The 72,089-nt window shown below is 37.8% G+C and overlaps 4 protein-coding genes across 5 annotated transcripts; 3 read left to right on the top strand and 1 right to left on the bottom strand.

Annotated features, from left to right (window-relative positions):
- The first annotated feature begins 16,576 nt into the window (after nucleotides 1-16,576).
- Nucleotides 16,577-19,004, top strand: LOC133295377 (serine/threonine-protein kinase AGC1-7-like). The gene is made up of 2 exons (XM_061494203.1): nucleotides 16,577-17,346; nucleotides 18,119-19,004. The coding sequence occupies exons 1-2, from the start codon at nucleotides 16,577-16,579 to the stop codon at nucleotides 19,002-19,004; spliced, it is 1,656 nt and encodes a 551-aa protein (XP_061350187.1).
- A 989-nt stretch (nucleotides 19,005-19,993) lies between these two features.
- LOC133295375 (isocitrate dehydrogenase [NADP], chloroplastic-like) lies at nucleotides 19,994-27,769 on the bottom strand. Of its 2 annotated transcripts, none has more exons than XM_061494202.1 (15): nucleotides 27,454-27,769; nucleotides 27,220-27,263; nucleotides 27,013-27,122; nucleotides 24,429-24,466; nucleotides 24,224-24,301; nucleotides 24,081-24,134; nucleotides 23,896-23,997; nucleotides 23,023-23,096; nucleotides 22,818-22,921; nucleotides 21,413-21,481; nucleotides 21,220-21,335; nucleotides 21,018-21,052; nucleotides 20,751-20,893; nucleotides 20,506-20,628; nucleotides 19,994-20,398 (listed from the first exon to the last, which is right to left on the bottom strand). In XM_061494202.1, exons 1-15 carry the CDS (start codon nucleotides 27,500-27,502, stop codon nucleotides 20,305-20,307), a joined length of 1,233 nt encoding a protein of 410 aa, XP_061350186.1. In that variant the 5' UTR covers nucleotides 27,503-27,769; the 3' UTR covers nucleotides 19,994-20,304. The 2 variants fall into 2 exon arrangements, with proteins under 2 accessions (XP_061350186.1, XP_061350185.1); XM_061494201.1 differs by having other exon boundaries at nucleotides 23,023-23,114.
- A 29,841-nt stretch (nucleotides 27,770-57,610) lies between these two features.
- Nucleotides 57,611-61,986, top strand: LOC133295381 (uncharacterized). The gene is made up of 5 exons (XM_061494208.1): nucleotides 57,611-57,870; nucleotides 58,043-58,177; nucleotides 58,302-58,339; nucleotides 58,483-58,549; nucleotides 61,422-61,986. The coding sequence occupies exons 1-5, from the start codon at nucleotides 57,664-57,666 to the stop codon at nucleotides 61,803-61,805; spliced, it is 831 nt and encodes a 276-aa protein (XP_061350192.1). The 5' UTR covers nucleotides 57,611-57,663; the 3' UTR covers nucleotides 61,806-61,986.
- Nucleotides 61,987-62,363: 377 nt separating this feature from the next.
- On the top strand, nucleotides 62,364-62,794 carry LOC133295382 (uncharacterized). Its single transcript, XM_061494209.1, is given in 2 exon segments — nucleotides 62,364-62,413; nucleotides 62,415-62,794. Coding segments are annotated over 2 exon segments (234 nt in total). The 3' UTR covers nucleotides 62,599-62,794.
- The last annotated feature ends 9,295 nt before the right edge of the window (nucleotides 62,795-72,089 follow it).

Genomic DNA, 72,089 nt, shown 5'->3' on the forward strand with positions numbered 1-72,089 from the left:
ACATGAGATAGTTATATTTTTTTCTTACTTCGAAAATCGTGTCCATTTTTTTTTTCTTTTAAATAGCAGGTCCTACTTGAATTTTCTCTGTAACATGAGAAAACTACTTTCATGTTACATGAGAATAATATTACCCTTTGAATATATGTAAAAATTGTTTCCGAATTTTTGAAAATCATAAATAAAATAAATAGAAATTGCACCGTATGAATTTCCATGAATCTAACACTAACACAGATTAATTCCAAACTTCAGCCATGGTTTTTTTCTTTTTTTTTAGCAATTAAGTTCAAAACCAGCAATTAAAAAACAAAAAATGGTTGCAACAATTCCATTGTAACTGTCAATCAGTTGGTTTACCCCACTTTAGAATGACGTTTCAACGCTTTAAGAGAAACATGACAATAGTGCACCCTACTTATTCAAATATATAAGACTTCCATGCACCCTACAGTGGACATTTCATGATTCAAAATGAAAAGCATTGTAATGCACGACAATATCGACTCACAGCTATTGCTTTTCGTGATCAAACATGGCAATTGGCAATATATTGTAATACCCATTTCACGATCAAACAAATTCATGAATGCAACATATTAACGTACAAAAACAATATTTGAATAAAAATTTGTTTTCCGAATTTCGTAAGTTGAAAATATCAAAATAAAAACTCTACGGTTTAAATGTTCACAAATTTAAACATTAAACACAGGTTAGAAATTCCATTTCTGTTATACAAACAGAAACCATGATTAATCACATAAATTAATCTTTTAATTACACAATAAATAAAAATAGTATATAAAATAAAAAATAGAATATACTAATCACAGGTTCAAAACACTGAAATGTTTTAAGATTGTTATTGAAGACAGTGGGTGATGTTATATCACTAAGAGGTTTGAACCCATGTAAATAACAGAAGGGAGTTGATGATCAATGAATTATCACTGTGTAATAATGGAAAAAATAAGAACAGATCGTCAGATATATGAAACAGAATTATGAAAATATGCAAAGTCAGTGAAATAAAATCCGAGCCCACAGAGCGTGTCTCCTTAAGACAATTTGCCCCCTCACTGATGCCTAAGATTGATGGACACTTGTCTTCTAGGATAGAACGGATTTTGTCTGAAGAGTGGTGGCACTACCAGTCAACAGCCCAAACGAACGCAACAATTGCCAGAGGAATTACACCGGAAAAATAGAATGAAGTATGCACAACCGGATGAAGGAAAAAATCCAAGTAACAGTGCAAAAAACTGAATCTAATTTTCTGAAGGGGTCATGGTCTATATATAGAAAACGTAAGGTCACGTTTCAAAAGGAACCTATTCGACGACGAAACAACACATCCATTGGACACGAAAAGACACATTCGTTCAACAAGAAAAGACACTCATTCAAGGATGAAACAACACGTTCGTTAGGATGAAACAACACGTCCGTTAGGATGAAACAACACATATTAGGATGAAAAGATCTGTTTGTCGACGAAAAGACACACATTTTCACTACCAAACTTCTTATTCATAACCAATAGATTGTCTACACAATTTATATATATATATATATATAGGAAAAAGTGTTTGTCATTTTAAATGACATAAAGTTATGTCATTTTAAGAGAGAGATAGACACAAGAAAATATTTTTTATTTAAAATTTAAATTAAAAAAAACCACTCACTTTCTCTCCCATAATTTCCATTCCTTTTGTCTATCTCTCTCTTAAAATGACATAACTTATGTTATTTAAAATGACAAACACCAAACCCATATATAAATTCCAACACTTTAAACCTTAATTCCTATTGGTTAATTTTTATCAACCTTTGACTTCCTTGACTCTAGCCTTAATATGATCATAAGGTGATCCAATATGTTTAGGAATTTTACTAGTTTTCATAACTTACAAAGTCTTAAAGATTTTACAATTGTTATCAAAAAAAAAAAAAAAAGATTTTACAATTACTTTGACTTAAAATAATTTCTATTGTTTAGTAATTATCCAAGCTTTGAAATTTTTTTAAGAATTAATCTAGACATCATTTGATCATAATAAGATCACTTCTATCACATAGAATTCCACAAACAATTTAATTAAACAATCAAAATTAAGTTTAGACCTAGTTTCACTTATTTGCAAACTAGTCCCTAAATTTTCACATAATTATACTTTGACCCCAAATCTTTTATATTAATTTCATTAGGATCCTTTTGACTTGTCTGACATAAATTGTATTTGTTACTTAATTATCATGTAATTTACATGATTTACCGCTCACCGTTTTTTGAATAAGTGTTTAATTCACTTAAACACTGAATTAGTTCACCGTCACCTATTTTGACAGTGAGGGTTGTTATATGTACAAGAAAATATGTTTGTATGCTATAAGCTTATTGAAGTGAAGTAGGAATCTGTGGATAGATTCTAAAGTTTTGGATATTGGATAGTGTATTGAATATTTTCTGGATTACGGGTTTTAATGTTTCTAGTTAGTCCAATATACAAATATTATACTGTCTAATTTTGTTAAGTATGGATTCTATGCAATTATGGGATTGTACAATTTTTGATAAATGGAAACAGTTTTTGCATGGTTGTATGTATAAATATACATGTTGTGTACGTAAAGGAATAGAAAAAGTTTAGTCCCGTAATTTAGTGAAGTCTTCCACTATTGTTTTATTAAGGCGCACTTATACCATTGTATGTTAACATACTAGTAGCAAAACTGGGGTGTTACATGCACAATAGGGCCATCTATGAAGACAGGTTTGAGCGACCACGGAATGCAGTGCAAGTTATTGCTGATTATGTGAAGCAAATACAAGAAGCCAGGATCGGACGAAAAGTGCACCAGACGAACTCAAATGAGAATGCTCTACTGCTTGCCAATTGGAGCCTGGTTGGATCAAGATAAGCTTTGATGGAGCCTGGAATAGTGTATCACGACATGCTGCATGTGGTCAGTGGAGGATCCAGAAAATTAACGAAGGGTGGGCACTCAATAAGTTCAAATACATATAGATATAGGTCTGGTCTAGAATGCAACTTGCGAGCAGCTGCCGGTAGGCTGGGTATGGTTTAAATCTATATCTGGACAAATTGCGACTCAACTGGACCGATGATGGAGAAAGAAACAAATGTTCCAACTTAACGGAGATTGAGGTTTGAGAGGAGATGAATCAGTATGTAGATGCAAATGATGAGTCTGGAATAGAGCTCTATGCTGTTAGGTTTGGATAATGAAGAAGGAGGAGAAAAAAAAACTCACGGAAAAATAAAATAAAAGGAGGAAAATTAAAGGGGTAAGATATCGTAACAACCAACTAGGGTTACTACTAGAAGTGTAAATGGGCTGGGCTGGGCCGGGCTTTGACCTTCTTGGCCCAAGCCTACGTAAAAAAAAATTCAGCCTATCTGACCTACTAGCCTATTAAAGGCTTTATTTGTAGGCCAAGTCCGGCCCATTAATAAAAATAAGAAAGCCTAACATGGCCTACAGGCCTTGTAGGCCTCCCACTGTAGATAATAAGCAAAAAAAATAATTGTATAGAGCAAAGAAAGTTCCATTCATGCATGTACTAGTACTTCTCATAAGAAAAAAAATGACAAACAAGAAAGAGTCAACATAATACCTCAGCTCTAGAATGTATATCATAGAGGAATAGAGTCAAAGAAATGGAAAAAATAACAAAAATACAATTACTCTAGAATGTACTTTGCCATGCCACATAAATAAATACTATTTTATTATTTTATTTTAAATAAATTAAATAGGCCAGCCTACAAGGCTTTAGGCCGGGCCTGGGAAAATTGGCCTACGGCCTATTTGTTAAAGGGCTTTCTTATAAGCCTAAGCCTACTCTACTTTTCTAAAAGGCTGGGTCAAGCCAGGCTTAATGTAGGCCGGGCTGTAGGCTGGGCTGGGCCAGCCCAGCCTATTTACACCCCTAGTTACTACCAATCAATTTCACCGTTAAATCGATTATGTTGATCCAACGGTTATATTTATTTTCATCTTTGTATTGTTATAATTCCCATAAATATGGAAAATCATAACCATACAAAGGTGAAAATAAATATAAAGTATTAAATATGGGGAATTATAATCATACAAAGATGAAAATAAATATAATCGTTGGATCAACATAATAGATAACGGTGAAATTGAGTGGTAGTAACATTGATAGTAACTCTAATTGAATGTTATAATATCTTACCCCGAAATTAAATTGGAAAAACTTAAATTTTAACATAAAGGTATTTTTATATTTTTACATCATATTTAAGAGTGGGCACTTGCCCCCCTTCTCATGTAGGTAGATCTGCCTCTTCATGTGGTGGCATTCTTTGGAATGAAAAAGGGAAATGGATTACAGGATTCTCATCATATCTTGGCTATTGTAATCCACTAGATGTAGAATTATGGGGGATTATGAAGGGCATGGAGACTGCTTCGACTGTAGGAGCAACGAAGATTGTCTTAGAGGGTGACTCAACAAGAGCTTTGACTATAATTGGTACCTTAGCTACAGATGCCAGAGACTCCCAAATTGCAGAACGCATAAAAAGATGGATGAAGAGAGACTGGTCCAACCGTACAAGCCATGTCCCTGGAGATAGAACTGTTGCAGCTCAACATTTGGCACAAAGTGCTTTGATAGCGAAAAATGAATACACCACTTCTCAGGAGCCTCCTCCTGAAATTTATAACATGATGTTCAATGCAACTTGCATATCATTAGTAAGTAGGCATAGTTGTTACTTGTTAGTTGTTTTGGGCTTTCCAGCCCTCCTTATGTTTAAAAAAAAAACAAAAACAAAAAACAAAAAACTAAATATAATGAGGTTAAATGAATCAACATGATTGTACTTTGTGTAATCACATTCCCTATGTTGTATCTTCGAATTAAAGATTGTAAACTGTTATGGATATGAATATCATATCCCAACTACCCACTCAAGAATCTACTAAGAGATAGAGTCATAAGTCTCTTAACAACTCTCAAAAGCAAAAAGGCACAAGATAAGGATCACATCCCAACAAAAAGGGAGTTGAATCCTATCGCACTTGGGGAAGCACAAAAGGCCCAAGCCTAAGAAGGTAATCCCTATAAATAAGAGCCTAAGGACCCCAGGTAAACACTTTCAACCTATTTACTGATACTTCCCACACTGTGCACACACCCACCCCTTGGTTATAAGCCTATTGCTTGTGCGCAGTGATTGGGACCTCGACTATAAGCCTAGTATACACCTGATATACACTATCTCTGAGCGCATACCATACGGTATAACAGTACGGTCTTTCTAGGACCGAACATTGGCGCCGTCTGTGGGAAACGATAAATTTTGACTCCCATTCCACGATGACGAGCACTCGTTCGACGTCTAGCAACGTCCAAATACCGCCGCACCAGTCTGCAATGGAACAGATCCAGGCGACTACAACTCTCGTGCTGGTGGACGTACAGGTCGAAGGGGTCGGTCTTCAGGGATCGACTCTCAGACCCCAGACCAGCACAACGGCGGCTATAGCTCGTCCGCCTCCACACAATGAGCCACCGAACGTGACCACGATGGCCATGGGTGCAATCCTTCAAAGATTGCAAGAGATGGAAAACAGATTCCTGACTCAGCAACGAATGGATGCCCAAAGGATGGCGACGTTTGAGGCCGAGCTAAGAAATCTGAATGCAGAAGGCCGACCTAGGGTAGCCGGATAGGCCGTAACCTCCGGACTCCAACATCAACATGCTGAAGGCGTCCAACATCAAAATACTGAAGGCGTGCAACATTAAAATGCTGAAGGCCTCCAACATCAAAATGCTGAATGCGTCCGACGTCAAAATGCTGAAGGCGTCCAACATCAGAACGTCGAAGACCTCCGCCGTCAAAACGCTGAAAGGAACGGCCACACTGTTGATGATGGCCCGCAACGTCAGAACGTGGCTACAGCCGAAGGAAACACGCAGAATATGCAGAACCCTTACCTTGGCAACAACCGGAATGGTGGAGGTCCGAACGACAACCATGACGAAAATTATCTGGATGATGAAGAGGCTAATGATAGTCCATTCACTGGGATGCTCATGAACTTGGCCATACCGCCGAGATTCAAGAGCACCAGGATACCTCCGTACGACGGAAGTCAGGACCCAGAAGCCCATTTAGAGGCTTTCAAAACTGAGATGCTGTTCAACGGGATCACTGGACCGATTAAGGCCAGGATCTTCGCGACGATATTGACTGGTCAGGCGATGACCTGGATAACCAGGCTCCCTAGGAACTCAATCGATTCGTTTGAGGACCTAGCTCGGACTTTTCGACTTAACTTTGCAACAAGCAAGGTGCATCTGATGCCAACCTATGCTTTGGGAAGAATCCGGCAGAAGGAGAACGAATCGCTGAGGAAGTACCTTGATCGATTCAAGGATGCCACCCTCAAAGTCTGAGGCTTAACTGAAGTAGTGCACCTCCACTTAATCATTTCGGGATTAGATGGCGACTCCCCACTGGCGAGGTCTATCTATAAGAACCCGGTGAACGATCTGGAAGAGTTCCGACAAAGGTCGGATAAATACATTGACGTGGAAGACATGCAAAAGGTCTACGTCGAATCTCGAGGACGAAGCCCGACACGTCGTAGCCCAAGTAAAAAAAACAGCAAAGATAGGGACCAGAAGGGATCCAAAAAAGCAAAGGACACTTGTGATAAGAGGTCGGAAGATCGATCACCAAGGAGGAAGTATGACGATTATACACCTTTGAACGTGTCCAGATCCAGGATATGGAAAGAGGTGGCTCAGACCGAGATGCGCAATGTCGAGAGACCTCGACCCCTCTAAACCAAGTTTGGGTTAGACAGGAACAAATACTGCGCCTTCAACGATCAAAATGGTCACTTTACGGATGACTGCTGGGACCTCCGAGATGCAATTGAAAAGCACGTCAGAGAGGGAAAGTTGAAGCAATATATCATCCGAACACAGGGCAAGAAAAATAATAAGCGAAAGCAAAGAAGTCGGAGCCGAAGTCGAAGCCCAAAGAGAAAGGACAGAAATGATCAAAGACAAGACCGATCTACCAAAGGAAAAGAGGTCGACGACAAGGATGAGGATTTTCCCGAAGCCAAATTCGAATGCAATGTCATAAGTGGAGCTCTAGGTGGGGGAGGAGACTCGGCCAATGCCAGAAGAAAGTACCTGAAAGAGGTCATGTCCGTAAGAGACAGGCCGACCTTCAAAGGGAAAGCCAGCAAACCTTCCCCCCCAAGACTGTTTTTTACTCAGGAGGAACTAGCAATGGTCGTACCTGGACACACTGACGGATTGGTGATCACTGGATTGCTAGTCAACTGCCGAGTAAAGAGAATCTTTACTGACCACGGAAGCTCAGCAAACATAATTCTCTGGGATGCTTTCCAGAGGATGAACCTGGATGAGAAGGATCTGAAACCATGTGTCACCGAGCTGGTCGGGTTCAACAGAGCGGCGTCCCCTCCAAAAGGCTACATCGACATAAAATTGACCTTAGGCACGAAGGATTCGTTCCGAGCTGTAAGGGTTCGCTTCGTCGTAGTGGACACCTCATCTTCCTACAACGTGATCATTGGCCGACCTACAATCCATTAATGGGATATGCTGATCTCCACCAAGCATCAAGCACTGAAAATGCCTGGGATGAACAATGAGATTGTCACCATAAGAGGTGATCAAGAAGAATCAAGAAAGTGCTATTATGAGACCCTGCGAGTCCATCAAGGAGGCCCATTATCTCCTCCCCGGCTTAAGGATAGAGGAGCCATGGACCAGTCCTTAAGGGCATCAGGAAGCGAGATAAACTTGATCAAACTGGATATGAGAGAGGAACTCCAAGCACCTCGTCCAGAACCCCAAGGGGAGCTGGATGACGTCGAGATCCGAAAGGACGACGAATGACGTACCAAGGTGGGGAAGACCCTAGAGGTCGAGTTTAAAAAAGAACTCATTTCCTTGTTAAAGGAGAATTCCGATGCATTCGCATGGAAGGCCTCGGAAATCCTAGGAATAAACCCAACTTTCTGTTGTCACAAGCTCTCCATGTACCCTGGATCACAGCCAGTGTCTCAAAAGAAAAGGAAGATAGGATCTGACCGACGTCAAGCTTTAAGTGAGCACGTCGACGAGCTGCTAGAAGCCGGATTCATCAAGGAGTTACAGTACACCACGTGGCTCTCTAACGTGGTGATGGTAAAGAAACCAAGTAGAAAGTGGAGGATCTGCGTGGATTACACCGACCTCAATAAGGTCTGCCCAAAAGACTCGTACCCAATGCCAAGCATTGACCAGCTAGTTGACAATTCGTCAGGATTTCAGCTGCTATCATTTATGGACGCATACTCTGGATACAATCAAATCCCATTGCATCCAGACGACCACGAAAAAACCGCCTTCATCTCGGAAAAGGGAAATTTTTGTTACAACGTTATGCCTTTTGGCCTCAAAAATGCAGGGGCGACCTATCAAAGGATGATGAACCGCGTTTTTCAAGCGCAAATCGGAAGAAACTTGGAGGTATACATCGACGACATGATCGTCAAGTCAATGCAAACATCGGCACATATCACCGACCTCAGGGAGACTTTTGAGCAGCTGAGAGCTCGCAAGATCAGGCTGAACCCGGCCAAATGTGCTTTTGGGGTACCAGTTGGAAAATTCCTGGGCTTCATGTTTACCAACCGAGGAATAGAAGTGAACCCCGACAAATGCAAAGCCGTCCTTGAGATGAAACAGCCTGAAAGCAAAAAAGAAATTCAACAGCTCACAGGTCGCCTTGCGGCCCTGACCAGATTTCTGCCTAGATCGGCAGAGAAGGCTTTGCCTTTCTTCAAGCTCCTAAAAAAAGAAGCAGAGTTCGGATGGGGGGAAGAATGCAAAAAGGCGTTCGAAAATATTAAGAATTTCCTAGCCATCCCCCCCCACTCTCGTGCTGTTAAAACCAGAGCCCGGAGAAACGTTGATCTTATACCTATCAGTAGGGGAAGAGCCATCAGTGCCGCTCTGGTACGGGAGACCGACAAATCACAACAGCCTATCTACTTTGTAAGTCGGACATTGCAAGGACCAGAACTTCGTTACCAGAAGCTCTAAAAGGTCGCATTCGCCCTGCTTACCACGACAAGGAGGCTCCGACCTTATTTCCAAGGTCATCAAATCATCGTGCGAACAAATCAGCCCATCAGGCAAGTACTTCACAAGCCGGACCTAGCAGGAAGGATGATCAACTGGGCCGTCGAGCTTTCCGAGTTCAACATATCGTATGAACCTCGACAGTCAATTAAGTCGCAAGCTTTGGTAGACTTCATCCTGGAGCTAACCCCACCCAATGAAAAGGGAGAAAGGAATGAAGGTCTCTGGATAATTTATGTCGACGGATCCTCGAACTCTAAGGGGAGCGGAGCCGGGGTGATCGTTGAAAGCCCGGAAGGAGTGTCCATTGAATACTCACTCCACTTAGCATTTCCGACCTCGAACAACCAAGCTGAATACGAGGCGTTCATTGCCGGGATCGTGCAGGCAAAGGAGCACGGAGCAAGGAAGATAAAAATAATGAGTGATTCACAGCTGGTTACTTCACAAGTTGAAGGAAAATACCAAGCTAAGGGTCTTCTCATGATGAAGTACCTTGAAGTACCTCCAACAGGTCAGGGAGCTATTAGCTGAGTTTGACGAGGTGATAATTCAGTACATACCTCAGAATGAGAATAATAGGGCCGACATCCTATCTAAACTCGCCAGCTCGAAAGGCTCAGGAAACCACCGCACTGTAATACAACAGAGCATCCTGGAGCCGACCTGCGTCACGGTGATAACCGAGACTGAGGATTGGAGGAGGCCAATTGCGGCTTACCTGGAAAAAAGAATCCTGCCAGACGAAATGCAAGAAGCCAGAAAACTTGTGAGGAACTCGGCCTGCTTCACCATAGTAGAGGGGAAACTCTACAAAAAAGGCTTCTATACACCCATGCTGAAATGCCTCAATAAGAGTGAGGTGGAGTATGTGCTGGCCGAGATACATGAGGGCATAAATGGACACCACATGAGAGGAAAAGTTTTAGCCAGGAAAGCACTAAGGGCAGGATACTACTGGCCCACCATGGAGGCAAATGCGAAGGACCACGTCAAAAGGTGCGAACAATGTCAGAAGCACGCGTTGATCCTTCGCGCACCCCCCGAAGAGCTGCAGACTATCACGGCACCATGGCCGTTCTTCAAATGGGGAATGGACTTACTAGGACCTTTTATTGCGGCTGACGGACAACTCAAGTGGTTGATAGTGGTTGTTGACTACTTCACCAAGTGGATCGATGCTGAACCCTTCACCACCATTACCTCGGCAAGGATACGGAGATTCTTTGAAAGAAACCTGATTAGTCGATTTGGACTTCCTGCCGAGATCATCACGGATAACGGAACACAGTTTGCTGACAAAAAGTTCCAGGAGTTAATGACCGACTTAAAAATAAGACGAGCTATTAAGCCCAGTCAGTAGGTAGATTTATTTCAAAGAAAATAAAGCGAGCCCTTGAGCTCGTCCTTGTAAATAGACTTCGTACGAAATGCAAATAAAACGAGCAGTTGTTTAAATTCTGTCATCAATGCATATCGATTTCTATTCAAATAATTGAAGGCCAAAGAGCTTCACGATCGAATAAAGGAATAAGAATTTTCGTCGACGAACAGAAAATAATCCTAGATCGGCTAACAAAACCTCGGCAAATAGCAAAACGAGTAGAACAAGATCGAAATTGAACCTCAGACGTAAAGTTAAAGGGAAAGTAAAGCAATGATCTCGGAAGAATGAAATTAAAACATAAGTTTTAATTGCCGACCCAAAAGCGGCAAATATGTTCAGATAGAATATAAAAGGGGCTCAAAGGCCCCATAGCAAAATACAAACTAAAAGTCGGCATTCTGACCCCTTCATTCCATAACACGTGGAGAAGCAGCTAGAATCTCGGCACCGGTCTTCTCCTCATCAACACAGTCGAAATCACGTGTTCCGGGATCAATTGCGCCATCCTTCACGCTGTAAGCCACGTCCATTCCATCTGTGATAAGGCCAGGATTCAGAACCCGAGCTTGAGCAACGACATTGTCAAAAGCCTCGGTTGCAGCTTTTATGACCACGGCCCGAGCTTCTTCAAAGTTAGCTTGAAGTTCTTCAATCAGAGCATCCTTATCAGCCAAAGACTTAGAAAAGGTCTCCTTTTCAGCATTCAAACCATCCGCCTTGGCAGTGGCTGATTCTAAATCTTTCTTCGTCTTATCCAGCTCGGAGGACAACTCCTGAATCCGGGTCTCTAGGTCGAGTTTAGACTTGCCCAGCTCCTCCACCTTTAGAGTGAGAGATGAGTTGGAAGCAGCAGATAAGTCGAGCCTCTGACTGAGATCTTGAAAGGTTTGAAGAAGAGAAGTGGTCTTCAAAGAATCCTCCTCCAATCGTAGTATCAAGGCTCTCACAGTAGCAGTCAAGCCCGAGCCACTGATGAGCTCCGGAGGGGGCTTGAGGGCGGCCCTAAGTCGGTCAGTAACCCCGACCCTCCACAACTCCCCAGGCTCTAGGGTAATCAGGGTCCCTTGAGGAGCGTTGGAGGGAGGAGGAAATGGCGATAAGGAAGGAGAAGAGACATCAGTGATGATCACCTCATCACCCATTGAACTTCCACTGATCACGGCATCAAACCGTCGCTTTTTGAAGACCTCGGCATTGGAAGAGGGGCCTTCTTTGGCTTTTCCCTTGCCAGACTTCTTGGGAAAAAACTTCATGTACTCCGCACTCGTCATGCTAACTGCAAAAGAGGGTCAAAGGTTAGAACTCAAGTCATAAGACATGTCGAAAGAAAAAAAAGGCCATTATAAAGGAAAACAACATACCAAGCTCACAAAGGAAATCCTCTCCAAATATATTTACAATCCGACTAAGATCGATAATGCCGAATTCCCTGGCATAACCAATCAGGACAGACGTAGCCAGTCTCTCCGAGTCAGAAAGAGCCACTCCAGGAGTAGCATAGTCCCTAGGACGCCGTTGATAATGATTCTGCGTCCAGTAAAGCTCAAATCGACTTGCAAAATCCCCTCCGTCTGATAACAACAAGGCGAACCAGGGGAGACAGTCTGAGCGAACTACTACCCTGAAGAAGGCATCCTTGAAGCCCTTGAAAGATTGGGAATATGGGACAAAAATACCCCGGTTTGGGGCACCTCGAAGAGTTGGGATGGAGTTGAGAAGGCGCAATCCGAAGCCGACGAATCACTGCCATTTGGAACTCGGTGAAAGGAAACCGAATCCCAAGTTTGGTTATTAGATCTCGGTAAAGAAAAAAGAAATGGAGCTCGTCCAAAATGTGCCCCGCACACACCGGATAGTCGCCTGCTGGGAGCATATCCACCCCACTGGGGTCACCAGCTGGTAGTTGGGAGACATCGACAGGAGACATCGTAGATCGGATGCGGAGGATCTCAAGAAGAACCCAATTTTGCACGTTCGACTTCTCCATAGTTAAAGTCCTGGAACATGAAGGGCGAGGGTCAGTACAAAAATCAACCAGATCCGATCTGGGACTCCCGAGATCGGATGGTAACGAGCCAGGACTCCAAGAAAAAGGGATGGATTCGTTAGAACTACTGACAAGATCGACAAAAGGCACTTGACTAGAAGCCGATTCATCAAAGCAAGAAAGGACATCTGAACTCGAAAAACCCAGCTCGGATGAGGAAAGACTTGAAGAACTATCACTCAACCTAAAAGGGGGAATACGATCCAGAACGGATCTAGGACCCGGAACGACCTGGGAGGACGGCAATATGTAAGCCAAAGGGACAGGCTCAAGGGAGGAACTCAACCTAGGAATGGGAGGACTCACCAAAGGAGGGCTGTTGGTGCCAAAATTAAGCTGACTTTGTCGACCCCCTCCTATCTGACCTCTCATTCCCCTACCAAGGCCAGCCCGGGATCTTCGACGACCTCCCCTATGACCATGAAGAAGCTGCTGAAGCTTCTCCTTCTCGGTGTATTCCCTACCAAAGAGCCAGTATTGAAATGATCGAGGTAACCGCCTCACCACCTCCTCACTCACTTCGTCACCTCGGCCAGCAGCCGGGCCAAAAGAAGAATTAGGGGTATTCATCAGGAAAACCCAAAAAGAGGAAGGGGAACAGAGAACCCCCAAATAAAACGGACAGACTTATCGCAAGTTCAACGTAAGATAAAACACTATACTCTAGAATCTCGAGACTATATGGCCAAACAAAACAGCAAAACATGCACAAGGCAAAAACTTGAAGACGATGGAGTAAACGAAGAAAATAAACAAAGGAAGAAAGATACCTGGTCAAAGGAAAACGAAGAGGAAACAGGTGAATTTAGAACCAGGAAACCTTCGGTAGTTCAGGCCAAGAACGATAGTAAGAGACCAGAAGCACGCCAAAAGAAAATACGGAGGAGAAGCTTGAAACGGAGTAAAAAAACTCTGAGTACACACTACACGCAAAGCTTCAAAAAGTGAAAACCCTGTGGAAGGACCGAAGTGATGAATTTAAAGGAAACCCAAAAACCTGAGGCGCGAAGATGAAGAGTTTTCTAAACGGTTAAGTGATGAGGGGCAAAAAGGGGACTTCACCCTGAGTGCATTAAATGCACACAATCATGACCTATGCAAGGCTTGTTATGACGTGCCTTGCACGATGCACGAACCCCCAATAAGGGGAAGGCACGTGGAAGCTTACAACTGTAGCAGCAGGCATGAAGCGAAAGGTCAAAGGGAGTTGAAAAGATCAAACTCCGACCTCCAAGCCCCGATGTTATCTTAAAAATTGGGGGTATAAGCTTGCCCGTGAGATCATAAACAAAAGCTGCAACGTGACCGAGTTCTTCAACTCGGCCCAACACGAAGAAGCCGAAGTTCGGATCGAACAATGTTGGAAGGCAGGAAACGAACTCAGGGAAAAATCGACACATCAAAGCTCGATGTCGCACACGCTAAGGAAGATCAAGAAACTTTGCGCGAATAATCTCGATAAAAGCAATTTCGAGCTAAAACGCAGGCGTCAAGATATTGAAAGCTCAAATCTGAGACCAATGAACTCGGACAAATAGATCCGAGATAACGTAGAAGCACCTCGACATCCCGAGCCTCGGAATATCGAGATGGGGGGCAACTGTTATCGATATGAATATCATATCCCAACTACCCACTCAAGAATCTACTAAGAGATAGAGTCGTAAGTCTCTTAACAACTCTCAACAACAAAAAGGCACAAGATAAGAATCACATCCCAACAGAAAGGGAGTTGAATCGGCCTATTGCACTTGGGGAAGCACAAAAGGCCCAAGCCTAAGAAGGTAATCCCTATAAATAAGAGCCTAAGGACCCCAGGTAAACACTTTCAACCTATTTACTGATACTGCCCACACTGTGCACACACCCACCCCTTGGCTATAAGCCTATTGCTTGTGCGCAGAAATTGAGACCTCGGCTATAAGCCTAGTATACACCTGATATACACTATCTCTGAGCACATACCATACGATATAGCAATACGGTCTTTCCAGGACCGAACATAAACCTATAAGAAGGATCAGCGGTAATAATATGTAAGAGTCTGAATGTACGAAGGAGAAGGGAATGCACGCAAATAATTTCTCTTATATTTTGTTTCCGTCCAAACTAGGGAGCAATGAAGGTGAGTACTTTCTTTTCTTTTGTGAAATAACCCTTCGATTGTGACATACTATTGATACGTCTCATTTTCAAACACTCTTCGTGTTAGTTTAAACCAGATATGCTTAATTTAATGGTTTGGTTATATATCACATTACCGAAGTAAGAAACCAAAAGGTATGGTTCGGTTGGCAAACTTAACTTCATGATTTGTTGGAGTTTAATCATAATAATAGGATATGTTATTCTACGTATAACTTTTTTTTTGTTTATCTTTACCTATCACTTTTTAATATCATTCTATCAGACTCTCAACTACCTTTATTATTTCTCTCTCCTAATGAGATTCTGATCTAATGATGTTGGAGAATAGCAAACAAAAGTAAGTAAAATAAAAATAAGTAAAAAAACATATCCCATAATAATAATAATATAAATGTTCAACAACGTCATAACATTAGTTATCTTTTTCCATTTTCTAATAATCACCATTTTTCCAACGAAAATATTATAACATGCCATTGTGGTGATTCCAATCCAAAATAGCATTATGAGAAAGCAAGAATGAAAGAGAAAACCATGGGGGAAAAATGATTTTGTTATGTGGGAACTAAGCATTGGTTGTGACAACATAATCTGATATTGATGTCAATTTAAGGACACTGTAGGATTTGGTAGAAAGGAGAGGGAGGCAGTTAAACTGCCATTTTCCATTTCACAGAGAAGATGACGCATATCCATTCTTTTTCATAGCTGTGACCATTTCCTCTCTCTCTCTTTCTCTGTCTTAATAAAATCACATAGATTTTCATATAGTTTTGATTTGCCATTTTCCTATATATAAATATTGGTTTTCCTAATTGGGGTTATGTTGCTATCTTCTACCTTTTTTGTTCCACAATTTTCTCTCAAGATATCCCATTGTTTTTTTTTTTATGATAATTGGTGGTCTAATCTAAGAACCAGCTCATTTTCAATACCCACATGTCATTTTCTTTGTAAACCAAAACAACCTTCCCCTTTTCTCCCATAAGTTTTCCTCTCTTTTTCCTCTTGAAAGGAAAGCTCTTATATTCATTGACCATGCAGCTGAAACATTTTTGTTAGCTCTTACATGGCCTGAAGAGTTATCAGAATTGATGCCATTTTTGACTTTCATGTTTGTCCTTCATTCCCTGAAATCTCTTTTCTGAAGGGTGATCTTGCCTCTATCTTCTTCTCATATATATATATTAATAATGATTTGGTTTCTCATCATTAAAAATATAATTATACTTTCATTCTGACTTTGACCATGTCTGGTTGTGTGCATTACATTCCACAACGTGATTACCATGAATTTGGTTTTTGGTTCTTTATGCTCTTGACGTTTATGTTATGGCATTGTGCATGTTGAACATTACATTCCATTTTCTCAAAAAAAAAAAAAAAAATCACTTCATCTGGAAATTCTTTTACACGGTCTTATTCTTGCATTTTTTATATAAAAAAAAAAATTAATGAAACCAAACCTGTGATTTTTCGATCACAAAAGAATAGCCACAAGAAATTAAATTACATAACTAATTATCATGTGCTGTTCTGCAGAAATTCCTCTTGAGGGGTATTATTGTGTTGCCCATTGATGGCGTCAAAGCCTGTCAAGATGGCTGACTCACCTGAGGTAAGTGCATCATCATGGCCATTCATTTCTATACATGCATAATTGCCTACTAAAGCAATCATAATACATCCATGTTTTCTTAAGAAAAAATATATATGACATGCATTCTTTTGGAATGAACTATAGGCTAATTTAATTATTCATGATTGTGAGAATTGATCAAAATTTCTATTTCATACATAATTGCAGATGAACATGAACTACAATTTGTCAGAAGAGCCTCTTAAGACAGACCATAGTGATCATAGTTGTGCAAATTCAGGAAATAGTTCACCAACACATCCCACAAAGGGGAATCAAGCAGCAAAAGATGCATGCACAACTGATTATTCAACAAGTGGAGCTGGAAATATGGACCATGTTTCTAAAACTGATGCAAAGTTGGCAAGTAAATCAAAACCTGAGAAATTAAAACCAACAAGCAGAAACATTTCTGATCATGCACCTAACTCACCAAGACCACCAATAGGAATGTCAAAGGGAATGATGTCTACCCATACAAAGACCACAAATCAAGGTCCAGGGAGTGGAACTAGCTCTAGAAGTGACAGTTTAGAGAGCACAAGTGCAACCATTAGGCCACATACTGGTGGTGATGTAAGGTGGGAAGCAATTCACATGGTTTCCAAGGGTGGCCCTCTCAATCTTAGCCATTTTAGGCTTCTCAAGCGCATTGGTTATGGAGACATTGGAAGTGTATATCTTGTGGAACTTAAAGGAACCAAGGCTCACTTTGCCATGAAAGTAATGGACAAGGCAGCTCTTATAAGCAGAAATAAGCTTCTGAGAGCACAAACAGAAAGGGAGATTCTTGGACTTCTTGATCACCCCTTCTTGCCAACTTTGTATTCTTACTTTGAAACTGACAAGTTTTACTGTTTGGTCATGGAGTTCTGTAGTGGAGGTGATCTTCATTCTCTTAGACAGAAGCAACCTCACAAGTGTTTCACCGAAGAGGCAGCAAGGTGAGTGGAATCTGTTTGCAGCATTCCCCCTTCTGTTCTTCCATGTTTCTATATACTTTTGACAATTAAGGATTGCTACCCCCCCCTACCCTCATTAGACAGGGTCGAATGGAGAATAGTTTATACGAAGTCTTACGTTCAATCTTAATTGTTCTATTTACATTTAATGACTCTAATTTATTAGTCACTTCATGTGAACCTTTAAATACAAGTGGAATTAATGATTAAGATTGAGAGTGTTATTTATACTGATTTAAAATAATCATGTCTCATATATATATATATATTAATGTTTCTCAACAACATCAACAACACCTTTATCCCAAACTAATCGGGGTCGACGGTAGATGAACCCAAGTGAAAGATATATCATAAGGGTTCATCTCATAAATATAGCTGTTTTTTATGACCGGCTTGCTACACTTGACGCCAACCCTTCTCCTTTATCCTGCCTTGGGACAGGCTATGCATGCAAGCACACGTAGGCGGAGTTATTAATGTTTCTCATATTGTAGGAAATAATTTTTTTACTTACACACCCATAAAAGTGTATAAGGTCCATATGGGGCCATGTAAAGAGAAGAAAAAGAAAACATGGACCCCACACACTTTTATGTTTGCAAGAGATAATTTTGTCCTATAACATGAGAAATACTAATCTCATTCTCTTATTTCCAATTTTTATGACTTGTGTTAGCCATTTGATGTTACCTTTCTCATTTCAATTTGTGGATAAATTTATGAATTTTTATTTTCAAACTTCTTGTGATAGGTTTTATGCTACAGAGGTTTTGTTAGCTCTTGAGTACCTGCACATGCTTGGCATTGTATACAGAGACTTAAAGCCAGAGAATCTATTAGTAAGAGATGAAGGGCATATCATGCTATCTGATTTTGATTTATCACTTCGCTGTTCTGTGTGTCCTACACTTGTGAAGTCTTCATCTGCAAATGTAGGCAATGGTGGTAGTAGTGATTCTGGAGGCATGTTAGGTGATGAGCAAGGAGTGCAAGCAAGTACTCAATCATCATCAGGTTTTTTCCCACGCATTTTACCTTCAAAGAAGAACCGCAAGTCAAAATCAGATTTTGGCCTATTGGTTGGTGGAACTAGACTTCCTGAACTGATGGCAGAACCCACCAATGTACGTTCAATGTCATTTGTAGGGACACATGAATATCTTGCTCCTGAGATTATCAGAGGAGAGGGTCATGGTAGTGCAGTAGATTGGTGGACTTTTGGTATCTTCTTGTATGAGTTGTTGCATGGAACAACACCTTTTAAGGGTGCAGGATATAAAGCCACACTTTTTAATGTTGTTGGTCAACCATTGAGGTTCCCAGAAACTCCTCAGGTTAGTGCTGTGGCTCGTGATCTTATTAAAGGACTGTTGGTGAAAGAACCTCAGAAGAGAATTGCATATAAAAGAGGAGCAACAGAAATAAAACAACACCCTTTTTTTGAGGGAGTGAATTGGGCTCTAGTTAGAAGTGCCACACCTCCTCATATACCAGACCTTATTGATTTTTCCAAATATGCTAGCAAAAACACAGCACCCCCACCTGACAAGAAGATGGCAGATATTGCTAATGATAAAAACAGTAACAGTAACAGTAACAATAATACTGATTCCTACATAGAATTTGAGTATTTTTAGCAGTGAAAGTCCAATTCAGATAAAATTATACTTCTTTGAAAAGTATATACTGTACAAAGTGTCACCTCTTCTTCCCCAAAAGAAAATTTGAATTTGTATACATACACAGACATGTAAATTCATTCAAAATATTCCTTTTCCTTCTAACTTTCTTTTCAGTATCTTTAATGTTGTTGTAGCAAGGCTTTCCAAAGTAGCACTATTAAATGTTAAATTCAGTTTTAAGAATATGTTTTGACAATAAAAGGGTAGTATTCAGGCTATGAGTTCTTGAAAAGTTGAGTTCTAATGAGATGAAGTAAAGTTTGTGTACAAGCTTTGTTCATCGTGTTAAAGGTATATATGCTCTGAAAGGTTTAACTGAGAAGCAATAGAATTTCCCTCCTTCAAGAAAGAAAAGAAAAATAAACACTGAAGAACGCAGATGAGCATTACATTAAAAGTCTCTTCCTTGTGGACACGTGAGTCCTGAATGGAGTTTACTTAAGTAAAGACATCATAAAGTTTTAGGTGACTAAGATTAGTGGCTAGCAAAGGGAGATGAATGGTTTATTGTATGAGGTTAAAGGTCACTGTAAGTGGTGACAAGAATGTATTAAATCTTAATGACATTACTCAAAAAGTTATAAAATCACTTTAAAAAAATCATATGGCTGTAGGTGTTTGAATTAGATTATTTAACACTAAAAAAGCTTTGATTTTTTCTTGTTTGGACAACTTTTTGAAAGAATTTAAAAAATATATTAAAAAAAACTGTTAACAAGCATACACTTTACATACACATACAATATCTTAAAAACAAAATTTACTCTTCTCACAACATAAAACCGATACGCCTCTACATCAAGGTCGTCAAACTCCTGAATCCTACCTAAACCGGACAACGGAGGTAGAAGCATAAAAAAAAACACAAATTGTAAGGTTTTATCAATTATATAAAACTATATTCAAGAACATAAGTATAAATATAAAATAAAACAAATAAGGCATAGTAACACTGTCACTTATGAGATTGGCATGCACCAGTCCACATGAGAATAATGATAAACCTATAGTTAAATTGAAAGGCATAGGACACCCTAATGCTATAAAGCTCCCACTATCCGAAGGATTCAGAGAAAGGGTCTATAGAAGGCAGTTGTAAGTTACACTTGTAAGAGGTTAATTATATGAATCCAACCTGTTACCTCTTATTTAAAATGAAAGGTATAAATTACAGAAAATGGAAAAGGCACTAGTCATGAATAAATAAGCAGAACCATTGGAGGCAAACATTTATTGGACACATTTATCTTGAACTCTACAGCTTTGCTTTTGTGGATAATCTTGTTCTAAGGTCCTCTGCTACAGCATCAATGAACTCTTCAGTATTCAAATACTGAGACCTAGAAGCCCTACAAAAAAGAAAAGAACAAGTAATTTAAATTTGTAATACATAAAAATCAGATGAAGTAGCTACTAACTAGCGTTCTGAAAGAACTATCCCAATGCCAGAAATTACTTAGGTCCATGAACAAGAAGTGCAAGATCCTTTGTCATCTTTCCCAATTCAACAGTTCCAACGCATGCTGCTTCCAGTTTCTCTGTGAAGTCCAACAATCTAGCATTCCCATCCAACTTTGCCCTGAAAGAATTAATCTACTAAGTCTTCTGTCTGATTTTATGAACTAAAATGGAAAAATATCAATGTCAATGGATTCTAGTATGACCAAATATTAATCAGATGAGTTTCAATTTCAATATTACCTATGTGCAAGACCTCTTGACCAGGCAAAAATTGATGCAATACTGTTTGTGCTGGTTTCACCTCCCTTCTGATGAACCCGATAATGACGGGTAACAGTACCATGGGCTGCCTCTGCTTCAATGGTTTTTCCATCTGGGCAAACCTGTTAGCAAATTTAGCTTCTTGAACATTCTTGCTAGAGATGTAACCAAAGGACAGAAAGAAACAAATAAAGGATATGCATGAAGAGAAAAGAAAAACACTGCATAGGGTTAGAGAACTGATACCAGTACTGATGTCATCAATCCAAGAGAACCAAATCCTGTTCAATGGAAACTATTGTTCAGATCATATTAAGCATGAGAGATGCTGGTGATGGATTTTTCAAAACCTTGGCCCCTCTAATTTCTTAATATAAACAACAAAACTTTCAAGAATTTCAAGAACTAGAAACTAAGTGAAGGTCACAAGAACAAATGGATATCCCACCTTGAGCTAAGAAATCACTCTGCACATCCCCATCATAATTTTTGCAGGCCCATACATAACCTCCATCACTTTTAAGAGCATAGGCAACCATATCATCTATAAGACGGTGTTCATACCTAAGAATTATGGAATATGAATTAGCAATCTACTTAGGAGAAAGGTTTTGATTAGCATGACAAGCAATTCATCTGACCATATCCCCACGGCTTTGAACTTGTGACTCCATTGAGTGTCAAAAACTTCCTGGAAAATGTCCTTGAATCTTCACAAAAGCAAAGAATAAAAAATGTGCTTGAGGGTTTGATTAACTACAGTTAACGATAGTGTCTCAATTACAACTAGTAACAAAGGTAAAATTAAAGAAGAAACAGAATATTGTACTGATGAAGGTTGATATCAGATTGAACAGTGATGATGACAGAAACTGAAAGAAATTACAGAAAAAAACCAAGGGGTCCAAGCCTTTTGAGAGGGCTGGTCTCTCCCAACCCAAATTCTCACTAATTGCCTGCCTATCTTCTATTACCTCCCCCTACTTATCTCCCATATCCCTTTACAGTTTGTTGCCAACTACTCTTTAACAGAAATCTTCATAACAGAATGCAAAATTCCTCTCCTAACAGACTCGCCTACTCAACATGGGGAAATTGTTTTCCTGTTCCCCTTCCTAGAATACATCTCTGAAATCAGTGATGTATTTCTATCAATACTTCCCCCAAAAGATCCACCTTGTCCTTGGGGTGAAGTTCATCCATCAAAAGACCCTCCCCCGGGATCCCACTATTTGAAAGCCCTTGCAACCAGAAAGATTGTCCGAGAAATCCTTTCCGTGATGTCATAGTCTTCTCCTAAGATCATGGTCTTCACACCAGCAAAAAACAAGCAAATATAAGCTGGCATTCCTAATATATCATGGTCTTCTGCTGATGTCCCATATTCAACTATAGTGCTTACTCTTATATTGTTGGGACATAAGGAGAAGAATATGATATATTAGGAAAGCCAGCTGACAGTTGCTTGTTTTTTGCTGGTCTGAAGACTATGATATAAGGAGAAGACTATGACATCACACAAAGGAATGCTCGGACAATCTATCCGGTTGCGAGGGCTTTCAAACAGTGGGATCCCAGGGGGAAGGTCTTTTGCTGGCTGAACTCCACCTTGAGGACAAGGGGAAGTATTTATAGGAATACCCCACTGATATCGAAGGTGTATTCTAGGAAGGGGCAAAGGAAAACAGTTTCCCCATGCTAAGTAGGCAAGTCTGTTAAGAGATGAATATTCTATTCAGTATGAGATTTCTGTTAAGAGTAGTTGGCAACAAATTGTAAAGGGATATGGGAGATAAAGAGCAGAAGTAACAGAGGATAGACAGGCAATTAATGAGAATTTTGATTGGGAGAGACCAGCCCTCGCGAAAGGCTTGGACCCTTTTTTTTCTGTAATTTCTTTCAGTTTCTATCATCATCACTGTTCAATCCGATATCTGATATCTGACTTCATCAATACAATTTCTGTTTCTTCTTTAATTTTACCTTCGTTACTAGTTGGAATCTATCAAATATAAAGAAAGATGAACCACAAGTAAACCAGCATACCTTCCATCATATTTCTTTAGAATAGTATTTTTAGTGCTAAGATAGAGTGGCCGTCTTTTCTGGTAAGCAACGTTCATTGAAGCCTCAGCAAAAGCTCGAATGGACTGTTTCCAGACCAAATACAACATATTATGATTATTGCCAATGCAGTTATGAATTCTTTCTGAGAAGAATAATAAAAAGAAGCATCACCCAGGTTGCAAACCTCATCAGTATTATACATGGACAAAGCTACGCCTCCAGCACCAGTAAAGTTATAGACCTCTAGCTCCTTAATTTCTTCATGCCCACTGGGTGCTGTAAACACAACTGAACTTCTTAGGATACTTTAATTTTATAGACTGTGTAAAGAACCTTGGGATACACCACTCCAAAAGCTAGCTCAAAAGGTGGGAGTGTCCAAGACCTTATAAATTCCACATTAGTTGCACATACAACCAATGTGGGACTATATATCTCAACACGCCCCCTCACACGAGAGCCTATTGGGCTTGAAGAGTGGACAATGCAACAGGCCCAGCCTACCTGTGCTAAGAAACGCCACAAAAGAAAGTGGGGGGGGGGAGCGGCGAGGCTCTGATACCATGTAAAGAACCTTGGGATACACCACCCCAAAAGCTAGCTCAAAGAGTGGGAGTGCCCAAGGCCTTATAAACTCCACATTAGTTGCACATACAACCAATGTGGGACTATATATCTCAACACGCCCCCTCACACGAGAGCCCATTGGGCTTGAAGAGTGGACAATGCAACAGGCTCAGCCTACCTGTGCTAAGAAATGCCACAAGAGAAAGTGGGGGGAGGCGAGGCTTTGATACCATGTAAAGAACCTTGGGATACACCACCCCAAAAGCTAGCTCAAAGGGTGGGAGTGCCCAAGGCCTTATAAACTCCACATTAGTTGCACATACAACCAATGTGGGACTATATATCTCAACAGACTGCTAACTCTTTGATCTATTAGGGAATGACAGCAATGAAAGATTTGGCATTTGTTGAGAAATTTTGCAACTTGAACAAGATTGAATTTGTAAATTAGTTGAGTCATGAGAAACAGTTGACTAGATAGTGAATTTACCAAACACCAATTTTAGCTTTCCTGGGCCTTTTATAACTGCGTCGGTTGCCCGATATTGGTCTCCAAAAGCATGTCTTCCAATGCATATTGGCTTTGTCCAGCCTAAACAATAGCCAGATAGTAATTAGCACTTGCAATCATAAAATGAAATTCAAATATCAAATAAGTTCTAATTTTTTATGAACCTGAAACAAGACGAGGAATGTTTTTACAGATAATCGGCTCTCTAAAAACAGTGCCTGTAGGAATTGAAATTGAATATTTGCCCAGATATCAGCAAAAAATTCAGAAACATAGCAGGGTAAAAACCATTAGAAAGTTTAATTACCATTTAAAATGTTCCGGATTGTCCCATTTGGGCTCTTCCACATTTGTTTTAAATTAAACTCCTTGACACGAGCTTCATCTATGAAAAAGAAAAACTTTGCATGTGAATTTTAGTTATAATGCACAGGCAACAAGTTAGTACAAAATCTTAAGTTAATATGAAATGGAAAGGCATGCGTCATTCCAAATTAGAAAATTATGAATACCTGGAGTTACGGTTGCACATTTGATAGCTACATTATACCTGCAATGAAAAAAAAAAAGAAAAAAGAAGAAGAAGAAATCCAATGGTGATATTAGGAGGCCTCAGCAAGTAAGAGAAGTTCGCTTAACACTTATACACAAACAAAAACAATGAAAGCTTCCTATTCCACAGAATTTGAAAAAAGGTAACATTCAAAAAATAAATTAGTTCACCCAATGGATATAGCTCAGTTGGCAACACAGACTGAGTATAGAGTGGGGAAAAGACCTGTGTTCGATTCCCATCAAATACATCTTTGGGGAGGGACAAGGAGCTTTAACTATGACTAAGCCCCGACTCGGGATTAGCTCATAGTTGGCTCAAAGAGTTGAAGCTTGTAGGGATACTGGGGGTCGGTATACCAAAAAAAAAAATTAGTTCAGTTTACTAAAGTTGATAATGTATCAGCGAAAACTAAATACAATCAGAAATTATAATCCTCTTTCCATATTACATAAGCCCATCCATCTTGCATTCTTTCTGTGCCTTCCAACCATGTTTTAGGGGATATTTTTGCAAATTACCCCTTTTCTATCATAATACTATATAGGGTTTGAATTCGTTGTTCAATCATTCATTCATGCAACTACCCATTCACCCACATCTCACTAACTTGCCGGTGTTGTTTCCAGCACACCAAATGCCCTTTTCTATTTACGAACTCTGTTCTGTTCAGCGTTTATGCACGTCCTCTGTTCTGAGTTCTCACACAGGCCTGTGTCATTCACATACTCTGTTCCGTTGCTGATCCTTCTGTTTATAATTATTATTATTTGTGTTATGAGGCTTTTAACTTCTCCTTGGTCACCCTTCACATCATCTGTAGTCATGGCACCATCCACTCAGCCACAAGGCACAACTCCACAAATCAGTGTAAGTGTCAATGAAGAAGACTTGGAAGATCTTGGAGATGATGATTCCGATCATGGAAAAACTTGAATGTGAATTTGAATGTTTAGTTACTTTAAGCCTTAGAGGCTAAAACTTATATAAGATTTGTCATTATACTTTCTTATTTCCTTTGTTAGAGAATAGTATAAACCATTAAAAAAAACCATTATCCAACACCTTAAGGTTTTGGGTTGAAATGGTTCTTTACATGGTATCAGAGCCTCGATAACACAGGTTCGATCCTTATCGCCCCCCATTTTCTCTTGTGAAATTTCTTAATACAGGTAGGTGGGCTTATGCATTATCCACCCTTTAAGCTCAATGGGCTTTCTTGTGAAGGGGGCGTGTTAGAGTATAATATAAACCATTAAAAAAGACTCTTACCCAACATCTTAAGGTTTTGGGTTGAAATAGATCTTTACATCCTTTATGATCCTAGACTTTTGTTATGGACTAGTGTGTTTAGCATAAGACTAAGACTTTTGCTTATTAATTATGAATATATCTTCAATTTTAAGTATTTTTTTATTTTTATTTTCAAGCATTTATATATGTGTAGTGTAAGTTATTTATTTTATATATAAAATTTTGTATAGTGGCCATCCCGCTATCCGCTATCCTGCTAGCAGTTTTGGGCCAGCCACTCCATACCGTTTTATGGGATTGATAACAATGCATAGATATGCCAGCTTGCAAGAGGGCTATGGGTGAGAGTGAGACTCAATTTCAAGCTTTGAGTGAGATGAATGATTCATCTACTGTTGAATAAACACCTTGGGGGCATTTAAATGTGAGTTTAGTTATCTGTTATCCTCTGCTAAGAAACAGATGCATAAGAGAGTGAGGAAAAAAAAAACATTTCAATCATTAAAGCAACACACTTATACTATGTTCCAGATTCCATGGTAACTTTGGCTAAGAAAAGATATCTCTACAATATCTAAATAAATGGGATATCTTATCTGAAATCCAAATAAGTGAAAGATCAGCATGGCTATGCATTGAATCCTTCAAGCTAATTTTGGGGGAAGAAATAAACAAGATAGAGGTGGATTTCCCTTTTAACAGTATTGGAATTGTTGATCTTAACAATAATCGTGGAAGAAACTGATAAGAACCTTGAGGTGCACCACCCCAAAAGCTAGCTCAAAGGATGAGAGTGTTCAAGGTCTTATAAACCCCACATTAGTTGCCCATACAACTAATGTGAGACTCCAAGTCCCATACCTTGCAAAAGGATCGTAACATTCCACCACGCTCCGCAGCCCCAGCGCCTACGCGGGCTGGCTTTGCGCTAGTCTTTTACTAGCATCGGGCGAACAGTGCAATGCCGGCGTCACCACCCGCGCCGCTCAATTGCAACCGGGAGGCATAGTGGAAGGCTCTGATACCATTTGATAAGAACCTTGAGGTGCACTACCCCAAAAGCTAGCCCAAAGGATGAGAGTGCCTAAGACCTTATAAACCCCACATTAGTTGCCCATATAACTAATGTGGGACTCCAAGTCCCATACCTTGCAAATAGGATCGTAACAGAAACAAATAAAAATTGAAAAAAAAAAAAGGCAGAAAGAGTGACACTCATTGCAACAACAAAACCATACATAATCCAAGAAGTGCAAAGAAGCCTCCAAGGCAAAAATTAGAGCACATACTTGAGTGTAGCTTCAGCACTTTCAATAGTAACTCTATCATTCGTGGCATCTCGATGAGGAAGGCCAAGGTCAAAATACTTAATATCCAACTCCAAATAAGGGAAAATAAGCTGCAAAATGTAAAAAATACAAAAGGATAATAAAATGCAAAAACCAAAACATAAACATACCTGATTCATGAAAGATAACACAAGAAAATATAACTACCTTATCTTTTATCAATTTCCAAATTACTCGTGTCATTTCGTCTCCTACATATATGCAGACAATGAAAGATTGATTATTCAGAGAAAGAAAGTGGATATTTTCTAATACGTATTAACCCCCAAGCACAGTAAACATCAAATGATTCAGAAGAATTTTATTTTTTTATTTTATTTTTTTTGAGCATGAGACCCCCATTTGAACTCAATTCTCAATAATGATTAAATCATAACATACCGTCCATTTCAACGATGGGGTTGTCAACCTTTATCTTCTGAATCCCCATTTCTTGTGTTTGGATGAGGTGAAAGTGGGAACTCAGGAAGGAACAACAATTTAACAAATTCACACTGCGAAAGAGAGAGAGAGAGAGAGAGAGAGAGAGAGAATGTTTTGTTTCAACGAATCTTAGATTCTCGATTCCTAAGGAACACACTCGGCAAGCCTAGTTATCTACGCCTGCAACAATAACCTTGAATTCTGGACAAAATCAATTGGTCTGTTTGTTTTGTTCCGCCACTTTTTCTTTGATCAGCGTTTTCTCTCACGTGTCTCAAGTTCCACTACCATGAGAGGTGAATATCAGAAAACCCACGTGGCTTCCGCTTTCCATGAATATGATTCAAGCCAAAGTATATTTTTTTTTTTTTTTTTGATAACACAAGCCAAAGTATATTTCCTATGAAAGTAATGGACCACTATAATATGTTAATAAAATGTTATTATTTTAAATAAAGTTGACTTTAAAAAAAAAACGTGAATATTGTTACCAAAATCAATCTTATTAAACTTGAATCGATTATTCACTCTGTGTATATTGAATTATGATTTTAAAAGATTATTTTGAGATAATTTTTTTTGTAAATTTTAAAAGACTATCTAATATTTTAGTGACTTTAAAGGCTTTTTTTAAAAACTTTTTTACAATCAAAATTTTATAAAATTAGATTTTAAATGATTTTAATAGAATTTATAAAATTTGAAAGGAAAATATAAATTTATAAAATTTAAAAAACCATATGAATTTTTAATAAACATTCAAAATTACAAGAGTCAATAAAGAAAATACCAAACAAATACAATAATATTAATAAAAAAATAAAACCTACTATAATTTTCTCAATCAGTAATTTGATATAACTTGATGTCCTACTAAGCAGCAGCTCTCTACATATCTATATTAGTCCTCCACGCATTAACATCTTCTCGTTCCTACTCTTAGGTTTGACCAATAAGTTTAAAATTATCTTCTTCATTTGATATCAGAGCTATGCATATATGACTATAAAACCCATATTTTTTTATTTATTAAAATAATTTGAAATTTGCATATAAACCTAAAGTTCATGATAAAATTTCGTTTGAAATTTTTTGTGACTAATCTTGGAAACCTTTGGATATTTTGTTATACGTGATGAAAGTTTCTTAACCATATATTATATGCATGTTTTCAATGAATATTATAAGAAAATTTTGAATTTGAATTTTTGGGTTTTATTACATAAAAGTTTAGAAAATTTCTCAAATTATTTTCAATTGATACATTGAAACCGGTGTTTTAAAAATCGGCTGGGTCGACTCGGGTCTTAGTGACTTGGTGGGTTACCCGATTCGAGCGGCCCTTTGGATCGTTACGCAATCAACCCGTTTGGACCAGTTGACTTGGCCGGGTCTCGGTGACCTGACAAGTTAAATAGAACCTGTTTGGACCGGTAAAATTCCCTTTTTTTAAAAAAAAATAAAATGGATTGGTGTTAGTTGAAGCTCAATGTTTTAAGTTTCAAGATGGATTATTTTGTCAATTGTTTGGGCGCTTAATCCCTATTTCAACAGCATGATAATTGTAATATTTTAAAAATAAAAAAAATAGTAATAACTAAAATATCTTAGATATTTATAAACGTAATGATTAAGATTCCTTAGATATTTATAAACGTAATAATTAGATTCCTTAGATTTTTATAAAAAGTAATGATTACATTCCTTTTTCAAAAACTATATAACCCCCCCCCCCCCCCCAACACACACACAAAGTTGCGTAGAGAGGAAGGAAAGAAAGAGAGATGGAGAGAGAAAAAGAAAGAAAAGAGAGAGAAAGAAGGAAAGAAAGAGAGAGAGAAAGAAAGAAAAGAGAGAGAAAGAAGGAAAGAAGAGAGAGAGAAAGAAGGAAAGAGAGAGAGAGAGAGACAGAGAGAGAGAGAGAGAGAGAGAAAGGGAGAAGAAGAAGAAGGGAAAGAAAGAAGAAAAAGAAAAGGAAATGTAATATTGGAAGTAAGCAACTCATTTTCTCCTTTATTTTAAAAAGCTATGTTGGTTCTATTTTTTTCTATGTTGTGTTGAAAGTTGGTATTTTAAAGTTATTTCTTTAAAAGCAAAATTATTTTATGAATTCTTTCTACTCCTTTACTTTACTTTCTATCTTTTAATTTTGTGACTATTGATGAAATTATAACAAGATTATAGAACTAAAAGATTGCTTTGGTACCAAACGGATAATAACAGAATATGCAATCTTTTACTGAGTGATTCTGATGTGGCTGACCCACAAGGAGATCAGAATGGTTATAGGGTAAGGGACGCCTTATCATGGCTTGAGCTCTGTCATACAGAACCTTTCACATACAGAACCCACAGAGTTTGGGCGCTCCAGAATTGAGCTTTAGTCATTTCAGTTAAAGATTACATGTTCCTATATGTGTATCTAGGATCCACAAAGTTTGGGTATAACCCACAAAGGTTTGGGTATAACTGAATGAAGAACCCACAAAGGTTGGGCTTATATTTATTGTTTATGATATTATTTTCTTATTATAAATTTTATTCTGTGAGAATGATATTTTCCACTGAAGTAGCTGGATTGGTTATAGTTCGAAAACCCCAATATTACTGAGATTTATCTCACATGTGTTTGTTTTTATGCTAACCTTTCCAGAGTAAACAGACCAGTATATGTAGCTTTGGAGTAAGATAAAGCACTATGGCTAAAGACTTTGAAGACTATACGGAGCTTAGTGGAGCAAATTAATAAAAAGAAAATGTTTCTCTTTAGTTTAGATTATGATGTATTTATGATGTAATAGTGAACTTGACTTCTGTATAATTAAAGATTATAAATATTTTGTCATATGCCTTATTTCTTATCTACTGCGTTAGAATTTCACTTAAGAATTAATGTGATATCTTCTATCCTAGTCAGTTATAGAGGATGTTACATTTTATGGTATCAGAGCAGTGGTTCAGGTAAATAAAAAACCTAAACTATTATAATTGCTTGATATTTTGTCATAGATCATGCATATTTTGAGTTATTTTAATGAGCCTGATCAACTTCACATCATAAAACAATATATGTAGATCTATGGCAGACACAAGGCAGATATCTTCTTCAACTTCTGAACAAGAAGTTAACCCAGTAACAGATGCGTTTACCCGAGTGGAAGAAGCTCTTAGGGAACAAACTATGACTAATCAGCAAATTATTCATGAGCTGAGGGAGGATCGTGCAACCAGAAATCACACCCATAATTCTGAAAGTGAAAATGGACCTAGGACTGCAAATACTCAGGGAGGACTTAATTCTGATTATAAAGGACTCACTGAATTCCGTAAGCATAAACCTTCCACTTTTCGTGGAGATTATTGAAAGTAAAATGGCCTTGAAGAACATAGCATGTGAGAGGGAAAAACAAAATTTTTCATATGCGAAATTATACATGCAATCAGGAATCATGCTTTATGGCATGTGATGTTACCTTTGTTTGTGAGTTCAAAACTCCAAGACGATCAGTGCTAGGTTTGAAGGGTTCAAACCCTCTAACGTTGATCCACATCACCCACGTCAAGATGCAAGAACACTTTCTTGAAAGCCACCAATTGACCACCACAGAGAGGCTTGCTATGCGCTCAGTAGGTGAAGAAGGAGGCTAGGTATATGTGTTTAGAAGAGTGAAGTCTCCAGCATAAAAACTTCACAAGAGTGGGAATGGTATATAGAAGAATAGGCTAGATTCTTTTGAAAAACCTTAAGGAGGAACTTACCAACTAGGCGCACAAGAGAGGGAGAGAATTATTGTATCAAATCAGAATTTTACTTTACTTATAGTGAAAGTGGCACACAAGTGAGTGAGACAAAGGTGGAGTTGTTGCAATTCAAAAATCCCAACAACCTCCCATTTGAATCCTCATAAGACTAGGTCTTTATCTAGTCAAAATTCTGAACCAATGGTCATCATATGACCACCAATTCATGCGCCCCTATTCAGCCCAAAAAGGGTCCAGATACATTTGAGCTATTGCATTCAAGTTTGAACCAACTAGCTCACTGATTCTCTCAACAACCAAATCTGATTGGAGCTTGTTGGTTTAACAGGATGACAATTATCTCCCACCAAAATGGCGCCCCAAATCAGCCCTTGGAGATCTCCATAGATCTTCTCTTGATACAAGGGATTTGTTCCAACAAGATCGCATCTTATCATTTTGTTACGAAACAACTTTTCATAGCCAATTCAAATTTGAATTCAAACATTTAAATTCAAACGTTCAAACATTTAAATTCAAAATTCAAATTCAAATTTCAAATTCAAAATTCAAAATTCAAATTTCAAAATTCAAATTCAAAATTCAAAATTCAAATTTCAAATTCAAAATTCGAATTTCAAAATTCAAATTCAAAATTCAAAATTTAAATATTTGATAATTAAATTAACTAATTAAATTAATTAGTAATGTCTTGGACCATCCAAGCCCATTAACAATACCATGCGCCCTCTCCCTCTTAGGTGGGCTTCCAAACTTCATCTTAGGCTAACAACCATTATTAGGCTCAATACCTTTAATGCTATATCATCATGACATTAAGGTGTTAGTGTGTGACCCATTAGGTCCAACATAGCCACTGACATAAACGGGCTCAGGCCCAACAAGCCCACAACCCATTTAATGACAACACAGAGCACTAGCAATGCTTTGTTGCCCCAGAGCTAGTTAGATTAATGACTTGATCATCCTATTACACATATTTGGTTGCCGTATGTATTTCTTTTCGTCTCGGTTACCTTCCCATAAAACCTAGGGTAAGGAAGCGTATCAACCTTGCGGTTTAGGGTAAGCTTTATTCGAAATAGGGAATCTTTAATTTACTGACTCTAAAGGCAAATTATCTCATGATCTCTTTTACTATGCATAGATTCTCGAGTCCCTGTAAATGTCATCCCGATTTCTCCGGTTTACAGATAACCTAATCTCTCACAGAGATTTGACGAATTCTTTCAGCTTATCACCCTAGCCCTGTGCTCTTTCAGGACAAGCCCAACAGTATACATATGAGTCTCCATGTTTCAGGTAGACGAGGTATACAGTCAAAGCATGCCTTCTAGAACACAGTTGTAACACCCCGTATATATGCGGTAATGTTATCATAATATCGTATTAAGCTGCGCTTAATTAAAATGCGGAATTACTTTTTCTTTTCAATTATGATGCCATTAACATTACCAACTTGCTTAATAATCAATTAATAAAACATCGCCTGTATGTAATTGCAATAAAACAGCTAACTGAAATACCTCATAACATAGATAATATAAGTGTGGCTCTAGTCACGGAACTACAACAATGTAGACCGGACCATCTAACAGTTTATACAACTCCAATCTAAAAGTACTAACAGAAAGTGTCATGGACAATCCCCATGCTCACTCAAATAAGGCAACATGTCCAACATCAGTCTCAACAACAACATAATGATAAAAGGCATAAAACATAATCAGCATCAATATCCAGTCATGCTAACAAATAAGCAGAAACAACATAATCAGCTAAGCTCTGGCCTCCTGCCGCCTGAGACATCAGTACCCATACTACCTGATCCTGAAATAAGCATTCCCCAAACGTGGGGTAAGATCTCTAATCTAGAAATCTCAGTAAGCCAGTGAGTCCTCAAGGATATTCCACCCCAAGCTCACTTACATGTGCAATATAAGTTCAAAAGCAGTTTATCATTTATCTTTTCTAAAACAATGCAATGCATCAGATAATCATGCCATGTGTGTCAATACTAATCTACTGGCCAGAGACAGTGCAGGTATACGTCTATCACCTACACACCGTGCAAGTACCACTTGCATTCACCCTGGTACACCGTCTTGTATGGCGCTACATACTCAGGCTTCCCGTCAAGATGAAACAACACATGCATATTAAAAGCCATTACATGTAAAGTTCAATCAACATATCAAATATCCAAAAGCATGTACACAGCATGCATAAACCATACCCCCATGGGACATGGTGAACCACAACATGGCTAAACCGAGGACACGAAAGCTTACCTTGCAAGCTAACTCCAAAAGCCAAGAGTCCACAGCTCAAAGTCCAAACACAGCAGATTCACAATCTGTTATGGACCAATACTATATCAATAATAATGCAACACAAGCATATAACTTAAAGACAACGCCTTTCCTTACGTTCTACGTCTTAAGGCTCCATACCAAGCCATAAGTCCTTAATCACAACGATTCTGACTTAAATCATTAATTACAGAAGTTCAACTTCATCAATTTAGGGTCCATAAACCCCCAATAGCCTACTGTACGCACAACACAGCTACTGTTCTACGAAATCCCAGAATATCCGGATATTCCTCGGGACCATATCCGGATATTCAATATCTGGATATCTCACTGGACATATCCGGATATGCAATACCCGGATATCCAGAATCCCATATCCGGATATCTAATATCCGGATACTCAAAACCCATATCCGGATATCACATATCTGGATATTCATCGGGCACATATCCGGTTATTTCACGACAGAATGTAGAAAATGCATTTCGTGAAGATATCCTTCCAAGGTTGGGTTTTTAACGATTTAAAGCACCTAAACATGCATTTCTAGGTGTGTTCAACATTACCCAACAACAAGTTATCATCTTTAAGCCTTAACATGCATCAAGCTTTCATTTTTAAGCATTAAACTCATGATCAAAGGTTGGTACACATAGCCCAGCTCAAAACAGAAGAAGAGGTTGCTCTTTGGAGCTCACAATCAGCCCCTCAAGACTGACTCAACAAGGTGCACGAAAATGGATCAACAAGCTTGAACCTTTCAACACAAAGGAAGCTTCTTGGACCTCACGATGCCAAAACAAAGGCTCCCACAAACAACCAACACAAGTCAGCCTCAAAACCTCACACACAGCAGCTCTCTCAACTCAGAAAAGACCAGCAATGAAGTCCCAAAGCTAGCTCTCACCCTCACCAAGTGTCTCCTAAGAGAAAGTGTGAAGAAATTCAAGAAAGGAAGTGTCTTGGACCCAAAATGGAGAAGAAATCCCAAAGAGCAGCCAAGCTGATCAGCCACCCTCACACACTCACGTAGAGAATGTAATATGGCCTAGGGTTTTGTGCCCACTAAGGCTTATATAGTGGTTTAACAATTAAACACACAGTATTAACTTTAATTGCTACGCTTAGCATTTTAATCCCAAACTTTGGATTATGAAACTACATAATTTTCTAAGATTTATCATATTTTTCTTATAATTTTCTGAGCACTTTTCCGGTACGCGCTTTTCCAAGCCAGTATCGGTTTCTAGCACCAGTTCTCATTATCTGGACTTGAAACTCATTTTACAAGTCCTACATATCATTCTAGTAATTATCATATACTTATTATAATTTTCCGGGATACTTTTTCGGTACGCATTTATATCGACTAGCAAAACCAGTATCTGCACTTTTCTTCCGAAAAGCGACTTTCAGCAATATTACCCACTTACTATAATTATTAAAGCCTCATAATAATTATTAGAGTCAATTATGGAATCATTTCCTAATTTTGCATAATTTATTAATTAAATTCCTTAATTAACGATGCAGGTTCTTACATTCACCCCACCTTTTTAGGATTTTGACCTCAAAATTAGAAACATACCTGGTCGAAACTCGGGGTACTGCCGGAGAAGCTCGTCCTCACGCTCCCAAGTACACTCCTCAGGAGTCCTTCCGGTCCACTACACCTTGACCATCAGAATGATCTTGCTCCTCAGCTGCTTCTCGCCACGATCGAGAATCTGTAGTGGTCCTACGGGAGTCTTTAAGTTCTCCCGAACTTCCACATCATCCGGTTGCACCACGTGCGAAGGATCTGCTATGTACCTCCGAAGCTGAGACACGTGAAACACGTCGTGGATGTTAGCTAGGTTCGGAGGCAAGGCAAGCAGGTAGGCAACAGGTCCTACTCTACCAAGAATCTGGTATGGCCCAATAAACCACGGGCTCAGCTTCCTCACTACGAGTGCCCGTCCAACACCGGTGACAGGTGAAAGTCTCACAAACACGTGCTCACCCTCACTGAACTCCAGTGGTCGATGCTTGACATCGTTGTAGCTCTTCTGATGATTCTGCAACTGCTTCAGCTTTTCCCTGCTCATCTGGATCTGCAGGGTGGTTTCTTGGACAAAGTCCAAGCCAAAGAACTCACGATCCCCAACCTTCGACCAGCAGGTAGGTGTACGACACCTCCTACCGTAGAGCACCTCGTAGGGTGCCATGCCCAGGCAAGCATGAAAACTGTTGTTATACGAAAACTCTACCAACGGAAGATACCTATCTCATGTCGAGCCCTGCTCCAACGTGCAAGCCCGCAACATGTCCTCCAAGGTCTGGATAGTCCGCTCAGTCTGTCCATCAGTCTGAGGGTGATAGGCTGTACTCAGTCTCAACTGCGTACCAAAAGCTCCCTGCAGCGCCTCCCAGAACCGAGATGTGAACTTCGGGTCCCTATCACTGATGATACTCACGGACACCCTGTGAAGCCTCACAATCTCGCGAACATACAGTTTGGCCAACTGCTCTGTAGTGAATCTCACCTTCACTGGAAGAAAATGGGCAGACTTCGTCAGTCTGTCCACAATGACCCATATCGAGTCACAACCGACCTGAGTCTTCGGCAGACCCACAACGAAGTCCATGGAAATGCTCTCCCACTTCCACTCCAGAATCTCAAGAGGTTGAAGTTTACCAGACGGCTTCTGGTGTTCAATCTTCACTTTCTGGCAAACTAAACACTTGGACACAAAGATAGCAACATCTTTCTTCATGCCCGGCCACCAGAAGTTCTTCTTCAAGTCTTGATACATCTTAGTAGCACCAGGGTGGATAGAAAACTGACCCTTATGGCCTTCTGCCATAACCTCTTCCGTCAACGGACCTCGAGGAACCACAATCCTCCGCTAGAACAAAAGCAATCCATCATCATTCCAAGACACACCGTCTTGGTTCTTCACATAATCCAGACACTCTCTCTGAACTTGTGCCTCTTTAATCTTTTCTAGCAGTTCGTTCACAACATATGATGCTTCCAACCCGAGAAGTACGCTCGAACACGGAGCGGTCACTGCCAAGTGGCGGAACTTCTCAACCACATCGAAGTTACCAAGTAGCAAACTGGATGAACTACTGGATTTCCGACTCAAAGCATCAGCTACCACATTGGCCTTGCCAGGATGATACCTTAGCTCAAAGTCGTACTCCTTGATGAACTCCATCTCCTCTGCCTCATGTTCAACTCCTTCTGGTCGAATAGGTACTTTAAACTCTTGTGGTCACTGAACACCACAAACCTCAAACCAAAAAGATAATGCCTCCAAATCTTGAAAGCAAACACAATCGCAGCCAACTCCAAATCATGAGTCGGGTAGTTCTCCTCATGAGGCTTCAACTACCTCGAAGCAAAAGCAACAGCTCTACCAGACTGCATCAGCACACAACCCAGCCCCTTTCCAGAAGCATCACAGTAAAGCTCAAACTGCTCCTCAGGATCAGGAAGGATCAACATAGGTGAAGAAGTCAATCTCTCCTTCAACTCCTGAAAGCACGCCTCACACTCGTGAGTCCACACAAATGGAGTCTCCTTTCGGGTAAGGCGAGTCAAAGGGAGAACCATCATGGAAAAACCCTTGATGAACCTCCGATAGTAACCTGCCAAACCTAAGAAGCTCCTCACCTCCGTAGCTGTCTTGGGTCTCTCCCAATCCAACACGGCCTCAATCTTGTTGGGATCCACTGCAACTCCATCTGCTGAAATCACATGCCCCAGAAACTTGACTGATTTGAGCCAAAACTCACACTTAGAAGGTTTAGCATAAAGCTTTTTCTCCTTCAGCACTTGCAGAACTATCCTCAGATGCTCCGCATACTCCTTCTCAATCTTGGAGTATATCAGAATATCATCAATGAAGACAATCACAAACTGATCCAAATACGGATGGAAAATCCTGTTCATGTAATCCATGAACACTGCCGGCGCATTTGTGAGTCCAAACGGAATCACCAAATACTCAAAATGACCGTATCTCGAACGAAACGCGGTCTTTGGGACATCCTCCGGCTTCACCCGAATCTGATGGTATCCGGACCGTAGATCAATCTTGGAATACACGCAAGCACCCCTGAGCTGATCCAACATATCATCAATCCGAGGAAGGGGATACTTGTTCTTGATTCTCACCTTGTTCAACTGCCTGCAGTCGGTGCACAATCGCATTGTCCCGTCCTTCTTCTTCACAAAGATAACCGGTGCTCCCCAAGGAGATACACTCGGTCTAATGAAATCTTTCACCGAAAGATCCTCAATATGCTTCTTAAGCTCAGCCAACTCCGGTGGCGACATCCGATAAGGAACTAAAGAAATCGGCCCCACACCGGGCAACAAGTCAATGGAGAACTCTATCTCCCGCTGCGGTGGAAACTCAGGGATCTCCTCAGGAAACACCTCCAGGAACTCCCCCACCACAGGAATGCCAGTGATATCCTCCTATGTCCCACTCACCAAACCACCCAACATGACATAACCCAATGCCCTTGCTCGCAACGCTCTCATGGCTTACAGCAGTGAAATGTATGGCGAGGAACTAGCTGTGGAATCACACAGAGACATCACCACTCGCTTTGCACAGCAATCAATCAATGCACCGTTTCTAGACAACCAATCCTTGCCCAGAATAATCTCAAGGTTGGCCATCGGCAACCCTATCAGATCTACCGAGAACTCACGGCCATCCCACTGAAACGCTACATCGCGATGTACAGTGGTAGCATCACAAATCTCTCCGGTGGCAGTAGTCACCCGCAACGGTGGAGAAAGCACAGCACTGGGCAACTCAAGCCCCAAAGCAATCGGGGTAGCAACAAACGAATGAGTAGCCCCGGAATCAAAGATAACATCAACAAAAGAATCACCAATAGACACAGTACCTCTGACAAGGTTCGGAGCGCGGTCCGATTGCTGCCTATCCAGTGTATACACTCTCCCAACAGAAGGTGGCACTGCAGGTGCCGAAGAAGATGCCATCGGAACCATCTGCAAAGGAACTGCCTGAACAGCTGCAGCTCGCGCCGTCGACGATGGACAATCTCTAGAGAAGTGGCCCTCCTTGCCACACTTGAAGCACAACAACTGCCCCGTAGCACAGCGTCCCACATGTTCATTCCCACATCCCGAACATCTCGGAGTGGTAGGAGGCCTAGCAGAACTCCCCTGATGTGAAACAGCTCTCTTGAACTGACCAGGCGCCTGCCTAGTCGCTAACTGCTTTCCCTTGCTCTTATCAGCAAACCTCTTGTCCTTCCAAGAAGTAGGAGCAGGAGTGGAACCACCTGTTCCCTTGCTCTCCTCAACCTTGGCCCTCTTGGCCTTGCTTGCCACGCAAACATCCTCGATGTCCTTACACTGCTGAACCAGTGTACCAAAGTCCCTCGAAGCAGCACCAGCAAGATGCTCAGCAATCACCTCACTAAGTCCCCTGCGGAACTTAGCTGCCAGAAACAACGGAGTAGGAGGAACCATCCGGAAGTGTGCAAACTTCACTAGCTCATTAAACTTAGCCAGGTACTCATCAACAGACATCGAGCCCTGTACCAAACGATCAAACTCTCCCTGCTTTCTCTCCTGCGCATCATAGGGAAAGTATCGGCCCAGAAAGCACTCCTCAAAGAATGGCCACGTCATGACACGACCCTGCCTCTCAAAAGCACGAGAGGTGTGCGTCCACCACTCATGGGCATCGCCCTCCAGCATGTAGGCCGAGAACATCAGCTTCTGTGGGTCTGTACACTGCATAACCCGAAAGATCTTGTCCAGCGACTCTAGCCATCTCGCAACAGCAATAGGATCCAAAGACCCCTCAAACACAGGTGGCTTATGCTTCCTGAAAGCATTCAGCCGGTGATCGATCACATCACGATCCTCAGCAATCCCCACAAGGGGCTCCCCCGTCTCAGCGGCATGAGTAGCACTGCCGATGTGACTGTGGCTCTCCTCCTGAACACTAGGTGGAGACGGTGGTGGTGGTGGAGCATAGCCAATAGCAGGACCAGCTCTCATCTCCTCCAACATGACTCTCATCATCGTCATGTTCGCCATCCTGTTCGCCTCGAGGACTTCCTCAGTGGTCCTCCGGTTCGCTTCACGAACCTCAGCTGCGGCTATCCGGTTCGCCTCGCGAACAACTTCCATCATTGTCGCGTTGGCCAATCTAGTGGCCTCCTGATCGGCTAACCTAGCCGCCTGCATCTCAGCCAATGCAATCAGGATAGGATCGGGTTGATCCTCAGAAGTCTCTCGTGTTCTCCCGGACCTTACCATGACTCTGCACAAGTTACACAAATTATGAGTTGATCAAGCCCACGCAATGTGATCACATATACAGCATCATAATAAAATTCGACGGAGTAAAGACAAAGACAGACACAACCAAACAACCTAGTAATTGCAATACATACAGGCTTTTCCCTCGAACCATTGCTCTGATACCATAAATGTAACACCTTGTATATATCCGGTAATGTTATCATAATATCGTATTAAGCTGCGCTTAATTAAAATGCGGAATTACTTTTTCTTTTCAATTATGATGCCATTAACATTACCAACTTGCTTAATAATCAATTAATAAAACATCGCCTGTATGTAATTGCAATAAAACAGCTAACTGAAATACCTCATGACATAGATAATATAAGTGTGGCTCTAGTCACGGAACTACAACAATGTAGACCGGACCATCTAACAGTTTATACAACTCCAATCTAAAAGTACTAACAGAAAGTGTCATGGACAATCCCTATGCTCACTCAAATAAGGCAACATGCCCAACATCAGTCTCAACAACAACATAATGATAAAAGGCATAAAACATAATCAGCATCAATATCCAGTCATGCTAACAAATAAGCAGAAACAACATAATCAGCTAAGCTCCGGCCTCCTGCCGCCTGAGACATCAGTACCCATACTACCTGATCCTGAAATAAGCATTCCCCAAACGTGGGGTAAGATCTCTAATCTAGAAATCTCAGTAAGTCAGTGAGTCCTCAAGGATCTTCCACCCCAAGCTCACTTACATGTGCAATATAAGTTCAAAAGCAGTTTATCATTTATCTTTTCTAAAACAATGCAATGCAGCAGATAATCATGCCATGTGTGTCAATACTAATCTACTGGCCAGAGACAGTGCAGGTATACGTCTATCACCTACACACCGTGAAAGTACCACTTGCATTCACCCCGGTACACCGTCTTGTATGGCGCTACATACTCAGGCTTCCCGTCAAGATGAAACAACACATGCATATTAAAAGCCATTACATGTAAAGTTCAATCAACATATCAAATATCCAAAAGCATGTACACAACATGCATAAACCATACCCCATGGGACATGGTGGAACCACAACATGGCTAAACCGAGGACACGAAAGCTTACCTTGCAAGCTAACTCCAAAAGCCAAGAGTCCACAGCTCAAAGTCCAAACACAGCAGATTCACAATCTGTTATGGACCAATACTATATCAATAATAATGCAACACAAGCATATAACTTAAAGACAACGCCTTTCCTTACGTTCTACGTCTTAAGGCTCCATACCAAGCCATAAGTCCTTAATCACAACGATTCTGACTTAAATCATTAATTACAGAAGTTCAACTTCATCAATCTAGGGTCCACAAACCCCAATAGCCTACTGTACGCACATCATAGCTACTGTTCTACGAAATCCCAGAATATCCGGATATTCCTCGAGACCATATCCGGATATTCAATATCCGGATATCTCACTGGACATATCCGGATATGCAATACTCGGATATCCAGAATCCCATATCCGGATATCTAATATCCGGATACTCAAAACCCATATCCGGATATCACATATCTGGATATTCATCGGGCACATATCCGGATATTTCACGACAGAATGCAGAAAATGCATTTCGTGAAGATATCCTTCTAAGGTTGGGTTTTTAACGATTTAAAGCACCTAAACATGCATTTCTAGGTGTGTTCAACATTACCCAACAACAAGTTATCATCTTTAAGCCTTAACATGCATCAAGCTTTCATTTTTAAGCATTAAACTCATGATCAAAGGTTGGTACACATACCCTAGCTCAAAACAGAAGAAGAGGTTGCTCTTTGGAGCTCACAATCAGCCCCTCAAGACTGACTCAACAAGGTGCACGAAAATGGATCAACAAGCTTGGACTTTTCAACACAAAGGAAGCTTCTTGGACCTCACAATGCCAAAACAAAGTCTCCCACAAACAACCAACACAAGTCAGCCTCAAAACCTCACACAGAGCAGCTCTCTCAACTCAGAAAAGACCAGCAATGGAGTCTCAAAGCTAGCTCTCACCCTCACCAAGTGTCTCCCAAGAGAAAGTGTGAAGAAAGTCAAGAAAGGAAGTGTCTTGGACCCAAAATGGAGAAGAAATCCCAAAGAGCAGCCAAGCTGATCAGCCACCCTCACACACTCACGTAGAGAATGTAATATGGCCTAGGGTTTTGTGCCCACTAAGGCTTATATAGTGGTTTAACAATTAAACACACACTATTAACTTTAATTGCTACGCTTAGCATTTTAATTCCAAACTTTGGATTATGAAACTAGATAATTTTCTAAGATTTATCATATTTTTCTTATAATTTTCTGAGCACTTTTCCGGTACGCGCTTTTCCAAGCTAGTACCGGTTTCTAGCACCAATTCTCATTATCTGGACTTGAAACTTGTTTTACAAGTCCTACATATCATTCTAGTAAGTATCATATACTTATTATAATTTTCCGGGATACTTTTGCGGTACGCATTATACCGACTAGCAGAACCGGTATCTGAACTTTTCTTCCGAAAAGCGACTTTCAGCAATATTACCCACTTACTATAATTATTAAAGCCTCATAATAATTATTAGAGTCAATTATGGAATCATTTCCTAATTTTGCATAATTTATTAATTAAATTCCTTAATTAACGGTGCGGGTTCTTACAACAGTCTAGGTAATAACTTCTGGTCTAAGGAAAGACATACCCAAATATAAAGAGACTACTCTAATGATACTCTTTGTGAGATTTCCTTATAGAGTCTTTTTTGTGGGTCTGTTCAGTGCGAGCTATACCCTTATAGATCCACCCACGACTTTAGCTAAGACATCTCCATATCTGTAGCACATGAGGTCTTTACCTTGTATCCAAATACAAGTAGACAAGTCGTGCTAGTCTTACCCGAGATCATTGATCCCCATTCTCAGTGTCTCTAGACTAGGAACATAAAATTAGGAATAAACGTGCGGTATCCTTGAATCCTCATGATCGTGATCTCATCACAGATACTCAAGAGATACCTGTTCTATTCCAAGGGGTTTATCCAGTTACTCATATAAAATATTAACAATAATATTGAGACAAAATATGAAACAGGATAAATAGTGCTTTTATTTATTTGCGACAATATAAAAGGTCCACATATGTCCTAATCTAATCAAAAGATTGTCTCTAGGACATCCATATACTAACAAGCTCCCACTTGGCCTAGAGCCAATCTGACCTAAGTCGTATACCTAAAGCCTCATAATGACTATCATGTTTTCTCTGAGAAACAGCCTTTGTCAGAGAATCGGCTAGGTTATTATCTGTGGGAATATAATCCATCTTTACATCCTTCCTATCAATGATTACTCTAATCAGATGATATATGCGGAGCACATGTTTAGATCTTTGATGAGACCTAGGTTCCTTTGACTGCGCAATGGCTCCAGTTCTTTCGCAAAGCAACTGTATGGGCTCATCTACGCTTGGAACCACCCTTAGTTCATATATGAACTTCTTGATCCACACGGCCTCTTTAGCCGCTTCTGAAGCAGCTATGTATTCAGCTTCTGTCATTGAATCTGCTGTTGTCTCCTGCTTGGAACTCTTCTAAGATATTGCCCCACCATTTAAGGTGAATACGAACCCTGATTGTGACTTACAGTCATCTTTGTCACTTGAAAGCTGGCATCAGTGAACCCTTTCACTGTAAACTCATCCACCTTACCATAGACCAAAAACGCATCCTTAGTTCTTCTTAAGTATTTAAGGATGGTCTTTACTGCTGTACCGTGACCCTCTCCAGGGTTAGACTGGTATCTGCTCGTAATGCTTAAAGCATACGAGACATCTGGTCTCGTACATATCATGGCATACATGATGGATCCAATAGCCGAAGCGTATGAAATTCCACTCATGCGATCCTTCTCAGGCTATGACTTAGGAAACATAGCCTTTGAAAGATGTACCCCATGACCGACGAGAAGAAAACCCTTTTTCGACCCTTCCATGCTAAACCTCTTTAGCATCTTGTCAACATACGTGGATTGAGATAAACCCAGCAGCCTCTTGGATCTATCTCTATAGATCTTTATACCAAGTATAAAGGCCGCTTCTCCAAAATCCTTCATGGTGAAGCTTTTGAAAGCCACTCTTTCGTTATCTGTAATGTGGGGATGTCATTTCCTATTAGCAATATGTCATCTACATAAAGTACCAGGAAGACAACATTACTCCCACTAACCTTCTTGTAAACACAAGGTTCTTCCTCGCTCTTGATACAACTGTTACTCTTAACGACTTCATCAAAACGAATATTCCAACTCCTTGATGCCTGCTACTATTGCAAGCATGATCCTAATAGATTTGATCATGGCAACCGGTGAGAAAATCTCATCATAGTCAACTCCTTGTCTTTGACGATACACTTTCGCCACCAACCTAGCTTTGTAGGTCTGAACGTTGCCATCTGCATCAGTCTTTCTTTTAAAGACCCATTTATTACCAATAAGAACTATTCCTTGCGGTTTAGGAACTAAGGTCCATACCTTGTTTTGATACATCGTATCCATTTCAGATTCCATGGCTTCAAGCCATCTAGAAAAGTCAACATCCTTGACTGCCTCTTCGTAGTTACTTGGTTCATCATCCTCGATGGTTTGTTGATTCTCAATCACAAACCCATACCTCTCAGGTGGATGGATGACCCTCGTAGACCTACGGAGTTGTGTGTTTACTTCTCCATTGGAGAATGTTGCCTGCTAAGCAGACTCAGGTTCCTCAATCTGTTCTTGTGGTCCTTGAACTTCTTCAAGATTAATCTTACTCCCACTGGCTCCTTGAGAGATCAAATCCTTCTCAAGGAACTCAACATTCTAGGACACAAACACCTTGTGTTTAAAGTAGTATCCCTTAGAACCTCTGGGATACCTCACAAATTGACATTTAGTACTCTTAGCACTAAGCTTGTCTGATGCCAACGCTTTGACATAAGCCGGCGATCCCCATACCCTGAGGTAACTCAGGTTGGGTCTCTTACCATTCCATATCGTATATGGTGTGGTCTGAACAGATTTAGACGGTACCCTATTTAGAAGGTATGTCGCTGTTTCTAAGGCATATCCCCAAAATGATTTTGGAAGTTGAGTCTCACTCATCATAGACCTAACCATGTCTAACAAGGTCCTGTTTCTTCTTTCTGAGACACCATATTGATGTGGTGTGTAAGGTGCAGTAAACTGCGAGAGAATTCCATTTTCTCTCAGATAATCCCGAAACTCATGGCTCAGATATTCACCATCACGATCTAATCGCAGTGACTTAACCATCTTGCCACGCTGTTTCTCTACTTCATCCGTAAAGGTAATGAAATAAGAGTATCCTCCTCTAGCTTTAATAGACATTGGGCCACATACATCAGAGTGAATAAGTTCTAATAACTCACTAGCCCTATGAATCTCAAGCCCTTTGGGCTTTTGACGAATTATTTTCCCAGCTAGACAAGATTCACATTGTCCATAGGATTCCAAATCCTTGGGATCTAGGCATCCATCTCTATGCATCCTAGACAATCTTGTTTCGTTTTATGTGCCCTAGTCTACAGTGCCAAAGATAGGATTGATTATCTACCCTAGGTCATTTCACATCTACATTGAGCACTTCAGTTCCCATTTCTAAAACATACAAGCCATTTATTAAAGAAGCAGTACCAAAAACAATATCATTCAAAATGATAGAAAATGTACCATCCCTAATAGTGAAAGCAAAACTATCTTGTTCTAAACAAGAAATAGAAATAATGTTTCTAGAAATGCTGAGAACATAAAGACAATTATTCAAATGCAATAAGAGGCACGTAGGCTAATTAGGTCGGTATCTCCAACAGCATGAGCATCAACTCTTGCTCCATAACCAACGCGGAGGTCCACCTCGTTCTTCTCCAATCTTCTAGGGCTCCTAAGCAACTGCAACACATTGCAGATTATGAGAACCATTACCGGTATCCAATACCCAAGAAGTCAGATTAGCACAAGAATAATTTATCTCAATCATGTGAATACCTGAGGTAGAAGCATCACCATGCTCCTTCACACTTTTCAGGTAGTCTGGACAATTCCTCTCCCAATGGTCATCTTTGCCACAATGGAAGCACACAACATCGCTTTTGTCCTTGGGTGCACTCTTACCCTTCTTTTTTCCTTTCTTCCTTTTGGAATTTTCTTTGGGCTTAAGGGAGTTACCTTTCGCAGGATCCGTGCCCTTACCCTTGGCCCTTTCAGGACCACCAATCAGAAGAGCTTGTGTCTCATCCTTCTTGATAGACATTTCAGTAGTTGTTAACATACTTAACAACTCTAGCAAGCTCACAAGCATCCCATGCATGTTATAATTCATTATGAATTCATTGAAAGAAGGAGGAAGTGATGATAGAACTAAGTCATTAATTAATTCAGCATCCATTGTGAACCCTAGACCCTCTAGTTTCTCAATAAGCGCTATCAACTTCAGTACATGGCGGTTAAAACACATGCCTTCAGTCATCTTGCATAGGAACAATTCCTAAAGGTCTCATACCTCTCATGTCTGCCTTTAATATCATACAACTCCCTGATATGCAGGATAATAGAGGGGGCATCCATATGCTCGTGCTGTTTCTGCAGCTCGTGTGACATGGATCCCAGCATGATGCAACAAGCCAACACATTATCTTCCATGTGTTGCTTGTGGTCCTCGAAATCAAATTTCGCGAACCCATCTTCCCCTTCCTTAGGCGCAATAGGTAAAGCAGTGTCTAGGACATAAGCAACTTTTTCGACCCGCAGAACATTTCTGACGTTCCGATACCAGTCCATAAAATTAGGACCGGTCAGTTTGTTCGTATCGAGCATTGAGCGCAGTGACAGTGAATTAGTCATACTAAAAACTGAAAATGTAAAGATAGATTAATTAATATATATTGTCGTGTAACAAATTATTAAAGACTTTAAATAATTTTCCCCTCCCACTATTTTATCTAAGTCAATGACCCTTACCATTTGACTTAGGGTTAATCTACTTTTAGATTTTACCTTAGTGAGATTAAGAGTGCGATTATCTATTTTAACCCCCGTCTGTGACCGCAAGATTAATTTAAATAATGGGTTGATCCCCATCAACAGTATCTCATACCCTCTCTTAACATTAGGTTGACAACTCCTTGTCACTTAGTGGTGCATCTCATGCAACCAACCTATCATTATTACCCTATGCACATAAGCCCGGCTGAGCCTGTAAATTATGTCTCAGTTAAATATTAACCAGCACCCTAAGTGTCTAACACTTCTAATACTACTCTTACTCAACGAAATAGTGGGTCCCAACTTAGTTGTGGAGCACCACTATGTAGAGGAGGTTCGAGTAATATTGGTGGTGGGAGGTAATCACATGCTTAATAATTTATTCCTTTAAGGGTTCCTTTTATTTGGGGTTTATTAGGTCTCATCAAACGCATTTATATTATTATCATGCTAGTCGTTATCCTATGTCAAACATCTATCGGATTACACTAGTCGTAATTGGACATGCATAATAAAACATACAAACGCAATTTGTCCAATTCATGCATACTAGTCGTTCAAAACATAAAAGCATACATGCATATAAAACAGTTTTATTTGAGATGGTCATGATGCTCGTGCATTTGTCCATCTTGCTTCTCAAGCATCGGCTCCTCGTCGTCTATACGCCACTAGCCTAATTCTCTAATTACATATAATTAAAGAAACTCCAAAACATCTTTGGAGGGACAAATAATAAAAATACAAAATTCAAAATTCAAATTACAACTCTAATTAAAATAGAGCAAAATTACACATTAATTTAAAATTTGAAATTCGAATTTTGGGCACCATGACCATCCCCTTCCAAATTGCACCAGAAAATTTAAACAACTTGCAAGAACATAATATCAAATATTATATAAATATTTCCTCACATATATTTTGATAATTTAACAATTAAAATATCAAAACAAGAATCAAAATTCAAAATTTTTTCAATTTTCTCCCAATGGTCGAATTTTGCATCTTTATGCATAATTCAAATCTTTGTTAAATCTTTCTCAAAGATCACAAAAATTAAACCATTTATTCAACCATAACTCATATGGCCGAACCATACATCATCATATACAAATTTTTTATTAAATAAAATCATGGAGAAAATAATGCATTTGAATATTCACATCATGGCAGAATCGAATCATATTCCCTTTTCAAAAAAATGTTTCTTTTGAAAACTTTCACAAAGAATCAAAACAAACAAAACCATGAGGTCATGTAGATATATGAACACCATAATCATATTAAAGATGTTCATAAAAAAAATCCACATGCAAAGAATTAATCTTTAACAAAAAGACCTTTTGACCGTGAGAAAATTAATTTCACAAACAAAGTACCATCACCCGCCGATGGTAAAGCAACCAGGCTCTGATACCACTTGAAAGTAAAATGGCCTTGAAGGCCGTAGCATGTGAGAGGGAAAAACAAAATTTTTCATATGCGGAATTACACATGCAATCAGGAATCATGCTTTATGGCATGTGATATTACCTTTGTTTGTGAGTTCAAAACTCCAAGACGATCAGTGTTAGGTTTGAAGGGTTCAAACCCTCTAACGTTGATCCACACCACCCACGTCAAGATGCAAGAACGCTTTCTTGAAAGCCACCAATTGACCACCACAGAGAGGCTTGCTATGCGCTCAATAGGTGAAGAAGGAGGCTAGGTATATGTGTTTAGAAGAGGAGTGGAGTCTCCAGCATGAAAACTTCACAAGAGTGGGAATGATATATAGAAGAATTGGCTAGGTTCTTTTGAAAAACCTTAAGGAAGAACTTACCAACTAGGCGCACAAGAGATGGAGAGAATTATTGTATCAAATCAGAATTTTACTTTACTTATAATGAAAGTGGCACACAAGTGAGTGAGACAAAGGTGGAGTTGTTGCAATTCAAAAATCCCAACAACCTCCCATTTGAATCCTCATAAGACTAGGTCTTTATCTAGTCAAAATTCTGAACCAATGGTCATCATATGACCACCAATTCATGTGCCCCTATTCAGCCCAAAAAGGGTCCAGATACATTTGAGCTGTTGCATTCAAGTTTGAACCAACTAGCTCACTGATTCTCTCAACAACCAAATCTGATTGGAGCTTGTTGGTTTGACAGGATGACAATCATCTCCCACCAAAATGGCGCCCCAAATCAGCCCTTGGAGATCTCCATAGATCTTCTCTTGATACAAGGGATTTGTTCCCACAAGATCTCATCTTATCCTTTTGTTATGAAACAACTTTTCATAGTCAATTCAAACATTTAAATTCAAATGTTCAATCATTTAAATTCTAAATTCAAATTCAAATTTCAAATTCAAATTTCAAAATTCAAATTTCAAATTTCAAATTCAAAATTCAAATTTCAAATTTCAAATTCAAAATTCAAATTTCAAAATTCAAATTCAAATTCAAAATTCAAATTTCAAAATTCAAAATTCAAATTCAAAATTCAAAATTTAAATATTTGATAATTAATTTAACTAATTAAATTAATTAGTAATGTCTTGGACCATCCAAGCCCATTAACAATACCATGCACCCTCTCCCTCTTAGGTGGGCTTCCAAACTTCATCTTGGGCTAACAACCATTATTAGGCCCAATACCTTTAATGCTATATCATCATGACATTAAGGTGTTAGTGTGTGACCCATTAGGTCCAACATAGCCACTGACATAAACGGGCTCGGGCCCAACAAGCCCACAACCCATTTAATGACAACGCAGAGCACTAGCAATGCTTTGTTGCCTCAGAGCTAGTTAGATTAATGACTTGATCATCCTATTACACATATTTGGTTGCCGTATGTATTTCTTTTCGTCTCGGTTACCTTCCCATAAAACCTAGGGTAAGGAAGCGTATCATCTCTTGCGGTTTAGGGTAAGCTTTATTCGAAATAGGGAATCTTCAATTTACTGACTCTAAAGGCAGATCATCTCATGATCTCTTTTACTATGCATAGATTCCCGAGTCCCAGTAAATGTCATCCCGATTTCTCCGGTTTACAGATAACCTAATCTCTCACAGAGATTTGACGAATTCCTTCAGCTTATCACCCTAGCCCTGTACTCTTTCAGGACAAGCCCAACAGTATACCTATGAGTCTCTATGTTTCAGGCAGACAAGGTATACAGTCAAAGCATGCCCTCTAGAACACAGTCTAGGTAATAACTTCTGGTCTAAGGAAAGACATACCCAAATATAAAGAGATTACTCTAATGATACTCTCTGTGAGATTTCCTCATAGAGTCTTTTTTGTGGGTCTGTTCAGTGCGAGCTATACCCTAATAGATCCATCCACGACTTTCGCTAAGACATCTCCATATCTGTAGCACATGAGGTCTTTACCTTGTATCCAAATACAAGTAGATAAGTCGTCCTAGTCTTACCCGAGATCACTGATCCCCATTCTCAGTGTCTCTAGACTAGGAACATAAAATTAGGAATAAACGTGTGGTATCCTTGAATCCTCATTATCGTGATCTCATCACAGATACTCAAGAGATACTTGTTCTATTCCAAGGGGTTTATCCAGTTACTCATATAAAATATTAGCAATAATATTGAGACAAAATATGAAACATGATAAAATTTGCGACAATATAAAAGGTCCACATATGTACTAATCTAATCAAAAGAATGTCTCTAGGACATCCATATACTAACAATTATAACCCTGAGGCAGCCATAGAATGGATGAAAGAACTTGAGAAAATATTTCTGGTAATGGACTGTCCTAATACTCATCGTGTAAACTTTGCCACATACTTATTGATTGGAGAAGCAGAGCATTGGTGGACAAATACCAAAAGAGATTTCCAAAGCCAAGGAACGGATATTACTTGGACAATCTTTAAAGATGCCTTTTTGGAAAAATACTTTCGTCAAAGTGTAAGAAACAGAAAAGAAATAGAATTCCTTGAACTGAAACAAGGAAACATGACCATTGGACAATATGTGACAAAATTTGAAGAACTGTCCAGATATTCTAACTATGAACAAAATCAACCTAATGAGGAATGGTTGACAACTAAATTTGAATCTGGACTAAAACCTGAAATAAAAAGCATGATAATAGGACACCAAATCAGGAATTTTTCATCATTAATAAACAGGTGCAGAGATATTGAAGCAAGTATGAAGGAGGCTGAGGATGCAAGAGAGAAAGACAGAGCCTCAAATCGGAGAAGGAACGATGACAACAACAAAGGAAGGTTTCCATGGGCGCAAAACTCGAGAAATAATTTTGCTAGCAATGAAGGGAAGAAGAATGCGGGTCCGATGAATTTCCAAATTCAGGTATGTCCAAAATGCAAGAAAAATCATGCTGGAGAATGCTTGGCAGGAAGAGGTGTGTGCTTTAACAGTGGGAAGCCTGGACATATGTTGAGGAATTGTCCTCAGAATCAAGGTCAAAATTCATCAAACCAACCTACAACAAGAGGAAGAGTTTTCACCCTAAGTAGTCAGGAAGCGGCTCAAGCTTCAAACTTGGTTCAAGGTACGAGCTTAATACAAGATTCTCTTATAACTGTACTTTTTGATTCTGGGGCTACTCATTCTTTCGTATCCTTATCTTCTGAAAAGTTAAAATTACCAATTTCTATTTTACCTTCTTATCTTGAAATCTTTCTTCTTACTGGAGAAAAGATAACCATATCTCAAGTCTGTAGAAATTGTCATCTTCAACTCGAAGGGAAATTTTTTGAGGTAGATTTAGTTTGCTTGCCTATGATTGATATATATGTGATTCTTGGTATGAATTGGTTGTCTGCTAATTGTGTGGTCATTGATTGTCATAATAAAAATATAATTTTCACAAAAGAGTCAGAACTTCCCAATGAATCTTTATTCTTGTCAACTTCCCAACTTAGGAAGAGTTTGTCAGATGGAGCACAAGGATATTTTCTCTTTAATCTTTCAGAAGCAAAGGTTAAACCTGATGTAGCCAATATCCCTATTGTCTTTGAATACTCAGAGGTTTTTCCGGATGAAATTCCAGGTTTACCCCCAAACAGAGAAATTGAATTCTCCATTGACCTAATACTTGGAGTAGGGCCAATTTCTATTGCACCCTATAGGATGTCACCTGTAGAGCTTGCTGAACTAAAGAAACAATTGGAGGAACTTTTATCAAAGCAGTTCATCAGACCTAGTGAACCTTGGGGAGCACCAGTGCTCTTTGTCAAGAAAAAAGATGAAAGTATGAGGTTGTGTGTGGATTATAGGAAACTAAACAAAGTCACCATTAAAAATAAATATCATTTGCCTCAGATAGATGACCTTTTAGATCAGTTGAGAGGAGCCACAATGTTTTCTAAAATAGATTTAATGTCAGGATATCACCAGATCAAAATTAAGACTGAAGATATTCCAAAGACAACCTTTAGGACTAGGTATGGACATTATGAGTATCTAGTGATGCCTTTTGGATTGACAAATGCTCCAGCAGTATTTATGGATTATATGAATATAATTTTTAGACCTTACCTAGATCAATTTGTAGTGGTGTTTATAGATGATATTTTAATATATTCTAGAAATAAAGAGGAGCATAAGGAACATTTAAGAATAGTTTTACAAATTTTAAAAGATAAGCAATTATATGCCAAACTTTCAAAATGTGAATTCTGGATGGAAGAAGTTAAGTTCCTAGGGCATGTTATTTCAAAAGAAGAAGTGACAGTTGATCCTAGTAAAATTGAGGCTGTAATACACTGGGAGAGGCCTAAGACTATCACTGAGATCAGGAGTTTTCTAGGATTGGCAGGATATTATAGATGATTTATTAAGGGATTTTCACAACTAGTGTTACCTTTAACTAGGTTAACTAGAAAGGGAGTTCCTTTTGTTTGGACACAAGAATGTGAAGATTGTTTTCAAGATTTAAAGAATAAGTTGACATCTGCACCAATTTTAATAATCCCTGATCCTTTAGGAAAATTTGAGGTTTACAGTGATGCATCTAGAAAGGGTTTAGGATGTGTCTTAATGCAAGAAAGGAAAGTTGTAGCTTATGCATCAAGACAATTGAGACCTTATGAGGAAAATTATCCAACTCATGATTTAAAATTGGCTGCAGTAGTTTTTGCCCTTAAAATATGGAGGCATTATTTGTATGGAGTCAAGTTTGAGGTTTTTAGTGATCATAAGAGTCTTGAATATTTATTTGACCAAAAAGAATTGAATATGAGGCAAAGGAGGTGGATGAAATTTTTGAAAGACTATGATTTTGAACTTAAATACCATCCAGGAAAAGCTAATGTGGTAGCTGATGCTTTAAGCAGAAAATCTTTTCACATGTCACATTTAATGGTCAAAGAAATGGAATTGTTGGAAAAATTTAGAGTTATGGAATTATCTGTGACTGTATTGCCTCGAAGTTTGGGTATTAGTGAAATAAAAATAGATAATGAGTTGATAGATAAAATTAGGAAAGCTCAGCAGGAAGATTCTAGTTTAGAAAAATCTTTGAAACATGAAGGATTTACCAAAGGGAAAGATGATTTGGTGAAATTTCAAGGAAGGATTATTGTACCTAAGAAGGAAGAATTGATGAAAGAAGTTTTGAATGAGGCACATAGCAGTAAGTTCACAGTTCACCCTGGTTCCACCAAAATGTATCAAGATTTGAAAAAGATATTTTGGTGGCCGGAATGAAAAAGGATATTGCAGAGTATGTTTCAAGATGTTTAGCTTGTCAAAAAGTGAAAATTGAACATCAAAAGCCTTCAGGATTACTTCAATCATTAGACATACCAGAATGGAAGTAGGAAAGTGTAGCCACTGATTTTGTGATGGGTTTACCAAGAACCCAAGAGGGATACGATGCAATTTGGGTAATCATTGATCGATTAACCAAATCTGCTCATTTTCTACCAATTAGGGCTCAATATTCTATTGAGAGGTTAGCCCAACTATATATAAAAGAAATTGTCAAACTTCATGGGGTACCTATTGTATCAGATAGATACCTTAGATTTACTTCTAGATTTTGGGGATGTTTACAGCAAGCCTTTGGAACTAAGTTGAGACTTAGTACAACATATCATCCTCAAACTGATGGTCAAACTGAGAGAACCATTCAAACTTTAGAGGATATGCTGAGAGCTTGCATCCTTGAACAAGGAGGTAGTTGGGGTAGATACCTTCCATTAATAGAGTTTGCTTATGATAATAGTTATCACTCTAGTATTGGAATGGCTCCATATAAGGCACTCTATGGAAGAAAGTGTAGATCTCCAGTGTGTTGGTATGAAAAAGGGAAAAACAGTTGATGGGACCAGAATTAGTCCAAGAAACCTCGAGACAAATTTAGATGATAAAGGAAACCTTGAAAAGGCCCAAAGCAGACAAAAAAATTATGCTAATAACAGGCGACAACCTTTGTCTTTTGAAGAAGGAGAACATATCTTTCTTAAACTTTCTCCTACCACAGGTGTAGGCAGAACCCTCAAAGTTAGGAAACTGAGTCCTAGATATATTGGTCCATTTCAAATACTTCGAAAAATAGGGCCAGTTGCTTACCAACTTGCTCTTCCACCTCATCTTTCCAATCTCCACAATGTTTTTCATGTTTCTCAGCTTAAAAAGTATGTCCCAGATCCCTCTCACATTCTTGATATAGACTCAGTACAAGTTAAAGAGAATCTTACTATTAAGACCAGACCTGCTCAAATCCTTGATACAAATTTAAAGCAACTAAGAAATAGGATAATTCCGTTGGGAAGGACTTTCACCATAAGAGGCTACATGGGAAAAAGAAGAAGAACTGCGACAAAGTTTCCCGAAATTTTTCTTATGAGGTATGTCTAAATTTTGAGGACAAAATTTTTAATTAGGAGAGGGGAAATGTAATATTTTAAAAATAAAAAAATATAGTAATAAATAAAATATCTTTGATATTTTGATAAAATATCTTAGATATTTATAAACGTAATGATTAGATTCCTTAGATATTTATAAAAAGTAATGATTACATTCATTTTTCAAAAACTATATAACCCCCCCCCCCCACAAAGTTGCGTAGAGAGGAAGGAGAGAAAGAGACAGGGAGAGAGAAAAAGAAAGAAAAGAGAGAAAGAAGGAAAGAAAAAGAGAGAGAGAGAAAGAAAGAAGGAAAGAAAGAAAGAAAAGAGAGAGAAAGAAGGAAAGAGAGAGAGAGAGAGAGAAAGGGAGAAGAAGAAAAAGGGAAAGAAAGAAGAAAAAGAAAAGGAAAGATAATATTGGAGTAAGCAACTCATTCTCTCCTTTATTTTAAAAAGCTATGTTGGTTCTATTTTTTTCTATGTTGTGTTGAAAGTTGGTATTTTAAAGTTATTTCTTTAAAAGTTGTGAAGATGTCGTTACTCTGCCAAAATTATTTTATGAATTCTTTCTACTCCTTTACTTTACTTTCTATCTTTATTTTTGTGACTATTGATGAAATTATAACAAGATTATAGAACTAAAAGATTGCTTTGGTACCAAACGGATAATATCAGAATATGTAATCTTTTACTGAGTGATTCTGATGTGGCTGACCCACAAGGGGATCAGAATGGTTATAGGGTAAGGGACGCCTTATCATTGCTTGAGCTCCGCCATACAGAACCTTTCACATACAGAACCCACAGAGTTTGGGCGCTCCAGAATTGAGCTTTAGTCATTTCAGTTAAAGATTACACGTTCCTATATGTGTATCTAGAATCCACAAAGTTTGGGTATAACCCACAAAGGTTTGGGTATTACTGAATGAAGAACCCACAAAGGTTGGGCTTATGTTTATTGTTTATGATATTATTTTCTTATTATAAATTTTATTATGTGAGAATGATATATTCCACTGAAGTGGCTGGATTGGTTATAGTTCGAAAACCCCAATATTACTGAGATTTATCTCACATGTGTTTGTTTTTATGCTAACCTTTCCAGAGTAAACAGACCAGTATATGTAGCTCTGAAGTAAGATAAAGCACTATGGCTAAAGACTTTGAAGACTATATGGAGCTTAGTGGAGAAAATTAATAAAAAGAAAATGTTTCTCTTTAGTTTAGATTATGATGTATTTCTGATGTAATAGTGAACTTGACTTCTGTATAATTAAAGATTATAAATATTTTGTCATATGCCTTATTTCTTATCTGTTGCATTAGAATTTCACTTAAGAATTAATGTGATATCTTCTATCCTAGTCAGTTATAGAGGATGTTACAATAATGATAATGTCAACCACTGTACATCGGGAAAAAAATGAAAATTTACTTACATACAGACCTTAGAAATTAATAAACAATGGTGGCATGTGAATACCACCTTGGACCTAAATGTAGATAGCTCAGCTAGGTTAGAAATTTTGGAAAGAGCATGTGAATCTTATATGAATTGAAGGAGTTATCGCAATTGTGTATTTTAAATTTCATTGAAAAGAGAAAAAAGAAGTTGAATGGAGTTGACTGTGAGAAGGTATTTAATACATTGGAATTATCATGCTAGTCTTTAAAATATTTTATATCAAATGCTCGACTTCAATATGACAATGTAAGTTTGTTCACCATCTTGTGTACTATCTGATCCATCAGGTTATGAAAAATGAAGAGGTTTGTTGTAAATATAACAAGAATAATTATGCAAATATTTTAGATTGGTTATCTACTATTATTAAAATAGATATGTTTCCTATTTGTTTCCTTAGATTTAGCTTTATTTTAGGTAAACAATTATTGATATAGGTCTATATAATATAAATAAATTCTATATGTTGATCATCAGAAAATAATATTCAGAATATCTATCAAGTTCTTAAGTAGGTCTTAGGTAGAACAGAATGCGACATATAAAACATAGGGGTATCTTGCTGGTTTTTAAAAAAAATAATTTTTTTTACTCATATATCAAGTTCTTGGTTGTATTGATAATTTGTTTTTTTACAAATTTATAAATTATATCATATCTGACTGATAATATTTTACTCAAAAGTATATTACCGATCAGACATAATGTAGTTTATAAACAAAAAGTTTATAAATATAACTTCATTTTCTTATAAATCATAAAAAATATTAAGTCATTATCTATGTGATTAATATTACTCTTATTATAAAATATACTTATATGTTTTATATACATATAAAGATATTTGAAAATTAATTGGGCCATATAAAAAAAAGAGATAAAAAAAATATGATTCTCAATTACGAGATAAAACTTTATCTCGTACGAACATTAACCCCGTTATCTATTTATAAGAAGGGAAAAATGTGTATTATTTTAAAAGATATAAAGTTATGTCATTTTAAATAAGAGAAAGATAAATCATAAAAGAGAGAATGAGTGAATTTTTTTTTTAAATAAGTGGATCCCATTTTTTTTTAAGAGTGAAATGAGTGATTTAAAATTGAGTTTTATTAATGTTATGTTACATAAGTTAAGTTTTGTTTTCAACACACACACCAAAAGGGAGAGAGAAAGTGGAATGATGAAAGATAAAAAAAACATGTGACTCCACCTCTTTAATGTGTGTGTAAGAAAATGAAGTTGTGTTATATTACATGATAAACATAAAACCCTTTAAAATTACCCACTTTTTTTCACTTATAAGAATAAAAGAAGAAAGTAATCTGGTTTACATCACATGCTGTACCTGCGGCACCTTAAATAGAACATGTTTCATGGTTGACTGAAAGTGGTGCAGAACGAGAGAGAGAGACCATGATGTTGCAGCATTCCAGCTTCTGTGCCATTCCTCCTTCTCAGATTCCCTCTATCTTTAGCAAATCACTGAATCAAAAGAACCCACTTCTTCACCAGCAACACTTACCCCTCCATTGTCCTAGAAAATTCAAAGCCTCCACCTTCAAAATTTCTTCTCTTGGTGCTGGTTTCTTCGATGACATCGCTCAAATTGCACAAAACAAGGTACCCCATCTCGATATTTGTTGTTTGCATGTCTCTACAAATTCTCGGTTTCTCTCAAGTTTTGATTTTTGATTTTTTTTTCTTTTTCTTTTTAGCAACCCCACTTCTTGTTTTGCTGTGTTATATGCTGAATTGGCATTTGTTTTCTTTTCTATGATCCTCTGCTGTTAAGGTTCTGATTGCAGCTGGTGCTTCTGTGGCAATTGGGCAGCTTTCTAAGCCATTTTCTTCTGTGTTTCTATATGGCAAAGAGTTTGATATCAAGGCAATTGTTCAAGCTGGAGGGTTCCCATCATCACACTCTTCTGTATGGTTTTGCAAACCTTAATCAGTTAATCCTATTTCCATCTTTGCCACTTGAATTGTTGATTTTTCATCAATGGGGTTTCACTGTCAATCTCACAAAGATGTTTGCATTTTCATTTGGATAGGCTGCAGTGGCTAGTGCAACATTCCTTGGCCTTGAGAGGTAAGAAAATTTGGTTGTGTCAGCTCGGTATTCGGTTCATGCCATTTCTCTATGTATCCTCTTGAAATTTCATTTTATTTTTGTTTTTGAAAAAATATAATATTCTTCTTGTGTTATTTATAATTGTATATTTCCAAATGCAGAGGCTTCTCCGATCCCATTTTTGGTCTTACAGTTGTGTATGCTGGTCTCATTATGTACGATGCTCAGGTATGATATTGTTCTGTCAAATATGGTGTTTTTCATCTAGTCTTTTATGTTATTTACTTTCCTTTATGTATTTGTATCATGTGAATGTCTTTTGTTATGTCCTTTTAACCATTTAGGTTTGAACTGCAATTATTATATGAGGTAGGATACTCATACTACCAAATTTTTCTACTACCACTCTAATCACCATTGGATTAGAGGAAAAGTTGAATGAAGAGAGAGAAAAGAAAAACAACTTTTGAATCCAATGGTGATTAGAGTGGTAGTGGAATGGTATTCGAAAAATTTGTTAGTATGAATATCCTACTTCTTATTATATACCTTCAATTTTAAAGGGCTATTTGACTAACACTGGTGCACCATTAGACTATTACAAACTTAATGCAGGAGTCTTAGGCAGGATTAAAATCAAGATCTACTAAGATATTGAGTATTGTTGCTATGTGTTTTTCTAATGAATGATAAAACTATTTGTGGAATTCTTACCATGGTGGTATTGGTAAACAAGAACAGATTTATTTCAATTTTTCCCTTGTAGCTTCTTACTTGCTTTATACGAGATGTTATAATTCTGGAACAACGTATGTTCGTAAAACATTTGCAATAACCAGATGCCCAGCAGAAACTAAAGAGAAGAGAAAACAAAATAGAATTTAATGTGGTTCAGTTCAACCTATGTATACGGGTGAAATGGAGAGAAATTTCACTGTGACTAACGAAGATTTCAAGGAGTAGTCACTCAACACTCAATCTCTGATTCCTTCCTGCCCAAAGCTCACTGTGAAAGATATTATAAGATGACCTAAACCCTGGATTAACAATTTATATATAGGTCTGTACCGTGGGGAACTTCTACCACATAATCTCCGTGAAAATTCCTTCTTTTGTTGTGGACTTCAGGTTTGTCAGGTTAGGTCACTTGTCATTGTTAAAGCCCAAAAGTAAATACAAGTCACTTATAACACTTTGATCATTAATTTTTTATCTTTCTAGTTAATGTGCCATGGTAGATTTCAGAGCTTCCTATCAGCACAGATAATGTTTGAATTTTTATTTTTGGAACAATTTAGTAAAATGGTGGACCTAATGAATGTGAAGTGGTTACTTAGGTTTGAAAAGAGAGAATATGATCAAAAAAGATTTTTCTAGAGGTAGTAGTTTGATATACTCTTTAAATCTGGTTTATATGGGTTAATAAGACTGGAGTTAGGGAAACTTTACCCTGTTGAGTAATTGTATTAGAAAGGTTGTTATTAGGATTTGCAACAGAACTAGACAATGATAGTTGCATCTTGAAGGCTGTGACTTGAATTAGGCTTAAATCAAAAGAAAACAAGGGTACTTTTCTTTTCAAGACAGTCTCCACTGGCCAAACCAGTGATGCAAGGAGGCATCTTATGGTTGTGGCAAGTTGACTCTGTATTTGGGGTCAGTGGAGATCTCTGAGACTATATTGTAGCATGCCATGTTATGATTATTTTTAATCTTTCATTTTGTTTTGATTCCTAGTATATATGTCTCAAAGGCTAAAACAGAAAGCTTTTTGAGGCTTCTTGGGATTCACTCCTTGGATTAGGAAGATGGTTTAATAGATTTGAGTGGATTTCCATCTTGCATAATTGGAAAGTTTTATTATTGTTCTTTCCCCTCTCTCTCTCTCTCTTGGAAATAATTAAATAATTATATACATGCAAGTAATTATCTTTAACTGCATAGCAAAGAACATGGTATACTATGTTTAGTTGGATAATGTTTGTCCCTTCTTTTGATGTTATGTCAACAATTTTGGCAATTTGGTTTTTGTTGCATGCTTAGATTTAGATTGTAGCATGTACTTCATTTGTTCTCCTTTATATAGGCTTCATCTCCTTTGACTTTAGCAGTTCATTAACTTTGTAACCTATAGAAAGAGCAATAAATTTAATGAATGTAGATACTATAAGGAAAGTAAGCATACGATGTCTCTTGGGATTACAATTGGGAAAGAAATTATGACCAGAAATTTGTTGTATGCATGGTCGTAAAAAAATTCATCAAAAGCATTTTTAGTTTTGTTTCAGTTGCCAAATGATGGATAGATGGTAGCTTGAGTCCTCAGATTAAGATTTTTTCAACTCTTAAAGAGAGTTGATATGATGCGGTCTGCAAGTAGATCGGGTTATCAATGCTTTTCTCTAGTTCTTCCCATTTAGCAACCATTCAGTGTGATTAAGATTTAATTTTTAATTATTAACTGCTTAAAAACCTTTAATGGACTATCTTATCGACAAGCCTGAACTATGTCTAGCGCATATTGATCATATTCTACTTAGTAGCTATCTTATATTGCATGTTTGCACTTAAAAAAGCGTGTTGCAACTTTTAGGGATCCTGACCTACTAGTCTCCTTGTATTGTTCATTTCATTCCCTGTAATTTACTTATATCTTTTCTTGAATTTTTTTTCACCCTGTAATTATTCTCACTATGACAAAACATTGGCTACAGTTAGTTGCTGTCACAGATAAAAACTTGCAAGTGGATGTGTTAATATTAATCAACAAAATCTTTTTCTTTTTGTTGTAATTGTAGAAATTGGTTGTTTTTGTTTATCAATGTCGCTTGTTTAGGAGAACTGCTCTTTTGCAATTGAAATGTCACGGATTCAACTCTAGAAAAAGGGTCTTTGCAAATATGCAAAGATAAGTCTGCATACAAATTTTGCTCTCATCTCCCTCATTAGTCGGGGTTTAATGGTGTGATTTTATTACGAAACCAGCCATTTGGAAGGTCTACAGCCAAAGGAATCCTTCCAAATAGCTGGTTTTGTAACAGATTTTTTTAATGTGAACTGTTTAGCTGACAATAAAGTGTGTGGTTTCTGCCATTTGCAGGGTGTAAGAAGAGAAGTAGGGATTCATGCTAGGACACTGAACAAATTACTGCTCCAAATGCATGTCAACTCATTGCGTTCCAAAGATAGAGATGGTTTGATCAACTCTCAACCAGGATTATCAAAGCCACTAAATGTAGAAGGTCTTGAGAAGTCCCTTTTGTCCCAAGAAGCCACTTCTTTGGAACTACAACAAGCAAATGCACGTCTATTAGTTAAATCAGGAAGCAAAATAAGGCAAAGTGATTGGGAAGAAGAAATCTCAAAGTTGGATGCTGATGGTCTTTTCCCATTAAAAGAATCTATTGGCCACACAGAGTTTGAAGTCATAGCTGGTGCTTTACTAGGCATTTTAGTTGGTTTCTCTGTGTATAATTTCATCTAATATCTTGATTTTTTTTATGAATAATTTCATATTATATCTTACATAAGGTAGACTATTAAATTGAAAATCAGAGCGAGCTGGATAGGACTCAAGTTAGTAATAGGTTTATGGTTATCTTCTATAACCAAAGATAAGGGTAAAAACCCATTCTGAGGATTACACCAGTACTTATCTATCCTTTTCCTGGTATTGGTACCTTAAGTGGAAGTAAAATTTATTGATTATTGTTTGTACTTATTAAAAAAATATAAGTAACAACCCATTCCAAAGAGCATGTGTTTGTACTTTCTAGGAACTTGAAAACTACAAAACGTGGCAGAAAATAAGAGCACAAGTGCAATGTGGCAAGGGTTATAACACGTGTAACTCCATGGCAGTTAGCATTCCACGTGGGCTGATATGGGGTAGGGGTAGCATTATTGCACCTAGCTTGTCACATTGTTAGTGCCAAACTATATATATACATAGGGGCATGTAGAATAAAAATTACCATAACTAAGAGTTAAATCATAGGTTGGAAGTAAAAAAAGAAGAAGGTGAAAACAAAGAAAGAAAAAGATGTCAGGGGCACAAGGAGCACAACCAAAAGAGTCAAAGACAGCAACAACATGAGTCAGTAGATGGAGGAAAGAATCAAACTAGGACTGATTTGCGTTCATGGGAGGATCAAGGTAGCATTCAGGTGGATAAGCTTCAGGAGAAGGTTACTGACCCTGCTGGCAAAGGTGGTCCTGTGTTTGGTGCTGGTAAAGATGAGAACAAGAAAGACCTTGGAGTTACTGGCACTGGCTAACCCTACTACTACTACTACTATGCATATATAAAACTAGTATCTTATTATGATGCTTCTTCAAAATTCAGCCACTGTTTGTTTTCTTTGTGTTTTCTTTATTGTGGGTTAGAATTTTTGTGAAAATTGAAGTGTTGTATGAATCTTCCTTATGATGTATGTATGTAAGATTTTATGGAATAAAAAGGAAGAAAGTTGTTGATGGTCTAGCAATTTCTTCACAGGTGTAAAACTGACAAATGTGTCATTTAAAACTGAAGATTTTTTAGATGCAAACTATATCAACTTGGACAGTTAGGGAGGAGTGTTTAATCTTTAAGAAATATAAAAAAATTAAATTATTATGAAGGATTATATAAAATTTCTTTATTTCCGAAAAAGAGAATTAAAAATGTTTTATGAAGATATATGTGAATGGTTATAATCTTTACTGAAAGGTTATTTGATTTTAGTAAATTGTTGACAAATCCAAGCTTACTGTTGCTGGTTTTTGAAATTTCCAGTTTTTATTTTATTTTAGGCTTTTTTACTTTTGATAATATTATTATGTAGGGTATTTTTCAAAAAACTGTAAAAAATAGAAATAAAAATAAAACCGGAGTGAAAGATGAGTTTGCGAGTTAAACGAGTGAATTTACTTAATCTAACCGGGTAAATAAATTGAGTAAGAGATATAAAAGTTTAAACATTGTCTATAAGTTAAAAGTCCAATTCATGTATTTTCGTAAATAAACGAGTTACTTGTCCGGTTCGTTTTAACAATTCTATTATTATTATGTTTTTTTTGTACATAACAATTCTATTATTTGTTCTTATCGAGTAATTAATAGCATATAAATAAAGTTTAATATTAAATTATGAAGTTATAAAGAATTTTGCAAATAATTAGTACCTATCAAGTGAATTGGCTTTTTGAGTACCTATCGTGGTAGCTCATTTTGGTTTTTTGAGATACCAACCGATATTCAAAGTCAATTTGTGTTTTTTTATTCTTCTTAGAAACTATGACTCTTAGAATTTGAACTCAGTTATTTTTTAGTAGGTCAAATTCTGGTTGGATCATCGTTAGACCAACAATTCTTAGCTAGAGTAAATTGGTCTTTATCTGTATGATGCCCAAGAGTAGTCATTTATTCTATTGTATTATAATAATAAATGATGTTAATTTTTTTTGTTTATTAAGATTCAGTTTCATTAGGCTCAAGTTCAGTTCTATGATGCAATTGAGTTAAAAATTTGACAGCCAGAATTTTTATCGCCATTGTGATTGTCGTACTGTTGGCTAGAACCAAAATAATTGAATAATCATAAATCGGTAAAAAAACAAAAAAATAAATAAATTAAAAGACTATTTTATTTAAATGAGTATTTATTGTCAAGTAAACAACAATTATAAATAAAGTTTTAATAATAATAATTTTGTGAGTTATTATTATTATAAATGATCATTTGTTCAATAATTAATTATAAATAATTGAATCCCAAGGATAGCTCAGTTGGCAACTGAGCTCCAAAAGGTTTGCTTGGTTCAAATCTTGCCTCAAGAAAATTTTTGGGAGTCAGAGGATGTGCCCTCCTCGAATGGGGAATTAGTCTTATCCTTTCTCCGGTAGCGAAGTTCAATGCACCAGCTGTTCCAATGAGGGGCTAGCTTACATGCCGTATCATGAGGGCAAGGTGACCAAACGAGGTTAAATGGAGATACTTCCAGGTTATACCAAAAAAAATTTATAAATAATTGTTTATAAAGATATGAAGTTATGATATTTTTTCTAACTTTTTTTATTAAATAAAATACAATAGTCCATATAATGATTTACTTTTTATACCACTTTAAACTAAGCATTCCCTTTAAGTAGCTTTTTCATTAATTTTTCTGAAATTATTTTATTTATCACTTGCGAGAATCTGATTTTTTTTATCTGCCTTTTCTTTCTCAACTTAATATTTCTTTTCGTAATCAGGAATTGCCGCATGGCAACAACATAAGAAAATAAAGAAATAAAAAAACAGTTCACACAGCTTACCAAAAAAAAAAACAGTTCACACAGTATAAACTAAGGGGAAAATGTTTCTGCAGTTACTGCAGTTGAGTTATCTGCATTTATTCTTAAAATGACGTCGTTTTGGTATTGAAATCTTAAAAAATTATTAATATAAAGACTATTATAATCCTGAAATAAATTAAAATTACAAAAATATCATGATTTCCGTCCCAAAACGATATCGTAGTGGCTTACTGCAGATAACTTATCTGTAATAACTGCAGAAAAAGCGAACCCATAAACTAATATGGAATTGCCATATTAAAAAAAGGAAAGAAAAAACTAATTGGCAATTGTTGTTCATATATTCAATTAAACTCAGATATATACATTTTTTTATGGGTTTAATGTCTCTCATATTATAGAAGATAAATTTTATCTTCTACATACATAAATGTTAATGTTTTCTTTTTCTCTCTTTTCTCTTCATGTGACCCCACATGGGTTCTAAACATTTTATTTTAGAGTAAATACCCTTTTTGGTCCCTAACAAATTTCACGATGCCCTTTTTGGTCCTTAGAAATAAAAAAGGCCACTCGTGGTCCTTGTAATTTGAAAAAAGGGCTACGTTAGTCCTTATGTTAGTTGGCATCCAACGACGTTTTGTAACTGTGCACACGTGAAACGTTAGTTTGCTGAGTCACAATGTGACAATCCACGCTGGACAAAGGACGACACCGTTTTGAATATGACTTGACGTTGCAAGAAGGGTAAATACAGAACCCTAACTCAGTTGACACTTAAAATTTTTCCAAATCATTTTCACGTTCATTTCTGCAATATACAACAATATTACTTCAATTGGGGCGCAATGTAGTAAGAGAATGTGAGTGTTTCTCTGGCATGGGGGCTCAAGTGGAAGTACTTCAATTAGTGGTAGAACCTTTACATGGACTGCTGGTCGAAGGTGTAAATGTGGGAGGCAAACTATTGTGTATACCTCCAAATTTGACAGAAATCCAAATAGAGCATTCTTTTGGTGCCTCAATTTCAAGGTATACATCTTTAATTTGTTTTGATTGAAGTTGAAACTTATTCTGACCTTGGTTTCTTTTGCTGGTAGGAGAAGAAGTCATATTGTGATTTTTTTTAGATGGGTGGATGATACTTGTAATGAAAGGATAGAGCTGGAAGAAGAAAGAATAAACAAGGTGAAGTTGGATGTAGCTAAAATGGAATTCAAGTTGAAGTATGTGGACATGAAGCTGAGTGACCAACAATTGTATGTTAAGCTGAATGAGCAAGAACTAGAGATTAATGAGCAGGAAAGAAAGATTAAGGAGCTATCACTAAAGATGGTTCCTGAGTTAGATAAGATGGAGAAGGAAATTAGGTATATTGGTAGGTCAACTAGGGTCTTAGTTGCTACCATTGTTGGTCTGGTCATGATATGTATTTTTGTTGGAAGTAGGCTAACAATGAAGGAAAATGTACATAGTGTATTTTTGCTGAAATGAAATGTTATGAGTACTGTTTTGAATGAAAGAGGAAAAAAGTTAGATTTACATGAGTTATTTTTTTTTTCGATTTCTATCTTTATTCTCAATAGATGCTGAAATAAGGGTGGCCATTGTGTTAATCCCAAGGCCTACTCCCATTCTCTGTAGGTATGTGATGCCAAAAGGGTTCCCTGTAAATCTACGAGCAATGGGAACAAAGTGGCGTTCATATACTATAACCCCTATCACCATGGTAAGAACACTAAAAATCTGTATACTGGTTGGTGGAATTTGGAATGAGGGAATGGAGTGACGATTCGTTAAACGAGCTTGTTGAATGAGGAAGTTGTTGTTATATGTTGATGATGTTACAAGCAATATGGTGCATGCCCAAATGGGAAGTGTAACGCCCCAATTTCATTAAATCGGATTGTTAACTTACATATGGTACTTTTGTGCGCATGAAAATTTCTTTAGCGGAAGACTTTATTTGCATTTCACCATTACTTAGTGTAATTAGGTGAGTAAACTTTTTCTTTTCTTTTTATATGTATTTCCATGCTTAATTCATTATTGAATCTCTTATTATTATCTGTACAGTCCCATACATGTACAGATTTCTTAATTATTTTCCATAACTTATAATTAATAATCGTAACAAATATACAAATCATGAAACTGAATATACATCATATATTATACTGAATATCAAACTCATACCAAATACATACTGAAAGTAACATCGAACATATAAACTTGTTCATAGGCTACATCTGCCTATCAAAATAGATGTCAACTATAACATGCATCATATCTAATCATGTTTCTATAACATATGCTAATATATAAAACTAATACTGCAACTTTATCTTCTAGCCACTTTGCATTGGCCTTTTGCCCTGAGTATGCTCTCCTACTACTGATGTACCTGTGATTTAAATCACAGCCCATGACAGGTGAGAAATTAATCCCAATAAGACTCTGGGTTTATGAAGTAATCTCCACCTATGAGTTCACTTACTGCATGAAAGGTTAGATACATAGCATAGAAAACATCATATAAACATATCATAACTTATAACTTATCAGAAGACTCCCAAAGCGTAATTTCTCACTTTGACCAGTCTATGAACTCCCAAAGCGTAATTTCTCACTCTGACCAGTCTACAGTTATTCTCCGAGAACCGAAGTCCCCCCACAGAGTTGTTCATTGATCAAGAACCATACTTATCATATCTTATCATATCATATCATATAGTCTACATGAATGCAACTATGCTAAGTATCTGACATATAAAACATACAAACATACAGATATCCTAACCATCATCTCACTGGATTATGGTGGATCAACAAGAAAGGAGAAAACTCATTAAACCAAAAGCTTTCCTGTAAGCAGCTTTCCTTATACTTAATACTTGAAACTGATCCGCTTAACTCACTTCTCTTGATTCCAAACTAAAATACATAAACATGGATATCATTAACTATCAATCCAAAACTTTCTTAAACTTGTAGAAATCTACATTTTCCATACATAGTTCGAAATCTTCCTTACTTACACAATCTTACGTATTCATTTATGCCAACCAACAAGTCTCTATATTAAACATCTAGACTTCCCATATTAACATAACATAGACTTTCTACTGAAAATTCTAACATATCTGAAACATAGACTTAGCAAAAGACTTACAAATTTCTTACCTTTTAACTTGACTTAACCATAACTTATATCTTAAAACAACTTAAAATAATCTTAATTCAACTTATAAAAATCTTTAACTTACTAATTATTACATCATATATTCAAAACATACACATGATTTTAAGACGATCCTTTTTCATTTTTAAACCGTTCAACTTAGACTTTTACCGATTAAAACCTATACAAACACTAAAACTTCATAAAAACCATCACACAAGACCATATGAATTCTTTAAAATCATTTTCATAAAAGACCCATAAATTGATAGACATAAGCTTAATTTAACAATTATAATCGTAGAAATTGAGAGTTTATACCTTAGATAGGTTAACGGGACCCATAAATCAACTTAGAACCGAACAGACTTAAACAAAAACCATCCTTTTTCAAGGAGGCATCAAGGAGCTTGTGGCTAAAGGTGGTCATATCTCACTCATATGAACTCCTATAGATGTTCTAAGACCAAGGTTATGATCACAGGATCCTATACTATAAGTTTTGTGAAATAGGATTTTTGGAGAAAACGGCTAAAACATGATGAAAATCTCACTCTATTCTCTCTTGACATGTAACGCCTAAACCATGAAGAAAATGCTCTTGGATGATAGCCTATATATAGGCATAAGGCCGTGACATCCAAGGAGAAAAAGAGAAAGCTTAACGATGAAGATAACTTAGCGAGCAAGTTTCCATGACTTAGTGACTAAGTTTCCACGACTTGGTGAGCAAGTCACCTTACTTAGCGTGCAAGTTAACTTAATGAGTAAGTTATCTTAGTGAGTAATTTAACTTAATGGGTAAGTTAACCTAATGAGTAAGTTAACTTAACTTGAAAGAAAAGTCACACTAACTTAGCGGCTAAGCAACTCAAGTGGTGTCATGGAGAAGCTACTTACGTAACTTAAGGACTAAGTAACTAAACTTGAGAATAAGCTAACTTAGTGACTAAGTTTTCATGAAACTTAGCGACTAAGTCTTGAAAAGTAGTGTGATGAAGAAGCTATCTAGATAACTTGTAGGACAAGCTACTAGATGACTTGTTGAACAAGTATGCTATGTGACTTCTTGAAGAAGTTATCTTAGTAACTTAGTGACTAAGTAAACCAATCTTAACGACTAAGCAATTGAGACGTGACTTCCTAAAGAAGTTATCTTAATAACTTAATGACTAAGTAATTTAAACTTAATGGCTAAGTTACTGAGGTAACTTGTTGGGCAAGCAACGTATCTTGACCAACAAGCAAGGTTACTTAACTGACAAGAAAGCTAAGATTACTTGATAAACAAGAAAGGTAACTGAGAAACTTAGACAACACACCACTTAACCTTTATATGAAATAACTCTACTGTTTTTCATTTTCTCTAACCTTAACTTATTTTTCATAATTATTCCACTCATAATTAACATACCTTTATACCACTTAAAATTCATGAAATTTCCTAAATAATTTGATTTTACTATCAGAATCTAGTTTAGACCATGTTTCACTAATTTGCAAAATGGTACCTAAACTGTCTCATAATTTTGACTTTTGACCTTAACATCTAAATATTACTAATAAGTTCCTAATTGACTTGCTTGGCATAAATGACATCCCCTTAATTAATATCACGATAATTTCATGATTAACATATCAAACTTACTTAAATCCTCAATTTCATATACTTACTGATATGGGTTGTTATAGGAAGCACTTTAATCATTGATTTTAGCTCCTCAACTCTATGGACAGTGGAAAGTCTCCACAAGTTTGGTGATAATTTTGAATCACTGGCCTTCTCCTTTGTTACTATTGCAGCTTTGTCCAACCATCTGCAGAGATAAAAGTAGAAATTAGGCAATAAAGCACTTAATAATCTTGATATAAGGATGATACTTTTCAATTTTCATTTGCAATTTTGAGATGTTAATGGGAAGATGTATATAACCTAAGTGATCTTCAGGTTACATTTGACGCAGAAGATTGTAAAATTGTATTCAGTTTCAAAAATAAACTTACTAAAAGGAAAATCTTGATACACAATGGCTTAATGCCCCCTGAGCCAAGACATAGGAGGAGGAGAGACATATATAATGTCCACACCTGCAAGAATGTTGCTTCTTGGCAATTCACTTTAGTTGGGCATGGTAGTGGATGCTGAGATGACAATGAATTCCTAATTTTTGTGAAGGAGACTTTGACTAGAGAGGAAATTATATAGAGGGAAAATTATACTGCATGTGTTGACCTCATACCTCCTTTTTTTGTTGAGTTTCTTAGATGAAAGAGACTTAATGTATAAGAGATTTAAAACAAATTTGAAAAGAGATTCCTGCCAAATGAAATTGGATTATGCAAAGAGGATTTAAGCTGACACAAATAAAAAAAATCAGCTTAGACAAACTCAATGCCAATAGGAGGATATGGTCACCATAACAATCAGTAACACATTTTGAACCATACATATCATTAAGTTATATACAACTTCAATATTGAATATATCAAATTGAATAAAGGGCCTGTAATAGAAAATATAGGCTATATACAATTAATACCCATTTACAGAATATAGTTAAATAACTTGTCAATAATTCTGAGTTACACAAAAGGGCCTGTAATACATATTTGAGTTCTCCAAAAAGGGCCTGTAATACACTGATGAAGATTGCCAACACTAAAGTTCTCCAAAAAATGGGCTAAATGCATTTACATGTAATTAGTTGGCTATACAAAAACCACTGTGTATAGAACTAGGTGCTCATTTTTGTGAAGCTGGACTGGGTGGCTTAAAACCAGGTGTGGACATGAAGGCCATTAATCTGTTCCGTGTGCCACTGCTAGCTGCATTTATAGTTTCATTGGACACAACTTCAATTGCCAGTGGTGGGTTTGAAGGAGGTGGGATGCTACCTCTAAAGTTTCTTTCATCTGGCTGAGTATTGCCTACTGCTGTAGGACCTCCTTGGCTTAGAGCTATTTCTTCCTCTGGTCTTGATGTTATACTGACATTCACTGGGTTTGCTGGATTGCAGGTCTCTTCCCATTCTTAGAAGTTGCAGGTCCTTTACATGTCTTTGCATAATGACCAAACTGACCACATTTAGCTGCATATGTCCTTTTCACTTTCTTGGCACTACTACCTTGTTCTTCACTTGGATCCTTTCTCCTGTGATTCTTGGGATGTCCAATTGGCCTTTTCAATGGTGGAGGAATAGGTTTAGGGTCAGTAGAGGAAGGCCAATAATGGTTAGAATTTACTGGTTTCAATGTGTGTGCATAAGTGGCATGCAAAACATCCACTGTAAGCCATTGATGCACATAATTCTCAGCAGGTTCGTTCTTATGACATATTGCTACAATTGTATACTCACACGACAGTCCAATCAGCTACCACACATTACAAGCATATGTTTGAGTTGTTAAATTCACTCCAACCTTCTCACCTTTGCCACTGACTTCATATATATCTTGTTGCAAATTCCCTCTCCATGTAGGGGTCCATGAATTGCTTAATATCTTTAATTGATCAAGCTTCTTCTGTGGTGCAGGAGTAATTTTACCCCTAACTGTTTCCAGAACCCTTTGATGTTTTATCATCCTTCTCATGATGTAACACCTCAATTTCTCACAAAGATTAATTATTGGCTTGGACCTATAACCTAAAATTTTGAATTCCAAACCTTTGCCATGTTGTCACACTTGGGCCAATGACTAAAATAGGCCTTCACCCAACAAGAGGGATCAATGTTGTTTAGATACTTCCAAACACCTTCATTCAACCCTTTCAAATGTTGCATGGCTTTTTGAAATTGTGGAATAGTGTTTCATCTTGCACACTCCCAAACAATGCCCCTAATGGCCTTATGCTTCCACTGCTTTATGAAATTTTTCCACACATGTTGCACATAAAATCTATGATGTGCACCAGGCATCCACTGCATAAGAAATTACATAGCTCTTGTTTGCATCCTCTCCCACTGCACTCAACAACTATCCTCTATAATAGACTTTTAAAAAACAACCATCCAGGTCAATTAATGACCTGCAACCAGCTCTGAACCCTTTCTTACATGCATCAAGAGATACATACATTTTGGAAAATATTGGTGGGGTTTGTGGGTTAGGTTAGGGTATCACTCGCATATGAAAAGTGGAGCCAGTATTGCTTCTCAAAAGCTCTGCTGGATAGTCCCTTAACTTTGCATATTGTTCCTTCTCACAACCTTCAATTATGCCTTTGGCTTTGTGAAGTACCTTGCTAACTTTCTTCAAATGTACATGGATTTTGTGTTCCTCTTTCAAATGTTCATATGCTTCAG

Source organism: Gastrolobium bilobum, unplaced genomic scaffold, assembly GCF_033153095.1.
Source record: "Gastrolobium bilobum isolate Gb01-03AN ecotype WA unplaced genomic scaffold, APGP_CSIRO_Gbil_v1 utg50313, whole genome shotgun sequence".
Lineage (NCBI taxonomy): Eukaryota > Viridiplantae > Streptophyta > Magnoliopsida > Fabales > Fabaceae > Gastrolobium > Gastrolobium bilobum.

What these genes read in the sequence shown, in the direction of transcription:
- LOC133295375 (XM_061494201.1), bottom strand. Translation starts at nt 27,502, where the DNA reads ATGGGGATTCAGAAGATAAAGGTTGACAACCCCATCGTTGAAATGGAC. An exon ending in CCCCATCGTTGAAATGGACG is followed by an intron (nt 27,264 to 27,453) that starts GTATGTTATGAT and finishes GCATATATGTAG; the next exon opens with GAGACGAAATGACACGAGTA. An exon ending in AATCCGGAACATTTTAAATG is followed by an intron (nt 24,135 to 24,223) that starts GTAATTAAACTT and finishes CAATTCCTACAG; the next exon opens with GCACTGTTTTTAGAGAGCCG.
- LOC133295381 (XM_061494208.1), top strand. Translation starts at nt 57,664, where the DNA reads ATGATGTTGCAGCATTCCAGCTTCTGTGCCATTCCTCCTTCTCAGATT. An exon ending in CTCAAATTGCACAAAACAAG is followed by an intron (nt 57,871 to 58,042) that starts GTACCCCATCTC and finishes TCTGCTGTTAAG; the next exon opens with GTTCTGATTGCAGCTGGTGC. An exon ending in TCATTATGTACGATGCTCAG is followed by an intron (nt 58,550 to 61,421) that starts GTATGATATTGT and finishes TGCCATTTGCAG; the next exon opens with GGTGTAAGAAGAGAAGTAGG.
- LOC133295377 (XM_061494203.1), top strand. Translation starts at nt 16,577, where the DNA reads ATGAACTACAATTTGTCAGAAGAGCCTCTTAAGACAGACCATAGTGAT. An exon ending in TTCACCGAAGAGGCAGCAAG is followed by an intron (nt 17,347 to 18,118) that starts GTGAGTGGAATC and finishes TTCTTGTGATAG; the next exon opens with GTTTTATGCTACAGAGGTTT.